Consider the following 72089-nt stretch of genomic DNA (forward strand, 5'->3'; position numbering starts at 1 on the left):
TAATCTTTTTTATTAATATATACAATTTACGGTTCAAGTGATATAAACCATTTAATCTTTTTAATAATATATACAATTTACGGTTCCAGTGATATAAACCATTTAATCTTTTATTAATATATACAATTTGCGGTTCCAGTGATTTAAACCATTTAATCTTTATTATTAATATATACAAATTACGGTTCCAGTGATATACAATATTCTATTTAATCTTTTTAATAATATATACAACTATGGTTGCAGTGATAAAAAACATTTAATCTTTTATTAAAATATATAATTTAAGGTTCCAGTGATATAAACTAAAACCATTTAATGTTTTTTGAATATATAAAATTTGCGGTTCCAGTGATATAAACCATTTAATCTTTTTTATTAATATATAAAATTTGCGGTTCCAGTGATATAAACCATTTAATCTTGTTTATTAATATATACAATTTACGGTTCCAGTGATATAAATCATTTAATCTTTTTCATTAATATATACAATTTACGGTTCCAGTGATATACACCATTTAATCTTTTTTATTAATGTATACAATTTAGGGTTCCAGTGATATAAACCTTTGCGTTTTTCATTGACTTATGCCACTGAGTCTTTCAGTGATCACATATACCATTTACAATTTCAGTGATATAAGCGATTTCAGTATTGCTAAACTATTTTTGTGATGAGGAGTATATTAATGCTTTGATTAGGCAATAAAAGAGGAGTGCAACTTAAATTCATTATACGTGCAGCTATATTTCTGGCCTTGCCCTTTCAAAATTTGGATGTGGGTTTTAGGCGGTGTGATATATAAATAGAAACACGCTATTTCTGCATACAATCTACCTCAGGACGACATCCATAGCGTGGCCGAAATAATCCATCTAGCACGCTGTACTATTTCCGTCTGAAATGTATCCGTCACGACACAGTTTTGGAATTTATTGTCAATTAGGTCGAAGTCAAAAGTTCATTTCCTTACGAGGGACACCTCCTGAGAAGGTTGTTCCTTCCCAAACAATGTCCGCTACTGCTTCTGTCATAGTCCAACCACAGCTAGCTGGACAACGACCATTGTCCAGATCTAAACATACATATGACACATCTGTGGCCAGAACGTACAGCAACTGATTGGTATTCCAATACATATAGTACCAGCCAAAGAGACACGAAGTGATTGCAGATCCACATGTAGTGAAGTGGGCATTTGTGAGTGTTTGATTGTGGATGTGTGGATGTGGTGGGAGTATGTGTCTGTGAGAGAGAGTTTTTGTGGTGTGTGTAAATGTGTATGTGTGTGTGTGCGGTGTGTTGTTTGTTATGTGAGTGTGCTGTGTGTGATAGTGAGTGTGAGTGTGTGTAGTGTATGAGTGAGTGTGAGTTTAGGTGTTTTTGTGGTCTGTGTATGTGTGTGTGTGCGGTGTGTTGTTTGTTATGTGAGTGTGCTGCGTGTGATGGTGAGTGTTCGTGTGAGTAGTGTATGAGTGAGTGTGAGTTTAGGTGTTTTTGTGGTCTGTGTATGTGTGTGTGTGTGTGTGTGTTGTTTGTAATGTGAGTGTGCTGTGTGTGATAGTGAGTGTTCGTGTGAGTAGTGTATGAGTGAGTGTGAGTTTAGGTGTTTTTGTGGTCTGTGTATGTGTGTGTGTGTGGTGTGTTGTTTGTAATGTGAGTGTGCTGTGTGTGGTAGTGAGTGTTCGTGTGAGTAGTGTATGAGTGAGTGTGAGTTTAGGTGTTTTTGTGGTCTGTGTATGTGTGTGTGTGCGGTGTGTTGTTTGTAATGTGAGTGTGCTGTGTGTGGTAGTGAGTGTTCGTGTGAGTAGTGTATGAGTGAGTGTGAGTTTAGGTGTTTTTGTGGTGTGTGTAAGTATGTGTGTGGTGTGTGCAAGTGTGTTGTTTGTAATGTGTGTGAGTGTGTTGTGTGTGTGATAGTGCGTGTTTCTGTGTGAGTGTATGAGTGAGTGTGTGTGCCAATGTGTGTGTGACAGTAACTACCCTCTGACATTGCGAACTTCGCTTTTCAAAACTGAAGCTCAAGATATCCTATTACCTTGAAAAAGTTGAAATGGTGGCCGTGCTGAGCAGTTGTTTCTTTGGATGGCTTGATTAAAGGCTCACCAGTCACTCTACTAATCCATCATTTGTCCTCTCTCGACGAAGCAGACAGTAGACAGATCTGTCATTCATCAGTTCTGTCATTCATCCTCCCAGTTACCCCAATAATTCCTCCTCACAGCTTCCCAATCACTTCACAGATCTGTCCTCACAGTTCCTTCACAGTCCACCCAGCTACCCTAATTACTTCACAGATCCACCATACGTCCTCACAGCTACCCAATCCCTTCCCAGATCCACCATTCGTCCTCACAGCTACCCAATCACTTCACAGATCCACCATTCGTCCTCACAGCTACCCAATCACTTCTCAGATCCACCATTCGTTCTTTAACCACCCAAAGTTTTAACAGATTACTGTAATTAAATCCTTCAGATATATTCTGATAAGCTCAAGATCATCTTTTGAACGTTCCCTCATCTACTGATAAGCCATCTTCGTTCCCTCATCTACTAGCGCCTAGCACAACAATCAGTGTATCATTCAGTATGTCAAACTGATTAAAACTAATGTCCAGAATCAACTTTAACGTAACATATGTTATATTTGGGATTACACTTTCTTAGGTAAGTACCGATTCTAGTACTTTTTTGTTGGGTTGATTCCCATTCGCCAAACCTAATTGCCAGCATACAAAGCCATGCGCCTAACCCGCTCAGATACTGCGAAAAAGAAATTACAAGAATCTGTACTTTACTGAGAAGGTGTAATCCCCAATATAACATATGTTACATCTGACCACTTTCTAATCAGGCATGGTGTATTCACAACTATAACGTGCAATATCAATTATTCTACATCTAACAAGTAGAACATGTAAAAACATAAGACAGACCTCCCAAAAGACAGACCGCTTAAGACAACACATTTTATGGTTGGTTGCATAAGGCTCAATTAAGCTGTACCCTTGATAATAATGGTATGTGTCCAGATAAAAAAGACAACATTAAGTATTAACAATAGTGTTATCAATTCATGTAACTAATTATGATTTTTAAATTAAGATTATTATTGCATCAACATATATATTTATCAACATATATTTGCCAGATCACATTTACTTGTTAATATTATCAAAAACAATAACTTATATACATGTACCTATCAAACATATGAGACCAAGCACCATATTATTTTACATCACATGTTTGTCAGTGCACAGATAACACTTAGAAAGTCACTTGAACATCATCATTTTCTCCTTTCACCTTGCTCTTGACATACAGGTAGCCATCTAGAAGGGTGATCGGAAAAAGTCATTGTATTGTAAAGAATGGAAACAGTGTGAATTTAGATGTCTGTGATGAACTTCACTTTTTATTATACTGTCCAGCACTAAAGGCCCTCAGAAATCAATTTCTTCTCCAGTGTTTCTGTAAACATCCTACTATTGAAAATTTGTTCATCTAATGAAATGTGATCAATATATATCGATATGCTGAATGTTCTCTGTGTCACTATATGTGATTTGTGAGAATAAAATTTCGGCTCTATTCTGTTCTGTTCAGTAAAAGGTTTAGTTGTATGTTTTGAGAAGGGCACAGGAGATAGGAGTGTGTTATTTCTATACTCTGTAGTGACTCTGGGTCAGCTCATTAATTATTAAATATTAAATAGGGGTGGACAGCATGGCTCAGCTTATTAGTGTACTCATTGAATCTGTCTTATGGGTGGTCTGTCTTTTGAGAGGTCTGTCTTTTGGGAGTGAACCTCTTACACCGGAAGATCTATAAACAACCTACACCAGACAATATACATTCAACCTACACCAGACAATATACATTCAACCTACACCAGACAATATACATTCAACCTGCACCAGACAATATACATTCAACCTACACCAGACAATATACATTCAACCTGCACCAGACAATATACATTCAACCTGCACCAGACAATATATATACAACCTGCACCAGACAAAAATATATACATTCAACCTGCACCAGACAATATACATTCAACCTGCACCAGGCAATACATTCAACCTGCACCAGACAATATACATTCAACCTACACCAGACAATATACATTCAACCCATACCAGGACATAGGCCATATACATACAACCTGCACCAGAAAATATACATACACCCTACACCAGACTCTCCCCATGCTATCACTTCCATGGTGAAACACGCTCTTGTAACGCCACGGGCAGTCGCATGGGGTTGCGTTAACAACAGAACCATTTTAAAAACAAAATCGACTTCCCGTGGGATTACATTAAATTGAGTGTAATAGGTTTATGTTCCTGGTAAGATTCGTGTATTAATGTCACAGCTATTTTGAATTTTTAAGAACATGCCAATCAATGCAATTTTAGTCCATATGGAAGGACTTTATCAGAATATGTTTGACACGACCAAAACATTAATATAATAATACATTTGAGCAGATTTTGCCCTTTGGCTATACGTATTAGATTACATCTATACGCCGGAATGATCACAGTTATTATAGGAAAGCATCACTGAAATTCCTTACCCCCCAGCGAAACCAACAACCAGACCACACCAACATAATGGCTTTGTCCCTGCTGAATCGTATTGACTGGCGAGTTTACAAGCAGTCCAATATTCGATATCTTATCATTCGCAGTCATAATTCCCAGTGCTTATTCAAGGTCTGACTACACATTTCATAATCGAATTTCTCTCCTCTTAGACTCCACAATTCGTCCCTGTTAACACTGATCTGTGCCTGCACTGGTTTCATTATTATTACAACCGAAAAGGCTTAAAAGAGTTCAAATTTACGAATCCGAGAACGATGTTAAATCTCTAGGAAGTAAACGCTGATATTTTTCAAACAGACACTAGGAGACATTTTCACCATCGAGTGTGGAGAATTAAAACAAACGAGAAAAATCTCAAGCACTCTTCCATCCGATAGATTTTACTCGTGGGGCCCAGCTTCCATCGCAATTAGATTACTCTTAGACACATAAAATACATCGAATGGAAAAACCCATCCGACTTTTACTGTTGCTAATATTTGTAAAACACTTAAATCGTTTAATATCCTCCGAGAGAATGACAACTGAATGGAAAGTGGACGTTAATACGCTCGGAATCAGATCGTTGAATGGCAAAACGTTGGCCACCCAGCGTCCATTGATTTCCACTCCAAGAATTACATCACAAATCGTCCGTCGTTGCAATCTGATGGCTCTTATTGCACAGACTATACGATATTCATTAAGCGTAATTCCTGATTCAAATCATAATTTTCCCAAATATGTCTGAAAGAATGATGAAGGGTTCTGGTAGCAGCGCTTTGCTGAACTAATAGTCGTAACGAGGAACATGCTCAAATGAGAGTTCAGAGCCAATATTTGATGGCTTTCTGATCAAATATGCCACAACGTTCCCACCAAATAAACAGTTATTAAATGTTATATAATATTTGATCACGTATCATAAAATGAGAGAGATCCTGAGTCAACAGCGAATTGTATGTGAGCAATAAAATCTCGACAATAGTTCATGTAACTTAAAACACGTAATGTGTGTAACTGAACAAATACTAGAATGAGTTTTCCATGTGGGATTAATAAAATGAGAGTTGGGAGGGGTCAATCTTGTAATTGCTGTAAATACTTGTTTACAATTTACTGAAAACCCTGTCTCAGTTACTTGTGTGATTAGCATATTCATCACTACCGTCTCTCACTGTGGTAACTTTATCCATCGGCTCCTACAGTTCTGTGTTTTATCATACAATCTTTAACTCTCAACTGTTCGATGTATCTCCGTTGTTTCTACTTTCCCATCCTCTGTACTTTGAAAGCCAATAGACGCAGTTCCAATCATAAAGGGACGGTGGGTAGCCTTGTGGTTAAAGCGTTCGCTCGTCACGCCGAACACCCGGGTTCAATTCCCACATGGGTACAATATGTGAAGCCCATTTCTGGTGTCCCCCGCCGTGATATTGCTGGAATATTGCTAAAAGCGATGTAAAACTAATCTCACTCGCTCCATCATAAAGTTACATATAACATACCATCAGCTCAAACACCTGGCGTCTACTCTTCTCAGTTGCCCAGATATGTCAAATTGTGTATACATTTCACAGAGAGATACATGCTTCGTCAAACAATGTTTTCCTACCAAGCTTTAAAAATCAAAGTAAGATAAGGTCATCATCATTCATCGTCGTCGCCATCGTCATCATTTATTCAATCCGACTCTATGGCCATCTTGGAGTGGTGTTTTCTATTTATTGTCTATCTTGGTTTGCCACCTATCACACGCCCACTACCCGTGCCACAATATTGCTGACAAACCAAGATGTAACCGATATGGTGGCCCAAGGAAAACATGCATCTCACTCACTCTTCCGTGACTACAAAATCAATACAGCGTGAACTCACAATGGCCTGCCTCTGACTAAACAAAACAGCATACTGGACCCCAACGTTTGGCAAATCTGGCATCAAGTTATTCACTAAAGCAGAGCAATTGGAATCAATTCGTGACAGACATGACGCCAACCGTACTACACGAGTGAGCGTCAATTCCTTGTCGTTCAACACTGTTTCTCGCTCTCTCTACCTTTCTCTCTGTCTGTCTCTCTGTCTGTCTGTCTCTCTTCCTTTCTTTCTCCCTCTTTCACACACACACAAACTCATTCACGCACATTTATACACACACTCACTATCACACAAAACACACACATGCAAATACTAATTCACTCAAACACACACAAGCACTCAGAATCATCACACATACTTATACGCACGGCCACAAACACACTCATCCGTCCATCCACCAATCCATCTATCCATCAATCAATCCATCCAACCACCCACCCATCCACCAATCAGTCCATCCAACCACCCACCCATCCACCAATCAGTCCATCCTACCACCCACCCATCCACCACCCATCCATCTATCCATACATCCATCCATCCGCCAACCCATCCATCCATCTAGCCATCTAGCCATCCATCCATCTGTGTATATACTCCATCTGACATGTAATGTCACGAGGAACGTGCAACCAAGTACACTTTATTGAATGTATTTCTGAACATAACTTAAGACCTTTTTATTTCACATTACGTCAACTTAGCTCCACCTAAACAGGATTAATGTCCTCCAGAACTATGTAAGAGTTGGAAATCGCAAGTCAATATCAGCCGGCATGGCTTCCCTCAGCGGGTTTGAATTTACTTAATTTTAAACAAATCCAAATAAGACGGTAATAATGTTACTTATGGAATCCCACCAGACCGTGTTGATTGTGAGTACGAATATTTGCACAAACATTCACTTCATTACCTAATAATCTTCCAAATGTTACATTTGAAGCAATAAAAAACCTAACTTTGCTATTGCGCCACACTGTTATGGTATGTCACGTGTACTCGGTTAAGACCCACCCATGTGGATGAGTCTACCCATGTCCAAAGACTGCTGTAAATGTCCGGCTGTTGAATCCATTCACTGTAATTGGGTAACAGAGTCCAGTATGCAAGTCCTACTTGCACAGAACGTCATCTCAAAATGTCTCATTCAACGCATACTTATTTAAAGCTAATCTTGTCAGTTCTACAGCATCTAGCTTTCATTTGTCCAGTTTATGTATGGCCCACCTACATCTACAGCAGATAATAAATCTGACTGTTAACCGTGTGCACGTGTCTATTATATACTGAAAGGCAAACGGGACGTCGTAATATGGGAAGTGACAGTTAAGCATCAATGGAGTATTTGAACCTAATTCTTTTTAAAATATATACCGGAAGTTAAGTTTGAGGAAAACATGAATCGTGGTCGTATAGCCTGTTTTGCCCAGTAAAGTATGGTTTGAGATTGAGGTTAGAAATGTTTTTGTTTGTGGAAAGGGAAGACTCCGCACAAACACGACATTGAAATCGAGATGCACGTGCATCATGCATGCATTCAGACATAAATTGCCGTCATGAATGGCAAACGTTCGCTTGTTTTCTGTACACAGCAGCTATGACTAGGTTAACGAGAGATCAACGATATTGCGACGTTTCTTTTGCCTTTCAGTATATATGGTCTATCATTTCTTATTTATCAATCATTCACTTCATTCTTTGGTTGCCGGGTGCCTTGGTTTATTGGTAAGAGAGGAAATGGGTGCATTGTTTATGGGTAAGAGGAAATGGGTGCCTTTAATTATGGGTGAGTGAGGTAGTGTGTTTTAATGGGTTTATGGCTTTATGAGTGAATCAATTTGGATTGGTTGATGAGGAAGTGCTTGTATGGGTTTATGTGTGATTGGGTGGTGGACGGAAGGGAGTTCGGATGGGTTTATGCATGGATGAATGTCTTTATGGGTTTATGGGGTGAGGGTTCCACAGAAGTTGTAAACATCTGGCTTACCTTCCACAACATGCTGGCACGCACTTTTATACGAGGTGCTATCAAAACGGTTTGAGACTAAAATACTTCTGATAGGTGCATGATGAAAATAACTGTATGATATTGAAGAATGGTTTATACAATTTATATAAACGTAATATTGACATGCACATGTCGCTAGTTTCCGGTCAGGTGACATTTAATCGCATGTACCCCGATTAAAACGGCAGAAATGGATAAGCTTGAGTACAGAGCAGTCATAAAGTTTTTGGTCATCGAGGGCCACCCGGCGAAACACATTGAAGAGCGATTGACAGCAGTACGAGTACCCCATGGGTACCGGAAACTAGCGACACGTGACCGGAAACTTGCGACATGTGCATGTCAATATCACGTTTATGTGAATGATATAAACCATTCGTCTATATCATGCAGCTATTTTTATCATGCACATATCAGAAGTATTTTAGGCTCAAAACCTTTTGATAGCCCCTCGTAACTAAAACAAAGTTCAAAGCAACGTGAAGCCCAACTCTCTCACTACAACTACTGAAATTCAGCTAACCTCACTCAGGGCCTAATAACAATACTAGGCAAGACAATTTCCCTGCATCATATCCACAACTTTCATGTCTACATGTTATGGAGAGTGAGTGACAATGCGGAGACCAAAAATATTTATACATCTTGACTCAGGACCTCGCGAAGTGCCATGCGTCTGACTCCGTTTTCCGTAAACATTTCATAAAGTCACGATCGTGCGCAGTCAATGTTCATTTTGTTTTCGTTGAGCAAGAAAAGGGGCGCATTATAAATATGCATTTATTATTATTAAAAGGAGCCAGCGGGTCTGTTTGTAATCGGAATATGTGCAGACATCGGATTGGTCAGAAGGAAAACTCGTGACGTCAGAGGTCAGAGGTCAGACAGCGGCACCATCGAAACGTCCATATTGTTGTTGAGGTTTCGAAAGTTATTTATCATCTAATATCAAAGGGACCTATTAACCGCTGAACCATGCGTAATGCAACCTTTGGGAAGACGCTCATTATATCGTAGTAAAAGAACTAAACGTTGCAATATGTGCATAGCTGTCAGAAGAAGACAATCAACGTCACTGCATCAGACAAAGGAGGAAAGATCACAAGACGTCCTGTGAAGGACACACTTCACTCAGCTGACCTCTGGTCGCCATACATGGTCACTAGATAATACAAATATTCATTTGCATTTGGATCAAAGATTATGCTAATTCTACAGCCACTTCTGTATCATCTTTAACTGCGTCTTCAGATTGCTAATCTATTCACGACCACTGACACGGGAAATAGAGGAAAAGAGAGAGGGGGGAGGAATAAGAGGAGCTGGGGGAAAAGAGAAGGAGGAAAAAAGTGGGAATGAGGGGGAGTGTGGGTTAGCAAGGTGGAAGAAAGAGGGGAGTAGAAGAAGGTGGTCTTAAGGAGGGTAGACGAAAAGACGGGGTTTAGTGCCTCTAAAACATGACATGCAGTATATATATTATTACCAGTGTGTTTACAATGTTTTTTTGGTTAGAGAAATTGCTTCCTGTTTGAAAAAATAATCCACACTCCCATGGCATATGCGCTAAAAAAACATAACATTACTTGCATTATCACGTCTAAAATTCGACGTTTCACACGCTAGGTAATTACCAAGATTCTGTGCCCACGAAGTGCTGCTTTTAGTGCCTACTTCCTCGGACAGCCAAAACGGACATCCACCATTACTGGAAATGGGAAAGGAGAGAGACGCATACGTGGGTAAAATTAGCAAATTACTGTAATCTGAAGTTTCTCATTGTAAGATCTGTCCTCGAAATACGCAATAATACGATATCTAATCAAAGCACATTGGAGAAGAAAGTCACTAAAATGTTGTCTCCATATACCTTGCTTTTTCTTTTGTTGCCATGCGACCCTTTAAACTTGCTAACTATTATATGAAGCTTAGCGTACCGCCAGTGACATTAAAGCAATATTCTGGTCGGCTAATATAGTCCAAGTTTTTCTTTGTATACACAGGGTATATGGACTTCGTGTTAAGATTCGCCATTCCAAGCTTCATTCTAATGTACTTGTTAAATGTCAGGTATAGGAAGACCCATGTAAATATTTTTGGACATTTTTTTAACAATGCTTCTAAATTAGGCGTATTAACTATCATTTAAGATCAATAACGAAACATTAACCTGAGTATTTATGACGAAAATATGATCGATTATGGCGTATTGTGAAGCCTTAATTTGAAATTTATTAATTACTTGTTTTTCTCAAATAGTTTAGCTTACGTGGGAAACGTTAGATTTGGTTCGCGTTTTACAGATTCGTTTAGTTTTGAACGCTTGAGTACAACCGTGAGTGCTGGTTCATTTGTGACCAGGACAGGTTTAATTCCAGAACGATCAGTTTCAGTGGATGCGGCTGCTGATTAAAAAGACTATTTCAAGACACTGAAGGTTCAAAAGCACCGACCGATTGACACGTGGGCTTCGGCAACAGTGTTTTTATACGTGTTTTTGTCCAAGTGCCGTTTTGGAAATTGTCAAAGCATTAGTGGGAAAAATATCCCAATAACCATTCGGTTGTTGGGTTTTAGAGTTCATTAAGAATCGTAATGACACGTCCGTGAACGCTTTCGCATGACAAATAATTAATGTGTCAATTTTTACGCTTTTCAAAATTTCATATTATGTGCAGCATGTGTGCGCGATCTAAGTGATTTGGTTGTTGTGAACTTGCATAATACGAACTCCCGTTAATCTGAACAATACTGTTACGAGCAGAATCGGTTTGTTAAATACATTTTCTGATCGGTGTGGGAGTGCAGATGTCGATATCCATTATAGAAAATAACTGGGATGTTGATTTTTCCCCTCGTCTTGGTAGCTGCGAGTTGTTTCATTCATGTCATACCAAAGCCTCAATATAGTGCACTCTCTTGAATCCAAAGGGCGGTATAGGAATGATAATAGTATAGCTTGATCCCTCATATGTGAGGTATTGATAGGTAGCACCTTTTTTCGTCACGAGTGTGAGAGTTGGGTTCAGTATCGCACAGAACATAATTTCACCATCCCCACTGTGTAGCATTTTACTTTGGAAGTGTCCGTTGTTCACCAAATGAGGGCGGTTGGGTAGCCTTGTGGTTAAGGCTTTCTGCGCAACGCTGAAGGCCCGGGTTCGATTCCCCACATGGGTGCAATGTGTAAAGCCCATTTCTGATATTGCTGGAATATTGCAAAAAGCGGCGTAAAACCTTACTCACTCAATGTTTACCAAATAATGAATGAGTGAGTTTGGTTTTACGCCGTCCTCAGCAATATTCGAACTATATACCAAATAAACCCATGAGGACGGCTGAAGTGCTGACAAGCCATTGAGTATAATTCAGGCGATGAGACTGGAACCACGGTTCTAACATAGCAAATGTATGGCGAATAGCAGCGTATAAGATTTCTGTACCTATAGTGTCATCACCCTTCTTATTGAGCATTTACTATTGAAAATCAGTTAAAGAACGTCCGATTATATATTTAACAATGGTTAATCTGTCCTGTCGTAACAAATTAACGACAGTCCTAGGAAAGTATTTAACTTCATTTGAGGGTTAAATGTCTGGAAGTGACCATGAGCTGAGTGAGTGAGTGATGGAAAGAGCACATGTGTGTAACGTTTACCGAAAAGGAACATAACACATCTTTTGGACAACCTAAGTAAGTTTAGTTTTACGCCGCACTCAGCAATATTCCAGCTATATGGCGGCGGTCTGTAAATATTCGAGCCTGGACCAGACAATCCAGTGATCAACAGCATGAGCATCGATCTGCGCAATTGGGAACCGATGACATGTGTCAACCAAGTCAGCCAGCCTGACCACCTGATGCCCCGTTAGTCGCCTCTTACGACAAGCATGGGCTACTGAAGGTTCATTCTATCCCGGATCTCCACGGGTTTTGACAACCTAAGGATCATAATCTAGACGAATCTGGGATTCCACTTCCTTCCCATATAAATTATATATAACTGTTTAAAGTAAGACTTAGATGTAACATATGTTATACTTGGGATTGCACTTTCTCCATAAAATACACATTTTAGTACTTTTGTTAGGTTGAGTCCCAGTCACCTACTCGCCAGCACACAAAGTCAGCTATCTAACCCACTGAGCCATCGCATTTTCCACAAAAATGAAAGTCGGACAACTGGTAGTCTAGATCACGTACTGAGTGTACCCCTCTGACAAATGTTATTGGCACGACTCCCATGGCAGAAAGCTGAGTGAGAGCACCCTTTAACCACTAGGCTACCCCAAGCCATTAGAGTAAGGAGTGAGTGAGTGAGTTTAGTTTTACGCCGCACTCAGCAATATTCCAGCTATATGGCGGCGATCTGTAAATGATCAAGTCTGGACTAGACAATCCAGTGATCAACAGCATGAGCATCGATCTGCGCAATTGGGAACCGATGACATGTGTCAACCAAGTCAGCGAACCCGACCACCCGATCCCGTTAGTCGCCTCATACGACAAGCATGGGTTACTGAAGATCAATATTCTAACCCGGACCTTCACGGGTTGAGAGTATCCTTAGGATGAATTAATACCGCGTTTATCTGATCAGCGATATCATCGAAACAAAAGCCATATCAATCCTTTGATGAATTCCAACCGGATCTGTGGTTTGACGAAACAAGTTTCCTGACAAAGTCTGTCCTGACATGACATTGTACAAGTAGAACCAAAAAATGACAAATAGTTTTAAAAAGATTGGCAGAAACAGGGATATTATGAATATCATGTGACCAATATTCTGCGACCAATTCATGTATTTTTCAAAATATTGTTTGTGTGTGTTTTCTGCAAAACACGCGGCATGTGTATTTCCGAACATTATTACAACAAGCTTCCCCTTCACACAATACGTTTATTCGTTTTACATCAACCAACTGTACATCCGGTTTATGGAACAGTACACTAATTACCACGCATTATAACAACATTTCCGCAAATATAGCGATAATGTGTCCCAAACACATCGTGTGTTCAAACATTATCAACATACACGCGCACGTTACATGTCTTTGATGTAAACATTTTCACCGACGCCTATGCATGTTCTTCAAGCATGAGAGATGCAATTTATAACACACAACTGCAAATAGCCCAAAACAATATTCAAAACGATTGTCTCCGCCAAAACTAATTTGTTCTTTGGCTTTTAACAATTTTGCCCCCTGTCACCTTCCTGGAAAGACAGTTCTTTTGAGATCAGTGACAAATAGTGCCACGTGCATCCAATAACGCCCAGCGCTTTCTTCCGCTGCACAAAGTGGCGGAAGTGACGTGCAGGTATTATTACGCCACGATAGAGTATTGCTACCGCGGCCTTTCAATTGCTAAGAAAACGCGCCTTCCGGTGGGTAATATTGGCGGCGTATTATCGGTTAATAAAGACTTATTGAGTGGGAATTATTTGTTGGGAACAATGAGAAAATCAGACTCCGTACCATAGCAATGCCTGCATAATTACCTGAATGTGGTCTTTTGACAACCACCTCACGATTTCCTTGTTTAGGGTAGTAATAGAGTCTATTGATCTGACAGGTAGGAATGACAGTCTGGTTGATAGGTGACTGGATGCTGAGTGTATGAGTTCCCAACTTGCTACAACACTGATGTAAAGACGGGTTATTGTGTAGTTAATATTCTCAGAAGTAAGCGTTCTTTACAGGAATACCTCGCAATCAAAAAACTAAACACGATACTTAATGCTAGTTTTTCATGACCTAAATAAGAATGTGAACACGAAGTTGAGCGTGGTTCACGAAAATACAGAACGGATTTGTATTTGATTACGTGGATTTATGATAAAATAGAGGTAGCGTGCATGTTTTGAACGTATGCCACGCGTTTGTGTTATATTTCAGGTAGAGTGAGTGAGTGTGTGAGTGATTATGTGAGTGAAGAGTGAGTGAGCGAGTTGGGTTTAACGCTGATTGTATTACTATCCCAGTATCATGGCGTGTCGGTTTGGTATGGGAAGAAGTCCCCACAGTAAAATGAGTGAGTGAGTGAGTTTGGATTTACGCCGCTTTTAGCAATATTCCAGCAATTCCATGTCGGGGGGACACCAGAAATGGGCTTCACAAATTGTACCCATGTGGGAGATTCGAACCCGGGTCTTTGGCGTGACGAGCGAACGCTTTAACCACTAGGCTACACAACCGCCACTAGCAAGTATAAATACAGACAAACAAAAAATCACGTCAAATTCTGCATGTCCAATATAATTTAATCTGAGATGTACACAGGTACACTGTGTATTCCGTAAAACCAAAATACAATTCCGCTATTACTTCTGAGAAATTGAGCCAGAGTTACTTCTTTATCCTTCTTCGATATCCTTCTTTACGTATTGAATAAGTTGACCAAGTAATGCTCTTTCATCTATACTCCACGCATGGTTGTAAAAGGTCTCTGGATACCGGATTGAAACGGCCAAAGATATTCATTTCTGATAGTATATGTCTCTGAATAAAAGCGATTTATACATAAGTTCGATATTGATGACATTAAGATCCTTTCAAGAATTGATTTGCCGCACGAACACGGGACATTCAGCCCATGCTTGCATCACTGTTTTCCAGTACAGTTCACATAAGGTTATTTGTTGTAAATACGTTCCCAAAATGTCATTATTACAAAGGTTCTTTGATGAGTCAGCTTACAAAGAAGAGTTTTCATTATTTTACTTCTGGGGGGATTTCAAACTCTAAGCAATATTACTGCCAGATTTTACATTTTATATTCGGACTAGACTTGATTTTCAGTAACCCATGCTTAAAAATTCGAAGTAGATGCGATTAAGTGGTTAAGCTCGCTGACAAACCTTATGCATGCAAACATGTCCCGATTCTGTTGACTGATGTTGATGATGTTAATCACTGGAATGTCTAGTCCAGATTCAACTTTCTGTAGACACTTTCATGAACCTGGAATATTGTTGAGTGCAGAGTATAAGTGAGTGAGTGAATTTAGTTTTACGCCGCACTCAGCACTATTTCAGCTATATGGCGGCGGTCTGTAAATATTAGAGCCCGGACCAGACAATCCAGTGATCAGCAGCATGAGCATAGATCTGCGCAATTGGGAACCGATGATATGTGTCAACCAAGTCAATCCAGTGATCCTGACCACCCGATCCCGTTAGTCGCCTCTTACGACAAGCACGGGTCACTGAAGATGAATATTCTAACCCGGACCTTCACGGGTGCAGAGTTTAAAACAAAAGGTATTCTCTATATGTTTTGCGCTTAATAACTGTGAAAGCCGGGAACAGTATCTATTCACTGGAGATATGAATTTGTTATCGTGCTGCTTTAGGCTATGCGATATTTCTAATAAATATTTGCATTATTACCACATCAAGGCACGGGATACAGCAAACGTGATTCATTACGTGAGTGAGTGTGGCTTTAGCAATATTCCAATAATTAATGTGTCAATTTTTACGCTTTTCAAAATTTCATATTATGTGCAGCATGTGTGCGCGATCTAAGTGATTTGGTTGTTGTGAACTTGCATAATACGAACTCCCGTTAATCTGAACAATACTGTTACGAGCAGAATCGGTTTGTTAAATACATTTTCTGATCGGTGTGGGAGTGCAGATGTCGATATCCATTATAGAAAATAACTGGGATGTTGATTTTTCCCCTCGTCTTGGTAGCTGCGAGTTGTTTCATTCATGTCATACCAAAGCCTCAATATAGTGCACTCTCTTGAATCCAAAGGGCGGTATAGGAATGATAATAGTATAGCTTGATCCCTCATATGTGAGGTATTGATAGGTGGCACCTTTTTTCGTCACGAGTGTGAGAGTTGGGTTCAGTATCGCACAGAACATAATTTCACCATCCCCACTGTGTAGCATTTTACTTTGGAAGTGTCCGTTGTTCACCAAATGAGGGCGGTTGGGTAGCCTTGTGGTTAAGGCTTTCTGCGCAACGCTGAAGGCCCGGTTCGATTCCCACATGGGTGCAATGTGTAAAGCCCATTTCTGATATTGCTGGAATATTGCAAAAGCGGCGTAAAACCTTACTCACTCAATGTTTACCAAATAATGAATGAGTGAGTTTGGTTTTACGCCGTCCTCAGCAATATTCGAACTATATACCAAATAAACCCATGAGGACGGCTGAAGTGCTGACAAGCCATTGAGTATAATTCAGGCGATGAGACTGGAACCACGGTTCTAACATAGCAAATGTATGGCGAATAGCAGCGTATAAGATTTCTGTACCTATAGTGTCATCACCCTCCTTATTGAGCATTTACTATTGAAAATCAGTTAAAGAACGTCCGATTATATATTTAACAATGGTTAATCTGTCCTGTCGTAACAAATTAACGACAGTCCTAGGAAAGTATTTAACTTCATTAAAGGGTTAAATGTCTGGAAGTGACCATGAGCTGAGTGAGTGAGTGATGGAAAGAGCACATGTGTGTAACGTTTACCGAAAAGGAACATAACACATCTTTTGGACAACCTAAGTAAGTTTAGTTTTACGCCGCACTCAGCACTATTTCAGCTATATGGCGGCGGTCTGTAAATATTAGAGCCCGGACCAGACAATCCAGTGATCAGCAGCATGAGCATAGATCTGCGCAATTGGGAACCGATGATATGTGTCAACCAAGTCAATCCAGTGATCCTGACCACCCGATCCCGTTAGTCGCCTCTTACGACAAGCATGGGTCACTGAAGATGAATATTCTAACCCGGACCTTCACGGGTGCAGAGTTTAAAACAAAAGGTATTCTCTATATGTTTTGCGCTTAATAACTGTGAAAGCCGGGAACAGTATCTATTCACTGGAGATATGAATTTGTTATCGTGCTGCTTTAGGCTATGCGATATTTCTAATAAATATTTGCATTATTACCACATCAAGGCACGGGATACAGCAAACGTGATTCATTACGTGAGTGAGTGTGGCTTTAGCAATATTCCAGCAATATCACGGCGGGGGACACCAGAAATGAGCTTCACATATTGTACCCATGTGGGGAATCGAACCCGGGTCTTCGGCGTTACGAGCCAACGCTTTAACCACTAGGCTACTCCACCGCCCCTGATTCACTAAGTACTCGTGTCGTGTCATACCATAGGCTAACGAAGCTGTTTTAGTACATGAAATGAAGTAACAAGCAACAACACCAACTTCTACTTCAGCGTCATATAACGTGGGGTTTATTTTTAACACAAAACGTTGTTAAACGTTTTAATGAGGGTTAAAAAAGCACACGATCTGCGGGCATGTTTCTTCCGTGTTACCAATTAATCCGTATCATTGGGGGATTGCTATATGCAGCCCCACGCCGCCAAACTTCTTTTGATTTAAACAGCTCTGATCTCTATAGTTACGTGGGATGGACGTATTTTTAGACATTTTAAACAAAGAATCTTCATCCTCAAGTGTTAGCGACAACATTTGAAACGACAAGTACCTTAAGAATCGACCGATACAATATTTTTGAAAAGTGTGCTGATTGTTTTGGTAGGATTTCTGGCCCTGGGTGTAGAAATACGAGGTCAACACAACACTGAGGATGGAGAAATCGGAGGATTATATTAGTGGCTGGTAAGGCAACCTCACATTTTCGTGTTCTGCTGAAACACAAGGTTGCGTGAAAGCGATACGAATATGGGAAGGTGAAAAACGTAGATCGGGTAGAGGGGAAGAATCAGAGATGCGATGGGAAAATTTAAGAAGACAGGAAACGAAGCGAAATCGCAGACACGCGACGCGTAAAGGAGAAGAAGAAGAAAAGGAGGAAAAGAAGCAACAGAGACGCGATGCGAAGACACGATGCGGCGACGACAGGAAACGAAACGAAATTGCGAACAAGCTACGCGTAGAGGAGAAGAAGAAGAAAATGAAGAAGAAGAAGACGAGAGCAGGAAGCAGAGACACGAAGCGAAGACGCGATGCGAAGACGTTAAGATGCGGAAAGTTATGCGAAGAAGACAGGAAACGATGCGAAATCGCGAAGAAGCGAACACGCGAAATAACCATACAAAGACGCGTTGCGAAATCGCGAAGAAGCGAACACACGAAATAGCCATACAAAGACGCGTCGCGAAATCGCGAAGAAGCGAACACACGAAATAGCCATACAAAGACGCTTTGCGAAATCTCGAACACGCGAAATAGCCATACAAAGACGCGCTGCGAAATCGCGAAGAAGCGAAGGCACGATATTAAAAGAACGCAACGTGAACCATAGCATCCAGTCGTAATCACACCTTCGCACAGCATCTTGGCGTCTTCGTGTCGTATTTCGGCTTACGCTAAGATGCGAAATGGCAAAAGTCAGCTCCCGTAGATTATTGACGCCGATAAAGAAACATGTAAATCCTTCCCCAACTTGTCTGTGAAGTGCTTATCGGTAAACAGTAAACAACTGTCTCTCGCCATATGCTTGGTTAATAGCCTGTCTTCTAGCCCTCCCACGCCCCGATAATCGGCAGTAAATTGGCTTTAATAATTGAATAGGAGGTATTTAATTACACCTCCTAGACTCCAAAGTCTTAGAAGAAACTGTAAACAGTTGGCGATAAACATTCTGCACTAAAAATCAATGGCTGTTTAGCATATTAGAACATAAGTTGGCATTGGTTCGATTAGAAATAAACAGTTTTACCTTTCTCAGTGTTTGATGTTTGTTTAAAAGCATTGATTAAGAATAGTCAGCGCAATACAAAGCCCGTGTTGACATCGCTAGAATCACAAACATGTATATTACATTTGTCTCCAGCTGTGAAATAGACACGCATGTTGTTTTTCACAGTTTAAGTTTTTCTCACAGTGAAAGTAACACTTTACGTCATTTCAGGGTCGTTCAAATATTCAAATCTCGCATTTAAAATTTGAAGTTTCATTTTCAATGTACTCATGGGACATTTCTTCAAGCTAAATGGAATGTCTGAGTCATTTCTATAATTAGAATTTTGAAACGTTATTAGGTTTGTTATAAATTGACGCAGTCTGGAAACGATGGCACGCAATGAACTTGGTAACGTTTTGTATGAGTAAGTTAGTGAGTTTAATTTTCCGCCGCACTCAGCAATAGTCCAGCTATATGGCGGCGGTCTGTAAATAATCGTGTCTGGATCAGAAAATCCAGTGATCAACATTACGAGTATCTACGCTATTGGGATACGATGACATGTGTCGACCAGGTCAGCTAGCCTGAGCAAATACTCATTTGTTTAAGGGCAGTTGCGAAAAAATACGGTATTTATAGTTGAGGTAAAATATATGTCACGTAACCATGTTTCTTTTCAGACATGTAAAACACTGAAATATTGCATAAACTATTTCAATAAATAAGAGAATCGATTCCAAAATGTTCAACATTAAGGTAAGCGTCCATTTTTATCTCATTGAAAATGACATTTCTTAGCTGGTTTCATCATGATTGCGCTGTGCAAAGAAACATACGTATTCGCTAAAAATAAATTATTTTCAATACATCTTGGGATTAATTAAAAGCGTGTTGGAACCGTTTACGCAAGATCAGCCCTTGAAATGTTCAGTAGAAGGATATTTGACCCTGGGGGCAAGTCGTTTTAGTGTGACGTCATGAGCATACGTGTCCGTACATGAAAGAATCTATTGTGTTAATAGTTGTGTTAACAATATGCTTGAAATAGTAATCAAATATATCAACAATATATATAATAATTTTAGCTGATGCTAAATAAAATGCTCTGAAAAATGTCAGTACTTAGCATGAATCTGTTACTCACTTACACGCATGGGAAGGTTCCCATCCAGTCCAATCCCTTCACATAGTCAGACACTGCAAGAGGGAACTAACGGGATCGGATAGTCGGACTCGCTGTCTTTTTAAATATTTTTTTTATTCATTCCCATAGTTTCCACAGAAACAAACATACGGAAATAACAGAAGTGAGTGAGTGAGTGAGCAATATCAAAAGACTCGCTGACTTGGTTGTTGCATGTCAAAGTATCCCAAATGCGTTGAATGATATCAATCAGTGGATTGTCTGGTCCTGGCGTGATCTACAGACTGTTGTATTGCTCCAGTATTACTCAGTGTGGCGTTAAACAAACACACATACAAAACAGAACCATACAAACAGGAGTATGACGTAAATAAAATCAATACAAAACATCCTTTTCTAAATGCATTTATATTACAGTTTAATCAGAGATACTTATTCCATGATTGACATTATCATGAACTTCGTGTCAAATTTCGAAACGACAAAATAGATTTAATGAACTTCAACATGATCTTGGCTCTTGTCGGTGATCCGCAGACCATTCCTTATAAAGAAAACTCGATAAAAGCTGTTAATTATGGTGGCTGATTAGGGCCATCGCTTTCTCGCCTTAAAATTCGGAGGCCAGAAAGCGAGAAAGCGATATATCGAGACGAGAAAGTGATAACACGAGACGATAATCAGCCACCATAGTTATGTAAATTCATAAGTTCATGTAAAAATACATTGCAAATATATTACCCAAAAGAAGTTAAAGTAAATCTGATTTGATCATATGACTATAGTATTGCAACACACAGCCTTCAGAACTGTGAGTGTTGTTACTTTTTCGAGTAGTATTAAAATGTGAAATTTACACGTGGAAATGTAGTTACATTACGTGTACAGTAATGACGTTATTCGAGGCTGAGCTTGGCGGTGCAAGGTTCAATTTGCGGTTTGACTTAGGATCCCGTGAGTCAGCCTTAGTGAGAATCATATAAGGAAATTGACTGTAATGCCGACCTAATTCCTTGCATTACTCGGTGCCTCCAACCTTTACCAATTATTTCAATTTTCCTTTTAGAAAGGACTGGCGTCACTTGAGTCAATTTTATCGACCTTTAACTGAAACCGTTTTTTGTTGTTGTTTTTTTTACAAAAGAGGGATTGAGTGGTTTGTCGAGTACTGTTGAAGAGTGTCAGAACCGACGGTACAAGAGAACAGTTCACATATGACAGATGGATGCTGTTTCTGAATACAATATATTCAGACATACCAAGGAGTGAGTGAGCTTAGTTTTACACCGCCTTTAGCAAACTTAATCAACTATGCCATGTTTACTCAATTGGCTATCCGTGGGATCTTGGAGTATCGAAGAACCAAAACACCGCTGCTGGTCTGAGGAGTGAGTGAGTGAGTTTAGTTTTACGCCGGTTTTAGCAATATTCCACCAGAGGGGGACACCAGAGATGTCCTTCACGCATTGTACCCATGTGGGAAATCGAACTCGGGTCTTCGGCGTGACGCTTTAACCACTAGGCTACCCCACTGCCCCGACATGCCCAGGGAAATAAGCAGAGAGAAACAAAATGTGTCAATGTATACCATAATTTAGTTGCTCTGTCGTTGTTCTTTGGTGGACCTGTTTTGTTTTGTGGATGGCTGGTGCTACCTGTTGGGCAGGACTTGCTTACCCTTGTCGCGAACACCTGGTGTCATCACTGATTTTCAGTGACCCATTCATATATTTTTCACAACTATATGTCCCTTTACACCAAACGGAATTATTCATGAGTGAGTGAATGAGTTAATATTTAACGTCACATCGGCAATATCTCAGCCATATCGTGACGAAGAATTATTCATGACGACTGCCAAGCGTTGGTATTCTTTTGCATTGACGTTCTATATTTAATCCTACATATTTTGATGAACCGCATTGCACAATAGTTAATAGTTGTGAAGACATTTTCCTATATAGACAGGTGGGGATGTGACTAATATATCAACTACAACCGTCAGCAAACAATGGCGCTGGAAAGTTAAACACTGATTTTAATCATAAAACGCCAGCTTTAAATATCGTGGATGTTAAATGTTATTACCCGAATATCGGTCATCAAAAATCAAATTCAACTTGAAAAACACCAACTCTGTCCATAAACATTGTAAAAACGTCTGATTAAAACGGTCCTTGATCGATTAAACATCCGTCAGTTGTCGTCCATCTTTGTATCTCATCATGAGGCTCCTGAGCGTTGTGTCCATGCGAGATAATGACATAGACCGGGGTTGATGCCCTGGTCACCAGTGGGTGTGGTTACATCACTTCAAAGCTTTACCCTCATCCCCTGGGTACATGACAATTACAGGCATATCACTAATCGATGGACGAGATAATCTAAAGGTGATGTGCCTCCTACCAGCCTTGATCCTGTCACCGGAAGTCAATTATTTCTCGTTGCAAACACGTTGTTAACAAATCTCGCGAGAATTGGCAATATCAAATTTAAACGAATTTAATGATGACGAATAAAAGGCCAAGGCCTTTGGCAGCTGAAACATTATTTTCATTCCGATATGCTTAATTATACATTTTTACCGAATACAAGTCTATTGAATAACAGGTTTCAACCATCCAGCGAAACGGATCCCACTGTTTGTAAAAGGCAACACAGAGGTGAACATCATATGAATGGATTCTTCAGCATCCGTGGCGACACCGGGTTTTAGAGGAAATGGAAAGCATGTCTACCCCAAGCATTCTACGCTAAAGTAAAGTGTCTGGCGGGTGCAACATCACTCCTTCGGGCTGTGAACAAACCAGACAATCAAGTGATTTAGTAAATTTACTCATTTTTAAAGCTTAAAACGATATGTTTGGTTTGAATCTACTCTCAGATAGTAGACTTAAGAACGGGTTAATTTTTTAATCTCCCTTTGTCTTTCACAAATCAGTGTTTAATCACCCTCACGCACTTTTAACGCCTGGATATACTGCTGGATTCTATTTGTTCAATAGTATCACCTGTCGGCGTCAATTATCCACTGGTTTGTCTTCTTAAGTGTCCACCTTTGTTATCTATCACTGTTCTTGTTTTACGTGCCCATGTATAACTTCAGTGTATGAAATAAGGCCCGTCCGACCGACCGAGATTTCTGACGGACGTTCCAAATATACAGCTAGCCAGCCCGATGGTCTGGTAAAAAGTTTAGATGTTCCATACATCTGAGTAAATTCACCATATTTGGTCTGGTTAAATGCATTTTGGGCTGGTAACATTTTGAAGTTACCAGCCCTGATGTCTGGCTGGATATTTGGCTTATTTCATACACTGATATAACTATATGATTCTGAGCTTTCATTAGAATATACTCTGAAACGACGTTCCACATATTCCAGGACATCCATACATTTCCACGTTTATGTGTATCACTTCGTAATGCAATTCAAAAATTAAAGTAATGCGTATCCGTAAAGTATCCGTTTAAGTTATTCTGTGGTCACTTTACTCAATTTTGAGTTAATTTGGAGTTTTAACTGTACCAGACATTGCTTCTAAACAATGAAACAGATCTCACCTTAGTCCAAGCTACATTGAAATTGTTCCTAGACTCGTTCTCTGCGCTGCTGGAGGGCGATGAGATATCGTTGTGGAGATTCGCTGTGAAGCGTGATGTACATAAAACTAAAGACACTTGTCATAAAACAATACATTTGCCTATCCTTTGTCTGATATGAACAATAGAATATGAGGTGTGATCTGTTGTCTGAACCCTGATGTGTCACGTCCACGTCCATGTGCATGCACTATGCAGTCTGAAATATACACGAGCATTAATCAAGCACTATCTATTTTTTATATACATGTATAATTACGTACATGTTGTATTTGCTTTGAAAACCAAATTCCACGTATTAAAATTGTAACTGTAAAATTTTGCTCTGATTAAAACAAAAACAAAACTGAAATTGTAATTTGGTAACAATTTACTTTCAATCACTTATTCACCAAACATGAATATCAACAATGCCGGAAAGTATGGTCACCATGACTATGCCACCAGTCTGATTGTCAAACAGTTCTCAAATAACGATTCTTGTGATTGTATGTGTAGCAACCAGTCGCATAGATAACATCTGCCAGTTTCCTCTTCATATTTGCAATCAAGCGTCGAATTCTCAGCATCGGAATTCCTTGCCATTCACCCTGGAGTGCCTGTGTGAATTCCTGCAGGCTCTGAACAAGAGTATCTCTAGCAGTCCAAGATTGTCCCAAAGATGTTCGACTGGGTTCATATCGTGGGTCCTTGGTAATGTTCCAATGACGTTGTTTTTTAAAATGGGCGATGACAGCTCAAGAACGGCGAGGTCTTGCGTTGCCATGCATGGATTTTGGACGACAGGCAATGTGACGGTTATGAAAATGTGGCACGACGGCGGTATCTAGTATTTCCTGTTGATGACGTTGACCATTGCGTGTCTCTGGTTCTGTAATGAGATCCAACTTGCAGTCATAAGAAACGCAACACAACACCCTCACTGAGCCACCACCATAGGGTTCATCAGCATGGGAACGCCTCCGTGGTGTAGTGGTTACAGCGTCCGCCCGGAGAGCGGAAGGTCGCGGGTTTGATCCCCGACCGCGTCATACCAAAAGACGTTAAAATATGGTACTTGTTGGTCCCTGCCTGGCGCTCGGCATTAATGGGTACAACAAGGACTGGTCGGCCCGGAGTCAGTATAATGTGTCTGAGTGGGGTATTCATGCTTCACTGCGGCATGGTATTTCAGTGGGCTAGCACTATAAAACCAGCTTACGTCTGGGCTAGTACATGCAGCCACACATACACATACACACGCATGCACGTCGTCATATGAGCGAAATATTCTCAAGCACGACGTAAAACCCAATTTCACCTCACCTCGCCTCACCTCACCTCACCTCACCTCACCTCACCTCATCAGCATGGACCATCTGTCTCTCGATGACGACTTTTATCAAATCAATGAACCCAACATCTCGCCAAATGTTCCTACCTGTGGCTATCTGTGAGAATGTACCTTCGCTTAACATGAACTTGCGACCAATAGCTTTGGAGATATTGTTTTAAGCACGTGTTTTACATGTCCTGTTTGGACCAAAGGTGTAAACAAATTGCCTTTGGATTCAGGTGGTGCTTAATTTATGCTCACATGTATATGTACGAATATACATGGCTCGAGCTAAGCTGATGTGATGTGGTGGTACATATGAAACTCGGTTCATAAGGTTCGAAAACTAATATATGAAGTTGGAACTTTGGTGTATAGGGTGCAAACTGTGTTATTTAAAGTTCCACGCCGTGTGTGTGAGATGTGAACCCTGGTATATGAAGGTCGAACCCAGGTTTTTCTGTTTGAACCCTTGTATATGAGATTTAAACAATCGTATTTAAAATTTAAACTCGAGTTTGTGAACACATTTAAACCCAGGTTTGTTTAATTCGATCCGGTTACCATGACATTCCGTCCGGCCTCATCCTCTAATGACTTGGTGTTGTCATCATCTCACTCAGTGTCAGATGGATACTATACTCAAAGTTATACACATTTTGCTGTGAACTCATTAAGTGTACACACTAGAGCTTCAACGTCTGCAACGACAAACTGGTAAGTCTCCGTGTGTTGTAGTTTACTCTGTGCTGCCTCTGTGATGAATCAGATCTTCATGTCTTGACATTTTCCAATGGACGCTTGTTTCTGGAGACAAACAATTCCAAACGCTTTAAAAGATTTCAAAGATTATTTCAAAGAACGTCATGATTAAAGTCGATGCTTTGAAACCCGTAATCCTGAGTTTCTGCCGTGTTTGTCTGTAAATAGATGTTTGTTTGTTTACGTTCACGTATGTGGCAGACATAGCAGAGCCAGCGGCAAAGGCAGCAGAGTCAGAGCAGTGTCACACAAACATGGCAGTCACAACAGAGACAAAGCCATGGCAGTCATGACATTGTCATAGCAGAGTCATAGAATGGTCATGTTTCAGTTACACCAGTCGTAGTTATAGCACAGTCACAGCACAGTAATACAACAGTTATAGCACTGCCGTGGCACAGACATACTGCGTCATACCACTGTCATACATAGTTCGGTTAGACCACAGTCATACCACAGCTATAACATAGTTATACCACAGTCACACCATAGTCATGGTTATAACATAGTCATACTACGTCATACCACAGTCATAGCGCGGTTAGACCACAGTGATAACATAGTTATACCATAGTCATGGTTATAACACAGTCATACTACGTCATACCACAGTCATAGCACGGTTAGACCACAGTTATAACATAGTTATACCACAGTCTCACCACAGTCATGGTTACAACACAGTCATACTACGTCATACCACAATCATAGCACGGTTAGACCACAGTGATAACATAGTTATACCATAGTCATGGTTATAACACAGTCATACTACGTCATACCACAGTCAGCACGGTTAGACCACAGTTATTACATAGTTATGCCACAGTCACACCACAGTCATGGTTATAACACAGTCATACTACGTCATACCACAGTCATAGCACGGTTAGACCACAGTTATAACATAGTTATACCACAGTCACACCACAGTCATACTACGTCATACCACAGTCATAGCACGGTTAGACCACAGTTATAACATAGTTATACCACAGTCACAGTCACAGAACAGTCACACCACAGACGTAGAACAGTTATACCACAACAAACCTAGCACACTTCGGACAAAGTTCTAAAAAAATCATTTCCGTTCCCTAACAATGATGACAACATCATAGCTCAGTATCTCACTGATTGGACAATAATTATTTGCAATCTTCATATTGTTAATATATTTTGGAAAAAAGGAGAGTCATGTCTTTGCTAATATCCAGGATGCATCCACAAACTGAAATCAAAGATACTAATGTGTCTAGTTCAGTTGCGTACCTCGAAATACAAGGAAACATTCAAGGACGTCGACTACAATTTGTACAAGAAAGCGGTGATCGTCAATGTCACACCTCGCAAGTAGTGATGCAAGATAAACAAACGTTACATCTCTAAACTGTTACTGATGTTGGAACCTGTAAATACAAACTACACTTTCGATGAGCCAATGCAACCACTGGCCTTAAAAAAGGCAAAATAGTGGGGAAAATTATATTTATCAATCAGTGAAAAACAGTGATGGCACGTGGAATTCACTTCAAGATTCTGAATCTTCGAAAAGCCTTTCCTAAATCTATCTCTACGTTCTCCCTTACACAATACTAGGACGTAAGGGATGGAAGAATATAATTTATCTTAAATTAGCATAAACATTATCATACTTAGCAGTACAAATAAACCAGAGCTGCCCACGAGAAATTCATCGACCAAATGAAAGGTGCCAGGTCTTCATAATCAAAATCAATCTATAACCGATCGATCAGCTGTCACACAAATTCATCAAAGGCAAGTGGACCTATTGTCAATAGCGTCCCCTGCCGTGCTCCGCTCCCTGACCAGGTGAAGGCCTGCGTGGGGCTATTGTTCCCTGAAATTGGAGGACTATTTTACAGCCGGGTTGTAGTCATAAATTCTCAATCCCACCAGAATTCATATGACGGACAAAAATATATTACAGCACCATCACTCTAAGAACGATTCATTGGAAGATCTGACGGACCGCCATTACGGCGTAATAAAGATTCACGACGAAAAACGTCCATGGTTAGTTTTATCTCGTGTCGGAGTAATAGGGTTGTCTAGAGATTCGCTTATGTTTTCCGACATCTAGGATCTTTACATTGAGGATCATCTTGTTTTATTGCATAGGGTATTAAACATGAAAGAATTATTACAGCGTTTGTGGCAATGACGTAACAACCGTAACGTCAGTCCGATGACGTAGGAAGCGTCTTTCCGATGTAGTTCTACCAGTAATCGAGTAGCAGAGTTGGGTTTAGTATCGCTTAACAGTATTTAAATAAAAAATAAGTTAAAAATAAGTTTTAAAAAAAAATCCCAAATGATACAAATCGTACATCGTACAAATGAAGTCATCGTATCGGATCCTCTAAGGGACGCAATTCTTGTATTTGTCTTGGGACCCGTGTCCATCCACTAATACATTCAAACTCATCAAACATATAGATGCAAACACGACGTAAATAAGCTGCTGAATCGAGAAAAACTGAGGTTAATCGATGCTTACATGTATCATTAATCTGATTTCCTGAAAAAAAGTCTGTCCAACTCTATTTTCAGACTCTGGACTGGTACAATCCCGACAAAAAAAACAGGCACAGCTAGAAGGGGTAGCACATGCAAACTGAAGGACTCATTATCTTTTTTTAGTCTCTAGCCTTGAGGTGAAGGCCGTTGGGCATGCCAGCATCCAGGAACTTGGGGCAATCGGTGAAGTCAATTCTCGATGTGCCCTACCGACACTTTGCTGGAATATCTCTCAACTCCTTGTATAACCATTCTTAAGCATGCACCTACCGTGGATTTGAGCAGAAATAACATTAAACGCGGGCGTTTATCCCGAAATATGACAGAGGTGTGATTTAAGAGGAAGTCCAGCATTTCATATGATGCTTCTCAGTAGATGGCATTTGCTTCCATTTTTGAAAAAAATCCGGAACCTTTGGAATTGTAACTACGGTGGAAACGTTCAGAGACAAATGTCAGAAGGGCCAATGAGGTTTTTTCCCTCAAGTCAAGTGGAATAGCCTTGTATCAAGTGGAGACCTTTAAATGTTTTGACATAAAGTGCGAAAGGTTTTCGAGAGGACGAATGAAAGCAGTTTGTTTTTCCATATTATACTCCAAAGTATATTGACATATACTATGAATATAAAGACGGTCTTTCCTTAATTGTAATCAGGACTATTGTTAATTATTCAGACAGAAATTCGGTGATTTTCTGAACCCAACTTATTTGTCATTGTATGGATGTTTAAGGAGGTTTTGAGCCCAGTTCAAAGGAACATTGTAAATGTTTGCAGAATGTAAAAGTAATGTATAAGTAACATGTAAAATGTAAAAGTATATATTACAATCTTAGACAGATAAACAAACTGGCCATATATTCTGCGTTTTTAATATGTCGCTAATATTAACTTCTGTGATCAGACATCTAATGAGGTAATGCTTATGTAATGTTAACCTTTCAGAAGAGGAGTCAGACATGCTGATGTCAGCTGGTGGAGTCAGAATGTGACTGCCGAAGCAACATGGGAAATTGAGTCTTGTCGGAGTAATGCGTTACTCGTATATCTCTAATGATACTATTTTATGCAAAGGATGAAATGAATTTAGGGACTGAAATCTGGACCTGATGTTTCGAAAAGAGTTTAACAATTTGAAACAACTGAGTTTCTAACTCATTTCTAAAACTAAAAACAACTCAAGTAACCAATCCACCACACTCAACTTGTATACTAAGTTTGAGTCAAATATCGATTTCATTTTATTCTGGGAAATATATTTTTGTGCCTTTTCTTGAATTTAAAATCACACTTAAATTTGTTTCGAGAAAGTGTATATATATATATATATATATATATGATCACAATATGTGGCTATCAGAGCCATCTCTGGAACAGCGGAGACAGTTTCTTCAAATAGTGAACATGAAGCCTGATATTTCTTCAGAACAAAACAAACTGGCTACTCTCTTCACTACTCCACTAATTGAACTCCTTCAATAAATGCAGCATTGAATTTAAGAGTAGAAGTATGTACCTGTCAAATTAAACCACGTTTGATACACCAGCCGAGCGAACACACGTTTAATTATATCATAACTTCTCCCATCTGATGGGACACGTACTTCCCGTCTGGACGTTGTAAGTCGATGTTGGGATTAGCTGTTTAGTGTAGCTGTGGCCTTATTCAAATCACGACTGTGTCGACCGACTAGACGGAAGTCCCCTGGTAATATCCGGGCAACGGCAGCCAGCCATGTGAAAGTGCGTGTAAGCAATAAAGGGAGATAACTCTCTCAGTCGGGGTACCAGAAGAGCATGAGTTCAATAGACCTCCTCTCGTAAAAATGTAACAAGCATTCTTGATTATGTTACAACGTGTTACAACTAGTTACAACTACAACGAATTTTCAAATTGGTTATAATTAACTAAAATTAGTGATGACTTTGAGTCTGTAGTGGAGTGGAGTGGAGTCTGTATGCAGTGATTGATATCATGAGCATCAGTGTACGCAAATCAGGCAATCCAGTGATCAAGATCTACACAACTGGGATACGATGACATCTGTCAACCAAGTCAGCCAGCCTGACCACCCGATCTCGTTAGTCGCATCTTACGACAAGCATGGGTTGTTAAAGACCAATTGCAACCCGGATCTTCACGGGTCTAAATAATCTGGTCTTGACCAGACAATCCAATGATTGCCATCCATCGATCTCCGCAACTGGGATACGTTGACATGTGTCAACCCAGTCAGCGAGTCTGACCACCCGATCCCGTTAGTCGTCTCTTACGTATACGACAAGCATGGGGTGCTGAATATCAATTCTAACACAGATCTTCAAGTGAAGTGAATACATCGGGTTTTCGTAACTTTTACTTTTTACGTCAAGTATGTATCACTCCGTGGTAGAGTGGAGCGTCTGCGGGATGGAGGAATCGGTGGTTCGATCCTCATCAGCGTCACAGAAAGGGAGCTTAGAATAGGGTACTTGCTGTTACCCTGCCTGGCGTTTTGGGATATAAGAAAGACAGGTCTGATGGCAGTAACGGTAGGGTATCCATATTAAACTGCGGCTTGTTAGCGTGAGTGGGTGAGTGAGTTCAGTTTTACGCCGCACTCAGCAATATCCAGCTATATGGCGGCGGTCTGTAAATGATCGAGTCTGGACCAGAAAATCCAGTGATCAACTGCATGAGCATCGATCTACGCGATTGGGATACGATGACATGTGTCAACCAAGTCAGCGAGCCTGACCACCCGATTCCGTTAGTCGTCTCTTACGACAAGCATTGGTTACGGGATCTTCACGGGTGCTTGTTAGCATTATACAACAGGCATAAATCTGGACTAGCGCAGACTAGGTGTTTGCACGTATTCATATGTCCACCATCTGGTCATATACCAACGGATTTGTGGGTTCTTTTAAGTGCACAGGGTTGTGTACTGTACACCAGGGGTTGTGACAACACTGAAAGAGTTTGCACACAAAGCTGACTCCAAGTTTTTACACCCGGTGACATGTGGGTTCGATTATGGCACCTCCAAGCTCGCTGGATCACTAGCCTGGCGCCTTAGACAGCTCGCCCACCACGCCTTTACAATTATGTCACTACTATCGTCCCGAAAAATAATGGGAGACAACTCTCGCTTTGGTGCCATAGTTGAACGTCACCAAAAGACTATTTTTCATGAACCACTAACACAAATCTCCCTTATCTAGCTGACCCACGAGTTAACCTTTTGTATCTTAGAGCATTAATGTCAAATATACTCTGATACATTTAGTACATAAACATACCGTGTTTCAAAGTTTGAGAACGTTAATTCGGAACTGGATGCTCAGGATTTCATTTCCTACCAACGTCTTTGGCCGGATGTTTCAAATGTTAAAATGTCTGCATGTCGAATACTCAATAAACGATGTCGGTTTATGTTAAATAGTTCATCCGTAATCAATACTTGTAACAAATCGTGAAAAAAACATCATGTCAATCGACTCTGTAAACGAAAAAAGCTATCAGCACCTTTCCGTTCCCATCTCCCCCGAGGTGTGCTCAAACAGCTCTCAAATACAATGACGTCTTGCTACAATTGATAACGCCATACGCATCCTTGACCAACATGCTGCTTGGTTGAAGAGAAAACTGAGCGAAAGCGTCATTATTCTGTTTTTAGGTTGATAAAAATAACACAATGATAAAATTCAGAACTATATACGTGTTTCAGAGCTGATGTTTTTGTACAGAATTTGCACAAAAAATACCTTTTAACCAATCACATGGCACACTGCAAATGGTCTTGACCGTTTCTTTGTCTTTGGAGTTTTTAAGATAACCGGAGATTGTTATTCTCTGGCGTTTTGGATTTTTTTATGCTTTTCTTTAAATTTGAAAGTAACCCACAAGAAAGAATTCATACAAACAAAACTCATCACCTCACTCCTGACTCTCGCAATGTGTATATATGTGTGGGAGGGAGAGAGAGGGGAGGGGGGATAGAGAGGGAGACACAGAGACAGAGCGAGAAAAGGCACTGAGAGAGACTGAGGGAGATAAAGAGACAGAGCAAGTGAGGCACTGAGAGAGACAGAGAGGGAGACACAGAGAGAGACAGAGAGGGAGACACAGAGACAGAACGAGAGAGGCACTGAGAGAGACACAGAGAGAGGGGGACACAGAGAGAGGAGGAGACACACAGAGGGAGAGAGGAGCACTGAGGGAGACACAGAGGGAGACACAGAGACAGAGGGAGAGAGGCACTGAGAGAGACAGAGAGGGAGGAGACACACAGAGAGAGGCAGAGCACAGAGAGGTGACTGAGAGAGACAGAGAGGGAGACACAGAGACAGAGACAGAGAGAGAGGCACACTGAGAGAGACACAGAGGGGAGACACAGACCAGAGCAGAGAGACACACTGAGAGATACAGAGAGACACAGAGAGACAGAGAGGAGGGAGACACAGACAGAGAGGGAGGACACCGAGAGACAGCAGAGAGAGGCACTGAGAGAGACACAGAGAGAGAGAGGGAGACACAGAGACAGAACGAGAGACACACTGAGAGATACAGAGTGGGAGACAGAGAGGGTGACACAGACAGAGAGGGAGACAACGAGACAGAGTGGGAGACAGAGAGGGTGACACAGACAGAGAGGGAGACACCGAGACAGAGCGAGAGAGGCACTGAGAGATACAGAGTGGGAGACAGAGAGGGAGACACAGAGAGAGGGAGACACCGAGACAGAACGAGATAGACACTGAGGGAGACACAGAGAGGGGGACGGACAGAGACACAGCGAGAGAGGCACTGAGAGAGACAGAGAGGGAGACAGAGACAGAGCGAGAGAGGCACTGAGAGGGCGACTGAGACACAGCGAGAAAGGCAATGAGAGAGACAGAGTGAGAGGGGGAGACACAGAGACAGAGCGAGAGAGGCACTGAGAGGGGGACGGAGACACAGCGAGAGAGACACTGAGAGAGACAGAGAGGGAGACACAGAGACAGAGCGAGAGAGGCACTGAGAGAGACACACAGAGAGAGGGAGACACAGAGACAGAACGTGAGAGACACTGAGAGAGACACATAGAGAGGGAGACACAGAGACAGAACGAGAGAGAAACTGAGAGAGACACAGAGAGGGAGGCACAGAGACAGAACGAGAGAGACAGAGAGGGAGACACAGAGAAACAGCGAGAGAGACACTGAGAGAGACACAGAGAGAGGGGGACACAGAGACAGAGCGAGATAGGCACTGAGAGAGACAGAGAGGGAGACACAGAGACAGAGCAGGAGGGCACTGGGAGAGACAGAGAGGGAGACACAGAGACAGAGCGAGAGAGGCACTGAGAGAGACACAGAGAGAGACACACAGAGAGAGACAGAGAGGGAGACACAGAGACAGAGTGAGAGAGGCAATGAGAGAGACACAGAGAGTGACAGAGAGAGAGACAGAGAGGGCGACACAGACAGAGCGAGAGAGGCACTGAGAGAGACACAGAGAGAGACAGAGCGAGAGAAAGAGAGGGCAACACACGAAAGAGAGGGCAACGAGAGAGACAGAGAGGGAGAGACAGAGACACAGAGAGAGACAGAGAGAGAGAGACACACAGAGAGAGGGAGACTGAGGAGAGACAGAGAGAGAGATAGGCACTGAGAGAGACAGAGAGGGAGACAGAGAGACAGAGCAGGAGAGGCACTGGGAGAGACAGAGAGGGAGACACAGAGACACAGAGAGACAGAGCAGGAGAGAGACACACAGAGAGACACAGAGAGAGACAGAGAGGAGACACAGAGAGAGAGAGAGAGAGGCAGACAGAGAGAGACACAGAGAGTGGCCTGACACAGACAGAGAGAGAGGCACTGGAGAGAGACAGAGAGACAGAGAGAGCAGAGAGGCACTGAGGAGAGACAGAGAGAGAGACAGAGGGAGAGAGACAGAGCAGAGAGGCACTGAGAGAGACACAGAGAGAGACAGAGAGAGAGAGACAGAGAGACAGACAGAGCGAGTGAGGCACTGAGAGAGACAGAGAGAGAGAGGGGGAGACAGAGAGACAGAGCGAGAGAGGCACTGAGAGAGACACAGAGAGAGAGACAGGGGAAGACACAGACACAGAGCGAAAGAGGCACTGAGAGACACACAGAGAGAGAGGGAGACAGAGAGGGGGCGGAGACAGAGAGACAGAGAGAGTCACGCACAGAGAGTGTGTGTGTGCGTGTGTGACAAAGAGACACAGAAACAGATAGACAGAAAGATAGAGAGAGAGGTTCACCACCCAGTGCAGAGATGTGACTTGTGATGCTGAGATGTGACAAGTGATGCTGCGACCTTAGGCTCATAGGCTCGTTTATGATCCCTTTTGCAAAGCCATATCATTTTTGTGTATTTCATCAAAATAGAAAATTTGGGCCAGACAGTTATAAAAATGGTAAAACACACCTTTGATTAACTGATTAAAAATTACAGCAAAACAGTGTGTATTGCACAGGGCCATGGCCGATTGTCTTAGTGCCCCCAATGACGTCATCCCTCGTTGTTTGATCCCGAACTGGCTAAGACCCGAGTTGTGCCACCGGAAGTCTCTGACATGAAACCTCAGCCGATATCTAAAAACAGACATAAATGTCCCTCGACAAAATGCAACCCCGATCTATAATTGTTTCAGAAAGGATATGATCTTGCAAAATGACAAATCGTTTAACAACATCTTTCACACTTTCAATCATAAACCAAACTTCCATGCCTTAAGAAAACGGTTATACTCCATATTCCTGAATTGGTCATTTTTCAGTGATAAGACGGTTGAAAATTACGTATGGCTGAGATCTCAGCAACCTCCGACCCTATATCGTGTAATGGCACCTTTAAACCTGTTATTGACGACAAGCTATGACTGCCACGGGCCTTTCCTTACCACAACACCAATTTAACTCGAGGTCAAAATAATTTTCTTCAATTTTCGAAATTCTTTCAGTTTAAGTGCACTACCGCTATCAAAGGATATCGTTCTCCTAAGCGCGGATAGGTTTAATAGCCTACTCCAAAACATTAAGCTTTTTCGTACAAGTGTAATCGTGCCTTGAACTCCGCACGCTATTATTGCGTGTGGTAGGTTCTGTAATGCACAGGTTAAATTTTTGACAATTCAAGTTTGGTTACTGCATATTTACAAACTAGTTATACTCGGGTGGAGTATTATCTGACGTCAGTCTGTTAAGATATCGCACCTTGTTTCTGTCATGATCTAAGATGGTTACGCATTCGGACATATATCAAGTATATATACTTATGTGGCTTCTTAGATATAGGGTGTTGGAACTGTCATTATGTTTGACGCAACATTGCGCCGTTTTTTATAGAAGTGTGTATATGAAGTTAACAAAGCTCTCTTTCTCTCTCTCAGGTGAAAGTATTTCGAAGTCAATGCCCATAATTGCACTCATACGGCGATATGCATGTCTATACCAGTTTTATCGTGCCCCGCCAAGAAAATGCAGGACGGTGGGGTAGCCTAGTGGTTAAAGCGTTCGCTCGTCACGCCGAAGACCCGGTTTCGATTCCCCACATGGGTGCAATGTCTGAAGCCCATTTCTTGTGTCCCGCGCTGCGATATTGCTGGAATATTGCTAAAAGCGACGTAAAACCCAACTCACTCACTCACTTACTCAAAGAGAATACACTAACAGCAGACCAGGGGCTGTGTTATCACCTTGACAACAACCGCCAGGCAAGGAAACAACAAATACCACCAAGCTTCAGCCCTCCACTTGACCACTGTCCACAGCGAATGGCGTCCACGTCCAGTATAACGCTATATCAACATTCCTGCTTGAATAATCAGTGATATCAGACTCGTATTTGTTCTCTATTTGGTATAATTATATCATCGGTAATAGGCTCCGGGTCGGATATCACCAAATACACAACTAATCCCTCATATCGAATATTGGTGACAATCCGTCCTGATGTCAAACATGGTTACCATATGCACTTAAAGATACGCTCGTTCTCGTGGGACATGGTCAAATAATCCTGCTGAAAGAAAATGGGAAAATGAGACATGGAATCCAATCCACGGCTTTCATTAATGCGTTGGTAATTAGTAAACAGACGTTATATGAATATAGTTGTCCACGAATTAATGCATTGATTCGGGGTGAGGTGAGGTGAAATTGGGTTTAACGTCGTGCTTGAGAATATTTCGCTCATATGACGACGTGCATGCGTGTATATGTGTATGTGCGGCTGCTTGTACTAGCCCAGACTTAAGCTGGTTTTTATAGTGCTAGCCCACTGAAATACCATGCCGCAGCGAAGCATGAATACCCCACTCAGACACATTATACTGACTCCGAGCCGACCAGTCCTTGTTGTACCCATTAATGCTGAGCGCCAGGCAGGAACCAACAAGTACCATATTTTAACGTCTTTTGGTATGACGCGTTCGGGGATCGAACCCGCGACCTTCCGCTCTCCGGGCGGACGCTCTTACCACTACACCACGGAGGCGGTTTTGATTCGGGGTATCACAAGTGTGCTATTTGTCAGTACATAGTTCGATGACTTGATCGTATACGTGCAAGGCTGACGGTATCTGATTGAAGGTTCTATGCCGCTTTCGGGGAGCCACACGGCGAAATAGCTAAGAATGGGTTCATGATGGTTAACCCATTTGGAGAATCGAACGAGAGCATATGTCAAGGGAAGAAAACGATTTAACAAATGGAATCCCATAATCGTGATCTGGTTAACATTGCCTTCAGCGCCATGGTCACTCACTCTCTCACTCGATCACTCACTCACTCACCAACACACAACGCCACTCACTCATTTACTCACACACTCACTCAACTGCAGCCGTGATCACTATTCGGACCCCGCCCAACTCTCCTATCTCGCTACCCAGGTGCAGGCGGCCATTCCACATCATTTCTGTTAACTATGAATGCGAACAAGGAAACACAGCCAGCACTCCCACATCTCCCCGTAAAGAGAAAGCGGACGCTGAATCTTCTCCAAGATTTTCAAGGCGAACAACCAGATCTCAGAATGAGTGACTTTACAATCGACCTATACGTGAACATATTATCCCACGCAACATCATCAGCGACATCGTCTACCAATGGGAAAACTAGCAATTTACATCCTGAACACATACCACGCATAGCTCATGAAGTGACGAGCACACGTATACTTGGAGTGGAAATAACTCAAACATATGTAACGTTTGTTTCAACTGTTCTTTACGCTTTTAATAGAAATAGTGACACTAGTTTAATGAAATACATGATGTATTCCAATGGCTTCCCTGTATATTTAGCTACATTCATATGAGAGACAGAGTGAATATAGTTTTTCGACGCTTATAACGGTACTCCAGCAAGAGAATCCAAGGTCACATTAGAAAACTCTTTATGCATTACAACCATTTTGAGAATTGAACCCGGACCTTGGGTGAAGGTTTTAACCACTAGGCTATCCCGTCGCTCCTTAACTCAGATTAACAAGAACTATTAACGCTTCTATCAAGATCTTGACCTTGACCTGTAAAGTAATAAACGTAATTAATAAAGGTCATATGTTTATTGCCACTACAGTGGCGAGTGAGCTACTCTGGGCGTGACAGGAATTGTGTGTGACGGATTACCAACGACTGCACTGAATGCTTATCGTATTACCAAGGTCAAGACGTTGGGTCAATAACAGCACATCACATCTGGATGGTAGTTGTAATGGCATATGTCGTTAACGCCGTCTGTGCTGTTGCCTCATAGGACGTCGACGGCGCTGTTGTTACAGTGTATACAACAACGTAATATGCAGCCTTAGAAGTTTCAATCAAGTCATTAAAATCCATTGTCTTTTTGTGTGATGCTCAAATGACCTTTTGTATATTTCAATCCAGCAGCGATAATGTCATTATGAGCTGGCCTGTCTTCATTACAGAGAGACAGTCCATTACTTCCCCACACGTATTAATTACGGCGTCGAGTCTAAGCTGGTGACGGAGCAACATGATGTCCAATTTTTATGTCGGAATGGACATCACAGCAACAGTTTCTTCTAACTCTATATTTATCACCAAAATATTATATTATCTAAATTACTCTCTGTACATTTTCAGAATGAATTTTGATCAATAATCGCAGCGTCCGTATACAATGAGGCATGACAAAGTCTAATTTTCATGTCGGAAGGGAAATCAATATTTTCTCTTAAAAGAGATATTTGTCCTAAAATATTATGGTTTTTAAATTGCTGTCGGGACATTTTCAGGATATGTATTTTAATCAACAATTTCAAAGTCCGTATACAATAAGGTATGACACGTCCAGTTTTTATGTCGGAAGGGAAATCATTACAACGGTCTGTCCAAAAGGAACAATATTTATTATGTTTTTCAAAATTGATCTCTGTACATTTCCAGAATGCATTTCAATCGATAATCTCGCTAGTCAGTATGTAATGACAGTGGGGGTGTTTCGTACTGTCGTGGGAAAACATATCTAAAAGCTGTTCTTCTATGGGACGTTTTCTTTCGCATGGTCAGTCGTCAATAACACCACAATCCGCTGTGACGATCCGGGTTTTTGTATCGTACGAGGATACGACCTGATTACGACCTTTGGTTCTTGGATACAACCAAGGTTTCTACGTCACTTCCGACTTTCATTTAACACTTAGAAGGTCCATTCCAATATTTCTTAAATATTGACTTCCACACCTCCTATCTAAAAAGAATTAATTTGGATCGGGCGTTTAGTTCCAGTGGGAGGGCACTATGGCGTCGTACTGCAGTGACGTGGATCATTGTTCATGATATTGATCACTGGATTGTGTGGCACGGAATCGATCAAAAGGAGAATTCGTGTATGTGGTGTTAGATAAAAAGTAAGTACTTAGAATACATATTTTAGAAGCTATGTGAGTGACGTGTCCTAATGGATGAGCAGGGGACGCTTGCCCTTGTCAAGAACACCTGGTGTCTTCACTGAGCTTCAGTGAGCCTTTCATATAATCCTAATCACTAGTGTACGTCTTGTACGTCCAATGTTACGTCGAGCGACAGGAGAATTCGTGAATATGGCGCCAGATAACAAGTAAGTACTTACATATTTTTGAAGACTGTGAGTGACGGGTTATACCAGATGAGGAGAGAATGCTTGTTATTTTCAAGAACACCTGGTGTCTTCACTGAGCATCAAATAAATTTCATATAATTCTAATCACCGACGTGCATTTTACGTCCAATGTAATCTGTATCGAGACTCTTGCTCTCCGGGGCCGGTCCGAGTGCTTTAACGTTATAATAGTTCATGGCGAAAGTGTGCTCTATTACACTATAGGTGGTGGTTGAGCGAACTGTATATTTTTTCTAAGATACCAAATTTAATACTTTCTAAGGATAATTACGATTGATCTAAGGCGGTGTCGGTGACCTAGATTAAGAATCCTTGCACAGGGCTAACTGACGCGCTGTTCTATTGACGTGTCTGCCCCCTTACGCTAAGACGAACGTTACCAGAAAAAACAACAAATGATAACAGTTTGATGACGGTTTACGTTCGGCTTAAATATCTTCTCTAAATTATTTTAATCACTTCTATGATTAACGTAAACCATTTGGGGCAATATCAATGTCGCATTTCTACTACCAACTTAAGTTTAGATCAGTACATCCAGATGAAGCTGAGTAGTCAAGCGACATTCCACGATTGCTTTGTGGGAATGTAAACATTGCGAACGTTACCGTGTCGCTGTAAAATTGTGAGTCGAACTGAGACATTTTATCCATCGGAAAACATAAACGTAATGTTTCGAGTAGTGATGTTAGCTGAGTGAAGCAACTGCAAACCAAGAAACGGGATGCAACGGAGTAGTTCACTGTTGGAGGCTGTACGAGGCGATGACAACTGACATCCATCGTGACATCCGTCGCTTACATTGTGACGTAATGCAAAAGTGTTCGATTACGAGGGGGCAGACTAGAATGGCGCAGTGACGCCAATACATTGTGAAGTAATGCAAAAAAGTCCCCATTATCGTCTGATAAAGTATTGTAGGCACTTTTAATTTTTTACCGAAGCATCTTAGAATAAGGAAATTGGTCGGACACCATTTTTGTCACTGATCCTTCAGACTTGGAAATATTTTCCACAAATCTCCCATACTACATTTGAAGCTTTATTGAGGCCTTGGATGTTGTGACCTTGATCGAACAATTCTGAATAAGATTAGTTTGACGTTCTTTAAAATCTTGGAAAAAAACCCACGGCATCACATGCCTGAGAAATATGTGGTTGAAGTACATGTATTTGTCTGTGGCGGAAACATCTATCCTGTGACCGCTGTCTCACAATATAGTGACTCGAGATACGAACAGGGTCTAGCGTGACGTGACAAGGACAATAGAATTATTTGACGAACATATCTGGAAACCCATTTCTAAAAAGACTTTCCTGCGTCAGAATTGTCCTAATTTGCAAGGAGTGCCTGCAAAGTGTAAATGTACTGTTTTATAGCTCTGCAATGGAGCAATTTGTTCCTTGACCAAATGTACCAAGAGAATTACTTTTAAACATCATTGATTTCAGCATCATGCCACAAGCGGGATAAAAGCCTAATTTCAAACTGCGCTAACTCGATGGCCAGAAAGTATGCCTCTCGTTACCGAAAGAGGAGTTACCGTCTCTTAGCCATCCAAGATCTTATGTAATATTCTATATACGAGACGAAAGGCATATCGTCGGTGGAGCTACATCCGGGCACCGCGCCAACTCTCCGTGCAAATGCAGAAGACGCCACGTAAAAGTACGCATAATTGGAGGGGTTGTCTACGGAGGTTTTATGTCATGTAAAATCGCATTATTTGTCAGCTATTTAGGAAATTACCTCTGGAAGTAGGTGTAATATGATCAGATGGCAGATTCTAAATAGCGGCTCGGGATTCAAGGGGCTCGGCGAAACATGTGCCTTTTTCTGTAGAAAGGCCAAAGACGTTCCTGTAAGTGCTTAACTACAGCTATGATACACACACAGCAATCAGAGAGTCGGTCTGTCATGTTAGAAGTCTGTGGATTATTGAGAATATTTTTTGCTGGATTCAGCACCAGACATCAAATATAGATATATATAATAACCTAGTTAGAAGATGGGCTGGCATATTCAACACGAGCACCTTGAAGTGCTTTCACAGTTTTTCAATGAAAATTCCTTCAGGATTGAATTTGTGTCCACTGACTCTGAGTTATCATGTTAATTACTATTGGGTTCATATGCACTATACTCATGGCTCTTATATTGCCTCCATATTCAGGTTGGTGTGAAAAAGTGGAGAATATTATAATAGTGACGATACCAGGTGTTCGCAACAGGAGTAAAAATGTCTCATTTTGACTAGAGATTTTATGGTGAGTGGGTATTGATTTATGCCACTTTTATCAGTCTTCCAGCAATATTACCATGGGGACACCAGAAACAGGCTTCACACATTGTACCTATCTGGGGATTCGAACCCGGATCTTCGAGAAGGTTATGTTATGTCACGGATGTATTCAATACATCCATCAGATTGTTGACTTACATCTGTTACCTTTCGTTCTTCTTTGTGTACGGGGTGTTGTGTACCGCTGCTCACAACAACATTCCTGTAAAAAAAACACGACACGGAGTAGGGAGACGAGCCTCTGTGTCACTTAATCGTATTTATTCGGGACCCTCTGCCTGTTACATAACTGCACGCGATCGTGCTTACCTGCAGCTACCTGCGTCAAGCAATGGAACATCTGTTGGCCTATCAATGTATGACTATTGCAGTTACAGATATCACAATTCCAGTACATGTATTCAGTAACTAATCGAACTGGACCAGACATCTATTCGTTTACACCGTAAGCGTCGAACTACGCAACTGGGATAAAAGGAAAGGGCAAATTTTAACCGGATCTTCGCAGGGTGACACAAGAATAGGTCGCTGAACAGTCTTCACAGGTGGAGTAAGTGAGTTTAGTTTAGGTCCTTCAATAATAACAACACAGCTATTGTAACCGGATCTTCGCCGGGTGAGACAAGCATAGGTCGCTGAGCAGTCTTCACAGGTGGAGTAAGTGAGTTTAGTTTTAGGTCCTTCAATAATAACAACACAGCTATTGTAACCGGATCTTCGCCGGGTGAGACAAGCATAGGTTGCTGAGCAGTCTTCACAGGTGGAGTAAGTGAGTTTAGTTTTAGGTCTTTCAATGATAACAACACAACTATTGTAACCGGATCTTCGCAGGTTGACACAAGAATAGGTCGCTGAGCAGTCTTCACAGGTGGAGTAAGTGAGTTTAGTTTTAGGTCTTTCAATAATAACAACACAGATATTGTAACCGGATCTTCGCCGGGTGAGACAAGCATGGGATCCATGATAATATCAATTCTAACTATTCACATGTATTTAGCCTTTTCAGCGCCAATCTAAGCATTTCAGGTATTTCAATAATATCACGGAGTATCGGCGTCATAGAGGTAGAAAGTGACGTGATCATGGTCATGTTGCTGACATTTACTGTTTTTGTGAAACGTGCCAGCTCCTGTTTGAGGCTGACAAACTTAGAAAACAAAAACTGCTAAATCACGAAGTATTCGAGAAGTTAGGGATGGAGTTAACTCTTCAAATGGAGATGCCTTCCCTGAAACCACACCGCCACATTTCTCACAAACCTTAATGAATTATACAATCTTAAACCTTAATCTTAATAACTGTAACAAAGAAACACGGGTAGTGTGTTATTCAACATTCTGCCCATGTCATTCAACATTCATTGTGAAGACAGATTATCCACACCGCGGAACATTCTTTAGCTCTTTCAGAGAAAATAGTGGCAGAAAATCTTGTGAATAGCCACGTTTTGATCTCTTATCCCCCTTTTTCACGGCTTAATGTGCAGTCAGAATAATGTAATGAACAAAATGAGCTCACTAAATCAAAGAAACAAGACCATAATGATCTCTTCATTGCCTTCATATCGCTTTAAGATATAAAACGTCCATTACGAAGAACAACCTGGAGATATAAATTTTCAGATTCCGATTTGAGAATGACTTGTTGCCATAGCGTTTAGTTTTAATTAAACGTCATTCCCATATTTGGTAGCGATTAACAGAATAGCAGGGACCCATCTCACCATGTCGGGAATAATTTGAAACAAAGGCGGTTCCATATTGACCAAGTAACATAACACTACCAGGCGAGTCTTGTGTTCTTCCTGGTTGCTTGGCACATCCTAATCAATTGGCATACGTCGTGTGTATTCAAAGGCCGATAAAACACGGAACAATTAATAACATTTTGTCGCTATCAATATGGTATTTGAAAGTGTGTTATTAGACTCGTGCATTGTGCAATTAACCCCTATGCTACCAAGTACATGTTAAGCGCAAGTTTGATATCTAGCCTCATTTGTGTCTGAATATCAGGTGTGTCTGCGTTATATGATGAACGAGGCGATATTGAAAGGGCACTTTAGAAGGATAGCAGAAAATTCACAGCGTTAGAGTGCAATACAATTATCAAGGGACGGTCAACAGCAGTTGTTTAAGAAACCACTAAACCCCCTAAAAGGGGGACAGTTCGACAATCGTGTGGTTCATCACATTGCTTAAAGGTGCGGTTAACCAACAAAACCATTTTTTCAAAGTCAGAAGAAATCTCCTTCAGGTAGACGATTCCGACAGAGTCATGGTTCTTAGGTGTGGATCGCAATCAAATAATGATGATACAAGGTTTATAAGAACTTGCTAAGGCAAGATAATTTGATTTGTTAGTGATCGACAACATTTGACAACATAGTCTCCAAGAATTTTAAAATGCGTGTCAACCTTTTGGATGTATAAGGAGTGAATTCAGTGAATATAGCGCATATATGTTAAGTGTTGCTCAGCCCATTTCATGTAGCGTGAGTGAGGGAGTTGGGTTTACTGCTGATATGAACGAATTTTAGGTATATCACGACAGTTTAGGGGAAAAGGCAGGTCGGAGATTAGTACGGTTATTGTGAAATGGACACACATGGAGGTCGACTATAAGGACTCCTTGTGGAAACTGTTCTCGGGGATAATCTAGACTGGTTATATGTCTTAGTCGAACATACAGCATAATGACGTGGAGGTGACAAATTCAGGATGACTATAAGGACGCCTAATGGAGTAAGTCTAGACTGGTTTTGTATTGATGTCCTTAGTCCAACATAAAGGCTTGAAGGTACTAACACGGATATAGAACAATGTAATAGCACAATGTAACATTGTAACATAATAGAATACTTATGTCACGAATGAAGGTTTCTGGCTTGCTTCAGAAGTTGTTTTCCTTCTTTGGATAAATACATGAATAAATATGAAAAATACATTCAGTGTGACTGTATAACCCGTAACGATCCGGGTAAGAATTGATCTTCAGAAACCCATACTTGTCGTAAGAGGGAAATAATGGGATCGGATGGTCAGGCTCACTGACTTGGTTGGCGCATGTCATCGTATCCCAAATGCGTAGGTCGATGAGCATGACTCAGACAAAAACCTGGATTGTCTGGTCCAGACCCGATTATCCCATACACAGCGAGAATCCGGGCATATTTGGGATTCAAACCCATTTGATCCTGGTACGTATAAGGGACGCAACTCCACCAAGCGAGTTACGGCTGTTCCTTGGCCACCTATGCCCCGAGGTTATCTGGATCCTTGATCAATATAAAAACACTTATCATGAAGACTCTCATCCAGATGGGACGTCGCTTCGTGATTGTTGGCAACTCTAATGGAAAGTGCAGTTACCAGACGCATTAGGTCAAGACGTCGTCCAAGCCGTGGACGGTGTAGAGGGTGTAGACGTACGTGAGGAACACAATACGTCTCCCATATGTTAAACCCGTCTTACCACAAGCATCCAGAATATTTGCACGCTTAATCCTTCATCGTCATCTGTCCTGATTCGGTTGCAAAAGGATCTTTACTAAACATGCATACGTGTCTGGCCGCCTTACCATTCCTCTGTGGGAACGGAAACACTGAGTCCAAGTGTTTTGTTGGCTCCAGAATGCTATCACTATGGATGATAGGATGATGGTAGCCTTGTATAGAGATGAACGAAGGTGGTATCTTTGAAGAAATGTGACTGAATATCGGGATTAAATAATATTTGAATTATTCCAAAAATAGCGTTTTCCGATATTGGATATTGGAAAAATACAAAAAGAAACTTCTGATACGTTAATGATTCATTAAAAAGTAGAATTGAATTGGTAACACATTTAAATGATTAAATTCGTAATCAAGGTTATGACGTTCACAAAACAATCCAATTTAATATTGAAAAGCATTGAGGTTTTTTGCATAGAATTAATTCTTTATTCATTTTTCAGTATTTGGTAATTATGGGTGCAGTTTTCACAATTCATCACACACGTGAAATGCATGCGCTAAAAGCACAGATCTCAAACGTCTGAGTCATTGACCTATGCTTGTTTGGGTTATCTGGCAATGAAGCTAAAACATTATGACGCTGGCTCTGATGTTTCAAAAAGCTGACAATTGGAATTGCTTTAGATGGAGTCTACCTACTTCATTACACAACTGACAGGACACAAGTGACCGTATACAATGTGGCATGACAACGTCCATTTTTATATCGAAAGGGAGATAATAACACCACTCTATTCAAAAGGTATATTATATTTTGTCTAAAAATATTTAAACATTTTTAAAATAATTTATTGGTTTTCTGTACATTTCCAGAATGCATTTCAATCGATAATCTCCCTAGTCTGTGCACAATGTGAGTGGGGATGTTACGTACTGTTTTCGAAAATCATATCTGAAGGCTGTTCTTGTGTGGGGAATTTTCTTTCGCATGATCAGTTGTCAAAACCACCATAGTCCACTGTCTCGAGTCCTTTTATCGTCCAAGGATACAACATCAAACGGTCTAACGACCTGAGTCGCCCGGATTATGACCCTTGATTGGTTTGTGGATACATACAAGGTTTCTACGTCACTTCCAACTTTCATTTAACACTTAAATCCTCCATTCCAATATTTCTTAAATATTGACTTGCACACCTCCTTTCAAAAAAGAATGTATTTGGATCGGGCGTTCAGTTCCAATCGGAGGGCACTATGACGTCGAAGTGCAGTGACGTGGTTCATTGTTCATGATATTGATCACTGGATTGTGTGGCACGGAATCGATCAAAAGGAGAATTCGTGTATGTGGCATTAGATAAAAAGTAAGTACTTAGAATACATAGTTTAGAAGCTATGCGAGTGACGTGTCCTACCGGATGAGCAGGGGACGCTTGCCCTTGTCAAGTACACCTGGTGTCTTCACTGAGCTTCAGTGAGCCTTTCCTATAATCCTAATCACTAGTGTGCCTTGTACGTCCAATTTAACGTAATTAAATTACGTGAATTCGTGAATATGGCGCCAGATAACAAGTACTTACAAATTTTAGAAGACTATGTGAGTGACAGGTTATACCGGATGAGGAGAGAACGCTTGTTATTTTCTAGAACACCTGGTGTCTTCACTGAGCATCAGTTAATATTTCATATAATTCTAATCACTAGCGTGCCTTTTACGTCCAATGTAATCTGTATCGAGACTCTTGCTCTCCGGGCCGGTCCGAGTGCTTTAACGTTATAATAGTTCATGGCGAAAGTGTGCTTTATTACACTATACGTGGTGGTAGAGCAAACTGTATTTCTTTTCTAAGATACCAAATTTAATACATTCTAAGGATAATTACGATTAATCTAAGGCAGAAAACAAACGACGGTGTCGGTGACCTACATTAAGAATCCTTGCACAGGGCTAACTGACGCGCTGTTCTTTTGACGTGTCTGCCCCCTTACTCTAAGACGAACGTTACCAGAAAAACAAAATGATAACAGTTTGATGACGGTTTACGTTCGGCTTAAATATCTTCTAAATTATTTTAATCACTTCTATGATTAACGTAAACCATTTGGGGCAATATCAATGTCGCATTTCTACTACCAACTTAAGTTTAGATCAGTACATCCAGATGAAGCTGACTAGTCAAGCGACATTCCACGATTGCTTTGTGGGAATGTAAACATTGCGAACGTTACCGTGTCGCTGTAAAATTGTGAGTCGAACTGAGACATTTTATCAATCGGAAAACATAAACGTAATGTTTCGAGTAGTGATGTTAGCTGAGTGAAGCAACTGCAAACCAAGAAACGAGATGCAACGGAGTAGTTTACTGTTGGAGGCTGTACGAGGCGATGACAACTGACATCCATCGTGACGTCGGTTACATTGTGACGTAATGCAAAAGTGTTTGATTACGAGGGGCCAGACTAGAATGGCGCAGTGACGCCAATACATTGTGAAGTAATGCAAAAAAGTGCCCATTATCGTCTGATAAAGTAGTGTAGGCACCTTTAATTTTTTATCGAAGCATCTTAGAATAGGGAAATTGGTCGGACACCATTTTGTCACTGATCCTTCAGACTTGGAAATATTTTCCACAAATCTCCCATACTACTTTTTGAAAGCTTTATTGAGGCCTTGCATGTTGTGACTTTGATCGAACAATTCTGAATAAGATTAGTTTGACGTTCTTAAAATCTTGGCAATCTTCTAAAAAGACTTTTCGGCGTCAGAATTGTCCTAATTGGCACAGAGTGCCTGCAAAGAGTAAATGTACTGTTTTATAGCTCTGCAATGGAGCAATTTGTTCCTTGACCAAATGTACCAAGAGAATTACTTTTAAACATCATTGATTTCAGCATCATGCCACAAGCGGGATAAAAGCCTAATTTCAAACTGCGCTAACTCGATGGCCAGAACGTATGCCTCTCGTTACCGAAAGAGGAGTTACCGTCTCTACGCCATCCAAGATCTTATGTAATATTCTATATACGAGACGAAAGGCATATCGTCGGTGGAGCAACATCCGGGTACCGCGCCGACTCTCTGTGCAAATGCAGAAGACGCCACGTAAAAGTACGCATAATTGGAGGAGTTGTCTACGGAGGTTTTATGTTATGTTAAATCGCATTATTTGTCAGCTATTTAGGAAATTACCTCTGGAAGTAGGTGTAATATGATCAGATGGCAGATTCTAAATAGCGGCTCGGGATTCAAGGGGCTCGGCGAAACATGTGCCTTTTTCTGTAGAAAGGCCAAAGACGTTCCTGTAAGTGCTTAACTATAGCTATGATACACACACAGCAATCAGAGAGTCGGTCTGTCATGTTAGAAGTCTGTGGATTATTGAGAATATGTTTTGCTGGATTCAGCACCAGACATCAAATATAGATATATATAATAACCTAGTTAGAAGATGGGCTGGCTTTGTTCAACACGAGCACCTTGAAGTGCTTTTCACAGTTTTTCAATGAAACTAAATAACAAATAATTCCTTCAGGGTTGAATTTGTGTCCACTGACTCTGAGTTATCATGTTAATTACTATTGGGTTCATATGCATTATACTCATGGCTCTTATATTGCCTCTATATCCAGGTTAGTGTGAAAAAGTGGAGAATATTATAATAGTGACGATACCAGGTGTTCGCAACAGGAGTAAAAATGTCTCATTTTGACTAGAGATTTTATGGTGAGTGGGTATTGATTTATGACACTTTTAGCAATCTTCCAGCAATATTACCATGGGGACACCAGAAACAGGCTTCACACATTGTACCTATCTGGGGATTCGAACCCGGATCTTCGAGAAGGTTATGTTATGTCACGGATGTATTCAATACATCCATCAGATTGTTGACTTACATGTGTAGTTACCTTTCGGTCTGACCGCCTCCGTGGTGTAGTGGTTAGAGCGTCCGCCCGGAGAGCGGAAGGTCGCGGGTTCGATCCCCGACCGCGTCATACCAAAAGACGTTAAAATATGGTACTTGTTGGTCCCCGCCTGGCGCTCGGCATTAATGGGTACAACAAGGACTGGTCGGCTCGGAGTCAGTATAATGTGTCTGAGTGGGTATTCATGCTTCACTGCGGCATGGTTTCTCAGTGGGCTAGCACTATAAAACCAGTTTCAGTCTGGGCTAGTACAAGCAGCGCACATACACATACACACGCATGCACGTCGTCATATGAGCGAAATACTCTCAAGCACGACGTTAAACCCAATTCCACCACCACCACCCACCCATTCGGTCTTCTTTATGTACGGGTGTTGTGTACCGCTGCTCACAACAATATACCTGTAAAAACACGACACGGAGTAGGGAGACGAGCCTCTGTGTCACTTGATCGTATTTATTCGGGACCCTCTGCCTGTTACATAACTGCACGGGATCGTGCTTTACCTGCAGCTACCTGCGTCAAGCAATGGAACATCTGTTGGCCTATCAATGTATGACTATTGCAGTTACAGATATCACAATTCCAGAACATGTATTCAGTGACTAATAGAACTGGACCAGACATCCATTCGTTTACACCGTAAGCGTTGAACTACGCAACTGGGACAAATGGAAAGGGCAAATTGTAACCGGATCTTCGCAGGGTGAAACAAGCATAGGTCGCTGAGCAGTCTTCACAGGTGGAGTAAGTGAGTTTAGTTTTAGGTCTTTCAATAATAAAAACACAGCTATTGTAACCGGATCTTCGCAAGTCGCTGAGCATAGGTCGCTGAGCAGTCTTCACAGGTGGAGTAAGGGGCTTTAGTTTTAGGTCTTTCAATAATAACAACACAGCTATTGTAACCGGATCTTCGCAGGTTGACACAAGCATGGGATCCATGATATCAATTCTAACTATTCATGTGTATTTAGGCTTTTCAGGGCCGATCTAAGCATTTCAGGTATTTCAATAATATCACGGAGTATCAGCTTCATAGAGGTAGAAAGTGACGTGATCATGGTCATGTTGCTGACATTTACTGTTTTGGTGAAACGTGCCAGCTCATGTTTGAGGCTGACAAACTTAGAAAACAGTGCTAAATCACGAAGTATTCGAGAAGTTAGGGATGGAGTTAACTCTTCAAACGGAGATGCCTTCCCTGAAATCCACATCGCCACATTTCTCACAAACCTTAATGAATTATACAATCTTAAACCCTAATCTCTTTAATAACTGTAACAAAGAAACACGGGTAGTGTGTTATTCAACATTCTGCCCATGTCATTCAACATTCATTGTGAAGACAGATTATCCACACCGCGGAACATTCTTTAGCTCTTTCAGAGAAAATAGTGGCAGAAAATCTTGTGAAAAGCCACGTTTTGATCTCTTATCCCCCTTTTTCACGGCTTAATGTGCAGTCAGAATAATGTAATGAACAAAATGAGCTCACTAAATCAAAGAAACAAGACCATAATGATCTCTTCATTGCCTTCATTCCGCTTTAAGATTAGAACGTCCATTACGAAGAACAACCAGGAGATATAAATTTTCAGATTCCGATTTGAGAATGACTTGTTGCCATAGCGTTTAGTTTTAATTAAAAGTCATTACCATATTTGGTAGCGATTAACAGAATAGCAGGAACCCATGTCACCATGTCGGGAATAATTTGAAACAATGGCGGTTCCATATTGACCAAGTAACGTAACACTACCAGGCGAGTCTTGTGTTCTTCCTGGTTGCTCGGCACACCCTAATCAATTGGCATACGTCGTGTGTAGTCAAAGGCCGATAAAACACGGAACAATTAATAACATTTTGTCGCTATCAATATGGTATTTAAAATTGTGTTATTAGACTCGTGCATTGTGCAATTAACCCCCGTGCTATCAAGTACATGTTAAGCGCAAGTTTGATATCTAGCCACATTTGTGTCTGAATATCAGGTGTGCTTGCGTTATATGATGAACGAGGCGATATTGAAAGGGCACTTTAGAAGGATAGCAGAAATTTCACAGCGTAAGAGTGCAATACAATTATCAAGGGACGGTCAACAGCAGTTGTTTAAGAAACCACTAAACCCCTAAAAGGTAGACGATTCCGACAGAGTCATGGCTCTTAGGCGTGGATCTCAATCAAATAATGATGATACAAGGTTTAAAAGAACTTGCTAAGGCAAGTCAAATTGATTTGTTCGTGATCGACAACATTTGACAACATAGTCTCCAAGAATTTTAAAATGCGTGTCAACCTTTTGGAAATGTATAAGGAGTGAATTCAGTGAATATAGCGCATATATGATAAGTGTTGTTGAGCCCATTTGATGTAGCGTGGAGTGAGGGAGTTGGGTTTACTGCTGATATGAAAGACTGACTGACTGACTGAGTTTGGTTTTACGCCGCTTTAGCAATATTCCAGCAACATCACGGCGGGGACACCAGAAATGGGCTTCACACATTGTACCCATGTGGGGATTCGAACCCGATCTTCGGCGTGACGAGCCAACGCTTTTGCTGATATGAAAGAAGTTTAGGTATATCACAACAGTTTAGGGGAAAAGGCAGGTCGGAGATTAGTACGGCTATTGTGTAATGGACAAACATGGAGGTTGACTTTAAGGACTCGGGGATAATCTAGACTGGTTATATGTCTGAGTCGAACATACAGCATAATGACGTGGAGGTGACAAATTCAGGATGACCTTAAGGACGCCTAATGGAGTAAGTCTATACTGGTCTTGTATTGATGTCCTTAGTCCAACATAAAGGCTTGAAGGTACTAACACGGATATAGCACAATGACATAGTACAATGTAACATTGTAACATAATAAAATACTTATGTCACGAATGAGGGTTTCTGGCTTGCTTCAGAAGTTGTTTTCCTTCTTTGGATAAATACGTGAATACATGCGTTCATATGAAAAATACATCCAGTGTGACTGTACTACCGGTAAAGATCCGGGTAAGAATTGATCTTCAGCAACCCATACTTGTCGTAAGAGGGAAATAATGGGATCGGATGGTCAGGCTCACTGACTTGGTTGACACATGTCATAGTATCCCAAATGCATAGATCGATGAGCATGACTCAGTCAAAAACCTGGATTTTCTTGTCCAGACCCGATTATCCCATACACAGCGAGAATCCGGGCATATTTGGGATTCAAACCCATTTGATCCTGGCACGTTAAGAGACGCAACTTCACCAAGCGAGTTACGGCTGTTCCTTGGCCACCTATGCCCCGAGGTTATCTGGATCCTTGATCAATATAAAAACACTTATCATGAAGACTCTCATCAAAGACCGCTAATCAGCTGTTCCAGATGGGACGTCGCTTCGTGGTCTTTGGCAACTCTAATGGAAAGTGCAGTTACCAGACGCATTAGGTCAAGACGTCGTCCAAGCCGTGGACGGTGTAGAGGGTGTAGACGTACGTGAGGAACACAATACGTCTCCTATATGTTAAACCCGTCTTACCACAAGCATCCAGAATATTTGCACGCTTAATTCTTCATCGCCATCTGTCCTGATTCGGTTGCAGAAGGATCTTTATTAAACATGCATACGTGTCTGGCCGCCTTACCATTCCTCTGTGGGAACGGAAACACTGAGTCCAAGTGTTTTATTGGCCCCAGAATGCTGTCACTATGGATGATAGGATGATGGTAGCCTTGTATAGAGATGAACGAAGGTGGTATCTTTGAAGAAATATGACTGAATATCGGGATTAAATAATATTTGAATTATTCCAAAAATAGCGTTTTCCGATATTGGATATTGGAAAAGTACAAAAAGAAACTTCTGATACGTTAATGATTCATTAAAAAGTAGAATATAATTGGTAACACATTTAAATGATTAAATTCGTAATCAAGGTTATGACGTTCACAAAACAATCCAATTTCATATTGAAAAGCATTGAGGTTTTATTGCATAGTAATTAATTTTTTATTCATATTTCAGTATTTGGTAATTATGGGTGCAGTTTTTCACAATTCACCTCAGAGAATCACACACGTGAAATGCATGCGCTAAAAGCACAGATCTCAAACGTCTGAGTCATTGACCTATGCTTGTTTGGGTTATCTGGCAATGAAGCTAAAACATTATGACGCTGGCTCTGATGTTTCAAAAAGCTGACAATTGGAATTGCTTTAGATGGAGTCTACCTACTTCATTACACAACTGACAGGACACAAGTGACCGTATACAATGTGGCATGACAACGTCCATTTTTATATCGAAAGGGAGATAATAACACCACTCTATTCAAAAGGTATATTATATTTTGTCTAAAAATATTTAAACATTTTTAAAATAATTTATTGGTTTTCTGTACATTTCCAGAATGCATTTCAATCGATAATCTCCCTGTCTGTGCACAATGTGAGTAGGGATGTTACGTACTGTTGTGGAAAATCATATCTGAAGGCTGTTCTTGTGTGGGACATTTTCTTTCGCATGAACAGTTGTCAAAACCACCATAGTCCACTGTCTCGAGTCCTTTTATCGTCCAAGGATACAACATCAAACGGTCTAACGACCTGAGAACGCCCGGATTATGACCCTTGATTGGTTTGTGGATACAACCAAGGTTTCTACGTCGCTTCCGACTTTCATTTAACACTTAAATCCTCCATTCCAATATTTCTTAAATATTGACTTGCACACCTCCTTTCTAAAAAGAATGTATTTGGATCGGACGTTCAGTTCCAATGGGAGGGCACTATGGCGTCGCAGTGCAGTGACGTGGTTCATTGTTCATGATATTGATCACTGGATTGTGTGGCACGGAATCGATTGACAGGAGAATTCGTGTATGTGGTGTTAGATAAAAAGTAAGTACTTAGAATACATAGTTTAGAAGCTATGTGAGTGACGTGTCCTACCGGATGAGCAGGGGACGCTTGCCCTTGTCAAGAACACCTGGTGTCTTCACTGAGCTTCAGTGAGCCTTTCATATAATTCTAATCACTAGTGTGCCTGTACGTCCAATGTAACGTCCATCGCCAGATAACAAGTAAGTACTTACATATTTTAGAAGTCTATGTGAGTGAAGGACTATACCAGATGAGGAGAGAACGCTTGTTATTTTCTAGAACACCTGGTGTCTTCACTGAGCATCAGTTAATATTTCATATAATTCTAATCACTAGCGTGCCTTTTACGTCCAATGTAATCTGTATCGAGACTCTTGCTCTCCGGGGCCGGTCCGAGTGCTTTAACGTTATAATAGTTCATGGCGAAAGTGTGCTCTATTACACTATACGTGGTGGTAGAGCAAACTGTATTTCTTTTCTAAGATACCAAATTTAATACATTCTAAGGATAATTACGATTAATCTAAGGCAGAAAACAAACGACGGTGTCGGTGACCTAGTTTAAGAATCCTTGCACAGGGCTAACTGACGCGCTGTTCTATTGACGTGTCTGTCCCCCTACGCTAAGACGAACGTTACCAGAAAAAAAACCAAATGATAACAGTTTGATGACGGTTTACGTTCGGCTTAAATATCTTCTCTAAATTATTTTAATCACTTCTATGATTAACGTAAACCATTTGGGGCAATATCAATGTCGCATTTCTACTACCAACTTAAGTTTAGATCAGTACATCCAGATGAAGCTGAGTAGTCAAGCGACATTCCACGATTGCTTTGTGGGGAATGTAAACATTGCGAACGTTACCGTGTCGCTGTAAAATTGTGAGTCGAACTGAGACATTTTATCCATCGGAAAACATAAACGTAATGTTTCGAGTAGTGATGTTAGCTGAGTGAACCAACTGCAAACCAAGAAACGGGATGCAACGGAGTAGTTTACTGTTGGAGGCTGTACGAGGCGATGACAACTGACATCCATCGTGACGTCGGTTACATTGTGACGTAATGCAAAAGTGTTTGATTACGAGGGGGCAGACTAGAATGGCGCAGTGACGCCAATACATTGTGAAGTAATGCAAAAAAGTCCCCATTATCGTCTGATAAAGTAGTGTAGGCACCTTTAATTTTTTTATCGAAGCATCTTAGAATAGGGAAATTGGTCGGACACCATTTTTGTCACTGATCCTTCAGACTTGGAAATATTTTCCACAAATCTCCCATACTACTTTTTGAAAGCTTTATTGAGGCCTTGCATGTTGTGACCTTGATCGAACAATTCTGAATAAGATTAGTTTGACGTTCTTAAAATCTTGGCAATCTTCTAAAAAGACTTTTCGGCGTCAGAATTGTCCTAATTGGCAAGGAGTGCCTGCAAAGAGTAAATGTACTGTTTTATAGCTCTGCAATGGAGCAATTTGTTCCTTGACCAAATGTACCAAGAGAATTACTTTTAAACATCATTGATTTCAGCATCATGCCACAAGCGGGATAAAAGCCTAATTTCAAACTGCGCTAACTCGATGGCCAGAACGTATGCCTCTCGTTACCGAAAGAGGAGTTACCGTCTCTACGCCATCCAAGATCTTATGTAATATTCTATATACGAGACGAAAGGCATATCGTCGGTGGAGCAACATCCGGGTACCGCGACAACTCTCTGTGCAAATGCAGAAGACGCCACGTAAAAGTACGCATAATTGGAGGAGTTGTCTACGGAGGTTTTATGTTATGTTAAATCGCATTATTTGTCAGCTATTTAGGAAATTACCTCTGGAAGTAGGTGTAATATGATCAGATGGCAGATTCTAAATAGCGGCTCGGGATTCAAGGGGCTCGGCGAAACATGTGCCTTTTTCTGTAGAAAGGCCAAAGACGTTCCTGTAAGTGCTTAACTATAGCTATGATACACACACAGCAATCAGTGAGTCGGCCTGTCATGCTAGAAGTCTGTGGATTATTGAGAATATGTTTTGCTGGATTCAGCACCAGACATCAAGTATAGGTATATATCATAACCTAGTTAGAAGATGGGCTGGCTTGTTCAACACGAGCACCTTGAAGTGCTTTTCACAGTTTTTCAATGAAACTAAATAACAAATAATTCCTTCAGGGTTGAATTTGTGTCCACTGACTCTGAGTTATCATGTTAATTACTATTGGGTTCATATGCATTATACTCATGGCTCTTATATTGCCTCTATATCCAGGTTAGTGTGAAAAAGTGGAGAATATTATAATAGTGACGATACCAGGTGTTCGCAACAGGAGTAAAAATGTCTCATTTTGACTAGAGATTTTATGGTGAGTGGGTATTGATTTATGACACTTTTAGCAATCTTCCAGCAATATTACCATGGGGACACCAGAAACAGGCTTCACACATTGTACCTATCTGGGGATTCGAACCCGGATCTTCGAGAAGGTTATGTTACGTCACGGATGTATTCAATACATCCATCAGATTGTTGACTTACATGTGTAGTTACCTTTCGGTCTGACCGCCTCAGTGGTGTAGTGGTTAGAGCGTCCGCCCGGAGAGCGGAAGGTCGCGGGTTCGATCCCCGACCGCATCATACCAAAAGACGTTAAAATATGGTACTTGTTGGTCCCTGCCTGGCGCTCGGCATTAATGGGTACAACAAGGACTGGTCGGCTCGGAGTCAGTATAATGTGTCTGAGTGGGGTATTCATGCTTCACTGCGGCATGGTTTCTCAGTGGGCTAGCACTATAAAACCAGTTTCAGTCTGGGCTAGTACAAGCAGCGCACATACACATACACACGCATGCACGTCGTCATATGAGCGAAATACTCTCAAGCACGACGTTAAACCCAATTCCACCACCACCACCCCCTTTCGGTCTTCTTTATGTACGGGGTGTTGTGTACCGCTGCTCACAACAATATACCTGTAAAAAAACACGACACGGAGTAGGGAGACGAGCCTCTGTGTCACTTGATCGTATTTATTCGGGACCCTCTGCCTGTTACATAACTGCACGGGATCGTGCTTACCTGCAGCTACCTGCGTCAAGCAATGGAACATCTGTTGGCCTATCAATGTATGACTATTGCAGTTACAGATATCACAATTCCAGAACATGTATTCAGTGACTAATAGAACTGGACCAGACATCCATTCGTTTACACCGTAAGCGTTGAACTACGCAACTGGGACAAATGGAAAGGGCAAATTGTAACCGGATCTTCGCAGGGTGACACAAGCATAGGTCGCTGAGCAGTCTTCACAGGTGGAGTAAGTGAGTTTAGTTTTAGGTCTTTCAATAATAACAACACAGCTATTGTAACCGGATCTTCGCAAGTCGCTGAGCATAGGTCGCTGAGCAGTCTTCACAGGTGGAGTAAGGGGCTTTAGTTTTATGTCTTTCAATAATAACAACACAGCTATTGTAACCGGATCTTCGCAGGTTGACACAAGCATGGGATCCATGATATCAATTCTAACTATTCATGTGTATTTAGGCTTTTCAGGGCCGATCTAAGCATGTCAGGTATTTCAATAATATCACGGAGTATCAGCTTCATAGAGGTAGAAAGTGACGTCATCATGGTCATGTTGCTGACATTTACTGTTTTGGCTGAAACGTGCCAGCTCATGTTTGAGGCTGACAAACTTAGAAAACAGTGCTAAATCACGAAGTATTCGAGAAGTTAGGGATGGAGTTAACTCTTCAAACGGAGATGCCTTCCTGAAACCACATCGCCACATTTCTCACAAACCTTAATGAATTATACAATCTTAAACCTTAATCTTAATAACTGTAACAAAGAAACACGGGTAGTGTGTTATTCAACATTCTGCCCATGTCATTCAACATTCATTGTGAAGACAGATTATCCACACCGCGGAACATTCTTTAGCTCTTTCAGAGAAAATAGTGGCAGAAAATCTTGTGAAAAGCCACGTTTTGATCTCTTATCCCCCTTTTTCACGGCTTAATGTGCAGTCAGAATAATGTAATGAACAAAATGAGCTCACTAAATCAAAGAAACAAGACCATAATGATCTCTTCATTGCCTTCATTCCGCTTTAAGATTAGAACGTCCATTACGAAGAACAACCTGGAGATATAAATTTTCAGATTCCGATTTGAGAATGACTTGTTGCCATAGCGTTTAGTTTTAATTAAACGTCATCACCATATTTGGTAGCGATTAACAGAATAGCAGGAACCCATGTCACCATGTCGGGAATAATTTGAAACAATGGCGGTTCCATATTGACCAAGTAACGTAACACTACCAGGCGAGTCTTGTGTTCTTCCTGGTTGCTCGGCACACCCTAATCAATTGGCATACGTCGTGTGTAGTCAAAGGCAGATAAAACACGGAACAATTAATAACATTTTGTCGCTATCAATATGGTATTTAAAAGTGTGTTATTAGACTCGTGCATTGTGCAATTAACCTCCGTGCTATCAAGTACATGTTAAGCGCAAGTTTGATATCTAGCCACATTTGTGTCTGAATATCAGGTGTGTCTGCGTTATATGATGAACGAGGCGATATTGAAAGGGCACTTTAGAAGGATAGCAGAAATTTCACAGCGTAAGAGTGCAATACAATTATCAAGGGACGGTCAACAGCAGTTGTTTAAGAAACCACTTTTCGACAATCGATCATCACATTGCTTAAAGGTGTGGTTAACCAACAAAACCAAAAAACCAATAAACCAACAAAACCAACAAATTCTCTCAGGTAGACGATTCCGACAGAGCCATGGTTCTTAGGTGTGGATCGCAATCAAATAATGATGATACAAGGTTTATAAGAACTTGCTAAGGCAAGTCAAATTGATTTGTTCGTGATCGACAACATTTGACAACATAGTCTCCAAGAATTTTAAAATGCGTGTCAACCTTTTGGAAATGTATAAGGAGTGAATTCAGTGAATATAGCGCATATATGATAAGTGTTGTTGAGCCCATTTGATGTAGCGTGAGTGAGGGAGTTGGGTTTACTGCTGATATGAAAAAAGTTTAGGTATATCACAACAGTTTAGGGGAAAAGGCAGGTCGGAGATTAGTACGGCTATTGTGTAATGGACACACATGGAGGTTGACTATAAGGACTCCTTATGGAAACTGTTCTCGGGGATAATCTAGACTGGTTATATGTCTTAGTCGAACATACAGCATAATGACGTGGAGGTGACAAATTCAGGATGACCTTAAGGACGCCTAATGGAATAAGTCTATACTGGTTTTGTATTGATGTCCTTAGTCCAACATAAAGGCTTGAATGTACTAACACGGATATAGCACAATGACATAGCACAATGTAACATTGTAGCATAATAAAATACTTATGTCACGAATGAGGGTTTCTGACTTGCTTCAGAAGTTGTTTTCCTTCTTTGGATAAATACGTGAATACATGCGTTCATATGAAAAATACATCCAGTGTGACTGTACTACCGGTAAAGATCCGGGTAAGAATTGATCTTCAGCAACCCATACTTGTCGTAAGAGGGAAATAATGGGATCGGATGGTCAGGCTCACTGACTTGGTTGACGCATGTCATCGTATCCCAAATGCATAGATCGATGAGCATGACTCAGACAAAACTGGATTGTCTGGTCCAGACCCGATTATTTACACAGCGAGAATATTATTGAGTGCGGCGTTAAGCAGCAAAATAAACTGTGGAACTCTTCAATGTAGGGAGAGTCAAAAGAGGTACAGTTCGTGGACGTTCACAACGTTGAAGCAAACAATGAGCACAAGTAAAGACGACCAAACCAGGGATCCTAATCCGAGCATATCTGGGATTCAAACCCATTTGATCCTGGCACGTTAAGGGACGCAACTCCACCAAGCGAGTTACGGCTGTTCCTTGGCCACCTATGCCCCGAGGTTATCTTGATCCTTGATCAATATAAAAACACTTATCATGAAGACTCTCATCAAAGACCGCTAATCAGCTGTCCCATATGGGACGGTGCTTCGTGATTGTTGGCAACTCTAATGGAAAGTGCAGTTACCAGACGCATTAGGTCAAGACGTCGTCCAAGCCGTGGACGGTGTAGAGGGTGTAGACGTACGTGAGGAACACAATACGTCTCCCATATGTTAACCCCGTCTTACCACAATTATCCAGAATATTTGCACGCTTAATCCTTCATCGTCATCTGTCCTGATTCGGTTGCAGAAGGAGCTTTATTAAACATGCATACGTGTCTGGCCGCCTTATCATTCTTCTGTGGGAACGGAAACACTGAGTCCAAGTGTTTTATTGGCTCCAGAATGCTATCACTATGGATGATAGGATGATGGTAGCCTTGTATAGAAATGAACGAAGGTGGTATCTTTGAAGAAATGACCCTGAATATCGGGATTAAATAATATTTTAATTATTCCAGAAATAGCGTTTTCCGATATTGGATATCGGAAAAATACAAAAAGAGAATTCTGACAAGTTAATGACTCATTATTAGAATTGAATTTATAACACATTTAATTGATTAAATTTGTATCAAGGTTATGACGTTCACAAAACAATCTAATTTAATATTCAAAAGCGTTGTGGTTTTATTGCATAGTAATTAAACTTTTTTATTCATATTTCAGTATTTCGTAATCTTAGGTGCAGTTTTTCACAACTCATCACAGAGAATCACACACGTGAAATGCATGTGCTAAAAGCACAGATCTCAAAGGTCTGCGTCATAGACCTACACTTGTTTGGATTATCTGGCAATAAAGCTATAGAATTATGACGCTTGGCTGGATATTTCAATAAGCTGACAATTGCTTCAGATGCAGTCAAAACCTACTTCATTACACAACTGACCGGACACAAGTGACCGGTATGACCACAAAGCGTATAATGTAACGCTGTATCAATTAATTAACACCAATCTCAAGCATCGGCTTAATCAGCGGGCTGGCCGTTAATCGTGCCCTCTGACCCCAGCAGGTGGTATAGCTTTCATTTCGAGATATCCCTTGTTGAAACATGTTCATGTCGAGCTCTGACCAACGTCAACACCCAGCACTGACCAATGGAAACAATGAAACATGACGCACTAGACATGTGCGCTGGTTCACAGGAGTGAAACGAACGGAACAAAGGTGCGTTTTGGAGACATGTTGGCTTCGTGTATGTTGTTGACCTATCCATGGAGTTGAGGGTTTGGTCGTAAAAACGTAAAACAACTTTTCTGGGATTAACATGAAGCCCAAAGGCAATGGTATTTTGAGATGAGCTTCTACACACGCAAAGACGCAAAGACGCAAATACGTACACACGGATACATGCATACACACGCACACACGCACGCACGCACGCACTTGCGTCAATATTTGACGGACTGACTGAGTTTGGTTTTACGCCGCTTTTAGCAATATTCCAACAACATCACGGCGGGGGACACCAGAAATGGGCTTCACACATTGTACCCATGTGGGGAATCGAACCCGGGTCTTCGGCGTGACGAGCCAACGCTTTAACCACTAGGCTACCCCACCGCCCGTCAATATTTGAGTGTAATATACCTGAATGCGACTTTCAAAAACATTTTGGAAGTTGGGCTTGCCTTTAGTCCCAGAAAACTGTCTTTAAGTTGTCTCAAAATGTATGTACAAAATCAGCAAAATATAATGAAAAAGGAGCCCAGAGCAATAACCTCATTTCAAGAGGTGGGGTAATCAGGATTTGTTCAAGCTTTATTGAGTCGGACTCTATTTTGATTTCTAGGTCCAGGAGACCGAGCTATTGCTCCGCCTGTGTTCCCTCCATTGAAGATTACCAACACGATATATGTGTAGTATACGAACGTATCTGTCCCTCCAATACATCTGACTTCAAGCGTAAGTGTTAGATGGAATATCCACCGTAACTAGGTTCATTTGACGCCTCATAGAATGAGTGAGGGAGTTTAGTATTACACCGTTTTTAAGCAATATTCCAGCAATATCACGGCGGCTGACGCAAGAAATGGCCTTCACATATTACCCATGAGTGGAATCGAACCCGCATTTTCTGCGTGACAAGAGAACACTTTAACCAATAGGCTACCCCAACGACCCTACGTCTGTTAGACGTTCAGTCACCTGGTAACCTACAGCTATAAGCTGAAGCATTCGTCCTTCGTGTCAATGATCGGGTTCGATTCCCTGCATGTGTACAATGTGTGAATACGTTTTCGTTGTACTGGCACGGGCGGCCAAACCATGAGCAGAGTTGCCTCCCTTGGGAAACGTATGATCATCGGTTCAGATTCCCGGCTCTCTCGGATTAAGTTTCTGGCTTAGTCGGCACCATATCCGTGCTCGTGGGGGTTGCCAAAGTCTGGAACCTGCAACATTTCTACAACATTTCTCAAGAAATCACGTCGTGATATAAATGATAAACCCAACTCACCCTACACTTTTGCTTAAAGTCGCGTTAACCTCCAAAATCTGTACAAAGCTAAACAGTATCTGACGTGACAATGTCATGTACCCTTCCAGCGTACACACCCAACGCTGAGTGAGTGAGTGAGTGAGTTTAGTTTTACGCCACACTCAGCAATATTCCAGCTATATGGCGGCGGTCTGTAAATAATCGAGTCTAGATCACACAATCCAGTGATCAACAACATCAGCATCGATCTGCGCAATTTGGAACCGATGATATGTGTCAACGAAGTCAGCGAGCCTGACCACCCGATCCCGTTAGTCGCCTCTTACGACAAGCATGGTTGCTGAAGATCGATATTCTAACCCGGACCTTCACGTGTACCCAACGCAGAGTGAGTGAGTTTAGTATTACGTCGCTTTTAGCAATATTCCAGCAATATCACAACGGCGTACACCAGAAATGGGCTTCACACATTGTATCCATGTAGGGAATCGAACCCGTGTCATCGGGTAAAAGCGATTAAAACAGCCGAAGATGTACATAACATCAACAGAAGCATTAATCCCGTAAACCCACGTTAGAATCTTGTGTCGCGTCGCTGCAACGCAACTTGTATTATTATGGCCTCCAGTTGCCCGAGGCCATCTCGAGAAAGCAATGTCGTCAGCGATGTGTGATATGAACTGGACAGTCACATAAAAGAACATTACATCTTGACCGCAGGGAATGGCCAATATTTCATTATGAGAACGTGTGTCTCTCACCTAATTACGACGAAGTGTCTGGACACATGTAGGATCTGACACCAAAGCTCCGGGAATATGAGTTTATTCTATTGCCAGCAGTATATCATTTTTATCAGAGAAAGAGGACATTTTAGATGGAAAAATACGTATTATTAATAAAATATTAAAACACATTTCTTTTTATCATGTATCTATTTTATTTCTTAAATTCATTTCATTTGGAAATGTGTATTTTCTAGAAAAAGAAACTGGAGACGAAGAAAACATAGACTCATTTCATTCAGCTCTTTTAAATGACTGAAATGGTTGGCAAGAGCGGTAAGGAACATAACATAGTTCAGGGACTGTTAGAGCGGTGGGGTAGCCTAGTGGTTAAAGCGTTCGCTCGTCACGCCGAAGGCCCGGGTTCTAATCCCCACATGGGTACAATGTGTGAAGCCCATTTCTGGTGTCCCCCGCCGTGATATGCTAAAACGGCGTAAAACCCAACTCACTCACTCACTCACTCACTCAGGGACTGTGAGGCTACACGCGAATGTGTTTTATCAACATTTAAACCTCCCGGCTCTGCGCGCACTCTGCCATATAGCTGCAATATTACTGTGTGCGGCGATAACCAACAAACAAAGCGAGTACCATACATTCAGAAAACCCGGTTATAACGACTGTTATCCAACAGAAGTCTCTTATGTCATGTCATCGTAAAACCTTGGGGGAAGCGTGGCTAAACATCATAAAATGTATCGTAAATACGTTACATTTTATGCCAAGGCAAATACGTGTTCATTTTCACCTTGACATCAAATCAACTACGCACTTGAAACAGGAAGACCTCTTGTGGCTTTGGACATTTCGAAGCGGTTCTTTTCATCGACGTCGGAGAAAATGTGTATATATGATTCAGTTGCGACCTTAAATGGTTATTTAAACACAAAATATTATCTAAAGTGTTACTTAATTCTTGTGATATTTTCTTGCACTTCTTGCACTCAGCCATGACAGGAATTGTCGTTTCGAAGCTATTATCACCCAACTTGAAGCGAGAGACGAGTGTTTAAAACGTTGCCATGTTACGTACGGTTTCCCATCTCGATCGTTGAGAATGTTTGCAACAAATGTGAGGATATTATTGGTATTATCTTGTTTGTTACGTTTTTAGAATGAGGAACCCCTTGTTAGTCGTAAAAATAAAGAGAATCGAAAGGTTAAACTCGTGCGGAGTTGGTTGGGGAGTTTAGTGGTTAAAGCGTTCGCTCGTCACGCCGAAGACCCGGGTTCGATTCTCCACGTGTGGGGGAGGGGGTGGGGGTTTTGCACACTCTTGGGAAAGGGGGTGTGGGGGTTTGATTGTGGGTAGCTTAGTGGATTCCCCAGGGTGTGTTCCCCGGCAGGACGTGGAAGGACAAATGCAACAATGGTTGGTTGGTTGGTTTGTTGTTTAACGCTGCACTCAGCAGTATTTCAGCTATGGCGGTGGTTAGAAAACCTCAGCACCCGATCCCTTTGGCAGGGACCAACAAGTACATATTTTAACGTCTTTTGGCATGACGCGGCCGGGGATTGAACCCGCAACCTTCCGCTCTCCGGGTGGACGCTCTAACCACTACACCACGGAAGCGGTCTCATGTCGAAGACCAAACTCCCTCACTCACTTTGTTCTTCTTATCAGTCATATGTTTGCCTGGCCCAAAGTAGATTATTTACCCTCTATCGTGCTGAAACGTAAACACTACTGGAACAGTCTTTTCATCATTGTGCACATCTGGTAAATGAGTGAATACTAGTATGTGTTTACGACGTTTTTAGCAATATCCCAGCAGTATCACGGCGCGGGACACCAGAAAACGGCTTCACATATTGCACCCATTTAGGGAATCGAACCCGGCCTTCGGCGCGAAGAGCGAACGGTTTAATCACAAGGCCACCCCTACCCTGTAAACATGCACTCATTGCCTGTAATCATTTCCATGTAAATGCACCTGCATTCTGTGCAACCGTGAACATCATGCGTGCGCTTACACATCGACTGTGAACACAAAAATCCGAGGATGCATTTCTGCCAGCTTTTATAGCAACTTAAGAATCTAAATTCAAATTTATAGTCATTTCTGTTTTACCAAAGGAAGCGATATAATCGTAAAATAGGAAACTTTGTAGATAGCGAATATTACGAAGCCATTACTCTGGAATTATTGTAGAGATTTATTGTAAGAGGGTCTAATCAGGTTCTTCGGCTCAACTTCTTAATGTTTCCGTGGACATATATATCTTAACATCTTCCGTTGTTTGGATGCTGTGTTCTTGGGACTATATCCTTAACAGCCGTGTTCCCAGAGCACGCTGCTATTGGTGCATCTGAAACCTACTTAATTATCGTTAAGGATTAACCTAGACGAGCTGAGGAACCGAACACATTTGCTGTTATCACGAACGCTACTTACAAATTAAATGGTTGACAAAGACAGTGACTAAACGTTCTCTGTTGACTCGGAAGCGGTACAACAACCCTTCCAATGGAAGCTTCTTATCCGAGCACCATGAGTTTGTATTGTCACTCTCGCTTCTTCTATTCTGTCTCTCTATCTCTCTGTCTCTCTATCTCCCTCTCTTCCTCTGTGCTCTCTCTCTTCCTCTGTGCTCTCTCCCTCTCGCTCTCTCTCTCGCTTCCTCAGTGCTCTCCCCCCTCTCTCTCGCTTCCTCTATGCTCTCTCTGTCTTTACCTCTGTGCCCTCTCTTTCTCTGTGCTCTCCCTCTCTCTCTCTCTCTCTCTCTCTCTCTCTCTCTCTCTCTCTCTCTCTCTCTCTCTCTCTCTCTTAAATGCCACACCTCTCTCTCTCTCTTCCTTAGCCCCCCTTGATTATTGCCACACCACTATTATATCACTATTATTCTGATATCACTTATGAACACTTCTGATCAGAAATGATCCTCAGACGTCTGAAACATCTCGTTTCCGGCTGCTACTATTCTTGGTGCACTGAAACTGAGCCTAAAGACAAACATACACCTCCCACACCCCGTACTGAGCAACCTTGTCAGGTGGTCAGGCTCGAGGACCTGGGAGATGACAAAACATCGTAAGCCGACAACGGAAATGATTGCTCCTAATATCAATCAGTGATTGGAATTCAAATACAGACTGGTCTTGCAGCGCTCCGTGATTGTCGGTAGACCCCTGATAATTCCCCATGAATATATTGAGAAGTGTTATCCTGAGTGATCGTGTATGGCTTTACGTCGCTTAAAATTAGCAATATTAAAGCAATATTACGGTAGGGTACACCAGAAATGGTCTTCACACATTGTACTCTGGTGGGGAATCGAACCTGCGTCTTCGGCGGGACGAGAGAATGCTTTAACCACTAGACTACCCAACCAACCCCGCACGAGTTTAACCTTATTAATTATTTTACGATTAGCAAGGGGTTCCACATTCTAAAAACGTAACAAACAAGATAATAACAATAATATTCTCACATTTGTTGAAACACCCCACCGCCCCTGTAATCTTGAACACAGCGTTTTAGTAAATGAATTACATGCTTGTTGATTACCTGGCTGTTCTAATAGCAAAGTGGTCCTCCCTCGTAAGAAGTACCCAAAAGTGACAACAAAATAATGATCGTTTGTTAAACAACTTTTTTATTCGGGTGTCCAAAATTATGGGACAAATCATCAAAGTTGGTCAGTCGATTTCGTGTGACTGTGCAAAAAATGGTTTTGTTGCAATTATTAGATTTTGTGTAAGTGAGCAATTCATCGGTCTATAATGAAGTCAAACGGACTGTATCATTAACTATATTCATTGAAATTTTCGTCAACCTATGCAACATCTTATCAGCAAGTTACAACCGGAATGTCCACATTCCACAGAAAATCTATTTTACACGGCTCGTATCCGGAAAAAGTCGCCAGAAAGCAACATCGCAAACTCATCAACCAGAGCAACAAATCAGTCTAGTAAACTCTGAATAGTTGTCACACATTAATATGCCAAAAAAAGACCTATAGAATATTCATAAATATGGAAGACACGGGTTAAAAGCCAATTTACGCTCCGAATTCGCCGAGAAGAACTGCATTTCTTTTATACGAACCCCTTGATTAGGGGTTTAAGATAAGACGCACGGATTATGATACCTGGTTTAACACCACCTCCATGGTTCAATAAGTACAGCATCTGCACGGATGGCGGAAGTTCGGTGGCACGATTCCTTGACCGCGCCATACCAAATTGCATTAAAGAAGGTACTTATTGTTACCCTGCCCTCGCTCGGCATTTATAGGATAAAATATGGACTGACTGGTTCGACGACAATACAAGGTGTCTAAGTGTGCTATCGCGTGGTCCTGGTTCTGTGCTCAAAGCTCAGGTCACAAATCGGTGAAGTTAAGCAGCGTCGAGCTCGGAGAGTCCTTGGATGGATGACCGTGTTTGGCAGCTTGACTCCTGAGAGTTTCTAGGACTTCAGTCCTGCCCCACAACGAAGCACATGTGACACATGTGGTCTCACCTTAGGCAAGTGAGTTTGTTCAAAATTGTCTCTGTGCACCCAGCAGAAAAATGGGTACCCGGTGGAAAAAGTCATATGACTATAACCTTCTAGCGCCTAACAGGCAGCTTGGGTTATCCGGGGTAATAATGTGCTGTGCCTTGATTGTTAGCGCTATGAGCATACCTAGTGTGGAGTTTGGCGCTATATAAATGGACACGTTATTATCTAAGAGTAACTTCCGTGTGGTATCTCGATGAGACAACACTGTATAACCAACACTTCGAGGACTTGTACAAGAACCCATGCTTGTCGTAAGAGGCGACTAACGGGATCGGGTGGTCAGGTTTCCTGACTTGGTCGACTCATGTCATCATATCCCAACTGCGCGCGTAGATCGATGGTCATGATGTTGATCACTGGATTGTCTGGTCCAGACTTGATTGTTTACAGACCACCTCCATATAGCTGGAATATTGCTGAGTGTGGCGTAAAACTAAACTCACTCACTCACTCAGCGTTGGGTGTGTACGCTGGAAGGGTCCATGACACTGTCACGTCAGATACTGTTTAGCTTTGTACAGATTTTAGAAATTAATGCGACTTTAAGCAAAAGTTGGGAGTGAGTTGGGTTTATTATTTATATCACGGCGTGATTTCTTGAGAAATGTTGTTAGACGTGTTGTTAGAAATGTTGTTAGACGTGTTGTTAGACGTGTTGCGGCGTTAAACAACATGCAAACAAACAATACAAGCCAGTTACTAAACAAGCGAAATAATCTTGAAACCTTCCACTTCATTTCTGGATTTGTCAGCACCATACCATTTGTCTGCGAATCCATTCCATTTAAGTGGTAACCTCTTACAACCTGTGTTACCCTAACACATCCCCATCCCACTCCCGTCGTTTTAAGTGGCAAACGCTCACTCCAACTGGCCAATTACACACCTTTAATATTTACATGATTCGGTCTTCTGATAACTCTGATCAGATTAATCCGCAGCTATTCGACAAAATAAGCAGCCATGAACAAAACGTTTAAAAGCCATCAGATGTCCTACACGTGAAAGGAGGTATCATGTTACAAACATTAATCGGGATGCCTTGTAGTGGCCTTCTTGTAGTCTGGTAGCTGATTACAGCGTCGGTTCCGTCAACAGATGGCGACCAGTTAAATGGAAGGTCAAGGTCGGAGAGACAGAGATAAATCGGAAGTGACCGAGGTCATTGAATCGGTCAAACAGACTTTGCCTAAGTACCTCTGCAACCCAATAACGTTTAATCACTTTGCAAAAATTGTTGACTTTAGGAGTCATTTGGTTCACAGTTTTAGCATCGATACGAAATGTTCGATTTGTTTATATAAGCGTGTTAGAGAGTAGTACAAGTCCTTTCCACACAAAGATTACAAAACGTTATAAACTCACAAAGTTCAACTCATGGGAGATTAGATTTTGTAAATTTGATTACTTTTAATTGTCGACTTACACAGGGCTATTATAACAGTGAGGGTGAGTTTGGTTAAGTACGGAATACTGAAAGAGATGGTTTCTTCTCGCATTATCGCGATCTCGGCCTGGTGCTAACGTGTGAAAACACGAGATTTTGGCTCTTGCGATCTTGCATTCAGTGTATGGATATTCACTGATCCGTTCGCAAATTTTCACCATTTCTAATGGAATATGCTCCCCAGGGAGTTGAGATTGATAACACGATGTGCCGTTGAGACTGACATCCAATGATCGAGGAAAAAAATAAAAACATTTTTTAAAAATACCAGCGCCTTGAGCAAGCACTAGCTATAGTTGCCTGGATATGTGCACTATATAAATATCATATAATAATAATATAATAATATGTTTGGGTAGATAATTGAGATTATTCTCTGTCGTATATGTTTCACATGCTATGGTTCTGTTTTATCCACTGATTATGTCAAATTGAAGAGTTAAAGGACATGTTTGCTTTGAAAATATCAGACATTTTGACAACTTTGGACAACGAGCCGTAATGTTTTTCGTAAACTTGCACATTTAATGATCAATTAAAAGAGAATCGCTGAAATTTGTGATTAAGGCAACACTGATAGAAACCACCCGATTCTTGGAAACGTGTTTCAACATTCGCCATGTAACGTGAATATTTATACCATTTTAAAACATGTTGATTTTAAAGCTTGCAGTTTCCATAGTACAGAGAGCGACAAATCATTCCTTCTCACAACCGCCACATAGCTGGAATATTTCTGAGTGCGCCGTTAAACAACAAACCAGCCAACCAACCAACCAACCAACCTTCATAACGGTGACACAAAGACTTCCTCAACGTCCCCCCTCCCCCCCCCCCCCAAGTGGTCATAGCGCAGTTTCTCAGAAGGCGGCGTCGTTTAAACGTTTACATAACGGGAAACAGTTTTGTATCCATATTGATTTTGCTTTTAGAAATTCAGCCAGCAAACACATTCACCTGGCAGATTGATGGATTATTATATTACTACCGGGCGATCCGTACCTGTAGTATGATGTCCTCAACGAACACCAGAGGAAAGCTTTGTAATAGACTAAATATTATCAGCATGTATTGAAATACTTGAGAGGGAAATGTTGTGTTGCGCACAAAGGAATAATCCCTTTTCAAATACGTTAACTTGATTAATAGTAATGTTTCATAGAAGACGTGTTGATAGACACGTTTTCACGACAAGTACTTTCAGTAATGAGTCGTTGGCTATCTTTTCATTTGAAAGTATGAATAGAACTAGTGGCTATTTTAGTTACGAAATAGTCGTTTGATATTCACACCATAAGAATATTCGTTAGTTAATAGCCTCTGTTTAGTTACGAAATAGTTGTTGGGTATTCACACCTTCAGAAGTTTCGTTGGTTTATAGTCTACATTTTTAGTTACGAAGTAGTCGTTTGATATTCACAGCATAAGAATATTCGTTGGTTAATATTCTCTATTTTATTTATGAAGTAGCTGTTTGATATTCACACCATGATGATATTCGTTGGTTAATTGTCTACATTTGTCGTTACGAAATAGATATTTGATATTCACACCAAAAGAATATTCTTTGGTTAATATTCTCTATTTTACTTATGAAATAGTTGTTTTATATTCACACCATAAGAATATTAGTTCGTTTAGTCTCTTAGTGATGATGGAACAGCACCTGCGTGTAATGGGAATTGTATAATTTAAGGTTGTCAATGACCGACTATTGTATTTCAGAAAGTTCAGAAAGAATAATCTTTAACTGCAACACAATAAATGTATTATTTCATAATATGTTCTATAGATTATGGCTTAGTGCTTTAATTTACATGAAAACGTAAAATAACACCTGTGGGAAAATGTTAAAAGATAAAAGGTATGGGATGGTTTTATCGCTGTCTATCTGCATCAGAGCAAAACTGGATAATTACCTTGGCTTAGAAACCCCTTCTTCATGATCCTTGTCACTTGGATGACTATATTAAATGTCACGACCCGCTTTAGTGTATGAAAACATTTGTCATCCAAATGGCATCCTCGTCAAGCAGAACGCAAGCAAATGAACAAACAATCATTGATTCAATTAGGACAACATGGCACCAAATGAACATTGACAGATTTATTGACATCAATTTCTCAGCCTGTCAAAGAGGACGAATATATGAATATACCAAGGCACAATAGACAGGGCTCACACTTTGGTAGGTTTAGTAGCAATTAAATGCAATAAAAATGTTCGAGTGACATTTGACATTGTAATATTCTCAACGAGAACGTACGATACTTCTGATGTGATATCAGATTGCATGGCAGGGTTGTTTCAAAATGTCGATGATTTGTGATAAACGGAGTGGCAATCGATCGTTTTGTTTACTTAAGCGATGGTTATCATAGAAAATTACATTATGAATTGATTACATGGATTAAAGAGACGTAGGCGATCTATCATACTGCACACTTAAAGTGAATGACATGACTAGAAGCGAGGGCAGTAATTTGTATATATTTTTAGAGTTAGAGTGCATCATTGACAGTAGGGAAATGGTTATTTATTGACTTTTAGAAAGCTAATTTTATATTGCATAGGTTTGTCATTTCCAGAAGTAATTTGTGTTTTAAAATGTACAGAAATACTCCTACTCATTCCAATCCATAAAGGTAAAGGTACACATTCATGGAAACATATACTCAAAAATTATTTTCGAATTAAAATATAACACCCGGTGGTTGAAGGTCTAA

The 72089-nt window shown here is 41.0% G+C and overlaps 2 long non-coding RNA genes across 2 annotated transcripts in view; one reads left to right on the forward strand and one right to left on the reverse strand.

Moving 5' to 3' along the window:
• Window positions 1-10379: 10379 nt before the first annotated feature.
• Window positions 10380-23564, reverse strand: LOC124262265. Its single transcript, XR_006894537.1, has 3 exons — window positions 23421-23564; window positions 14601-14612; window positions 10380-10390 (listed from the first exon to the last, which is right to left on the reverse strand). It is a non-coding gene; the product is annotated as an uncharacterized LOC124262265 (long non-coding RNA).
• A 43339-nt stretch (window positions 23565-66903) lies between these two features.
• LOC124262264 overlaps window positions 66904-72089 on the forward strand; it is a 17278-nt gene continuing 12092 nt past the window's right edge. The window contains exons 1-2 of the long non-coding RNA XR_006894536.1: window positions 66904-67102; window positions 71664-71667. This is a non-coding gene — a long non-coding RNA (uncharacterized LOC124262264). The remainder of the gene's footprint in view (window positions 67103-71663; window positions 71668-72089) is intronic.

This window comes from Haliotis rubra, unplaced genomic scaffold, assembly GCF_003918875.1.
Source record: "Haliotis rubra isolate DU_JTF1 unplaced genomic scaffold, ASM391887v1 Scf83, whole genome shotgun sequence".
NCBI lineage: Eukaryota > Metazoa > Mollusca > Gastropoda > Lepetellida > Haliotidae > Haliotis > Haliotis rubra.